Source organism: Hypanus sabinus, unplaced genomic scaffold, assembly GCF_030144855.1.
Source record: "Hypanus sabinus isolate sHypSab1 unplaced genomic scaffold, sHypSab1.hap1 scaffold_644, whole genome shotgun sequence".
Taxonomy (NCBI): Eukaryota; Metazoa; Chordata; class Chondrichthyes; order Myliobatiformes; family Dasyatidae; genus Hypanus; species Hypanus sabinus.
This window is the reverse complement of record NW_026781500.1, coordinates 189,538-261,626: the sequence shown is the minus strand read 5'-3', so window position 1 is coordinate 261,626 and position 72,089 is coordinate 189,538. Positions and strand designations below refer to the sequence as shown.

Genomic DNA, 72,089 nt, shown 5'->3' with positions numbered 1-72,089 from the left:
GAAAGGAAAGATGTCAAGAATGCATTGCAGTTTTGAAATATAGCACGAGAATTGGACATAAGTGAGCTCAGTTGAAAGAGAAAGAGAAAGATTGTAGCCATGAATGGCTTTATGTGAGTTGCGTGTTTCCTTTGTTTGTATTGGGGGGTTGATTCAATTAATCTTCTTTTTCTCCATACACCTGACAAAAAAAGGTGTTACCTTGCTGGAAGTGATTTCCAGGAACTGATGCGAAATTCGGAGGCTGCATATCTTTCCGAAATTCTATGAAGTGCTGGTGTATGTGAGCCTCTGCTCTCCACATCTCACTCTCCTAAGCTGTTTTTTTTTTTAATGCGCGCTGAGGCCTTTTGCTTTGGAAATTGTTTGTTCTGTATTCTGTAATTGCCTGCGATGGTGTTGAAGGGAGATAAGTATGAGACCGGGTGATATCTTTGCTCGCTGTGTTTTAGTGTGTGTCGTTTTGTATATTTCATGTATTATTAAGTTCAGTGGGAGACACGGATTTTACACTGGCCATATGGATTCAGCGTTAAATGGATCGAGGTTTGAGCGTGTTTACACCCGATGCGATGAAACCATATTTCAGAGGTATTGGGATAAATTGGTGCGTACTTGAATTGTCATTCTGAAAGGCCGGTTATTTTAATGAGCACCAGAAGCTGCTCTGAACACCTTTAAAATGCTGGATTTAAGATGTAAGACTCCATTGGAAAAAAAATATTCGGAGGTCATTGTAGGATAAGTCCTGTAATATGTAATTGACAGGTCAGCTTAGATAACGTGGCGGTGTAGTCAATAGCTCAGCGATTTGCTTCCATCGTCAGCCCAAATTCCATCAATTATCCTGCTGCTGTTCTATGGTGATATTAAAGAGATTATTTCACTCAGCTCTATTTCTCGGAACACTGCAACAGCAGAGTCCAAAAGTTATAAAATATCCCGAAATTTCCGCACTCCAAGCGAGACGCGGCTGCCCACTGTCTTCCAGCCAGTATTCATTCTGTCTACTACATCATCTGCCTTCTGTTAGGAAGCCAATTATAAATCAACGCAGTCAGGATTACCTGGATCCCATGCCCCCGACTCTCGGAATTAATACACCTACATGAACTATTCAGATTTTTCTGTTTGCTTTATTTTCACTTTTACAAATAGTTCAATCTGGCTCATATAGGACAACATGCCTCTCATTGAGCCATGTTGCCTTCTCCGTAGCCAGACTACGTTTCTCCAAATACTCATAAATTCCCTCTTCAATTATCCTCTTCAATTGTTTACCCAATACTGATGAAAGACTCAGTTGACTATACTTTTTAGGAGTACCCCTATTATTTTCCTTCAACAAATGAACAACATTTGCCACCCTCTAATCATCTAGTTTTCCTTCCGTTGGCAGGGAAGACACAGATATCCTGTCCAGAAGCTCAGCAATGTCTTCGTTTCCCTTCCAAAATCACCTGGAATATATCCCTTCCGGCACCAGGGAATAATCTGTCATAATATTTTCCAAGTTTCCAGCACATCCTCTTTCTCGCGTCGGCATGTTAGAGCATTATCTGCCTTTTGACGCTCTGTTCACAGTGATCAATATATTCAGTGAAGAGCTTCACCCCGTCCCTGGACTCCAGAAACAAGTTTTCCTCTTTTACTTCTGATCTGCCCACACTCTCTCCAGTCTCCTCCTGTTCCTCACAGTGCAACTCGCCAAGGACATCTCCAGTCCCCTACTAACTTCTAACTTTTATTTATTTTATTAAATTCTCTGCTGTCTGCATTTTGACCTTCCATAATCCTACCTGACCCTTTCTCCCTAAAACTTAAGTACCTTTCTTTCTTCCCCTTGACGAGTTGTTCCAACTTCATTGTCACCCAGGGTTACCTTATACTATTGTCCTTGCGCTGCGACAGTGAGCCAAGCCCTTACTGAACCCCATGTCACTGCTCCCAAAACAATCTCCGCATATCTGTTGCGCATTTCTCTGAATGCATCATCTCGCAATGTTCGTCCCCAAGTTCATGACAGGTAGCACCATAATTCTCAGCCTTCCAATTAAACACATTCCATGCTCCCTGGTCCTCTCCATGGTGCAAGGTAAATAGAGGGAAGATCTGCCCAATTGCGCTGAAATGCAGACCCACCGAGAGCTCCGTCACCTGATCCGTTTCCTTTTCTAATATTAGGTCCGGTATGGACTGTTCGCTAGTCTGCCTATATTCATGTAGTGACACGAATAGTTACTGGACACAACCAAAAAAATTATGCCACGCCTAGACCATTTACTCTGGGCAAGTGCCAGAGAATATTTTGGAAGTTTCTGTTACCCTTGCCGTTAACATGGCCGATGTCAAATATCGGCTTCCGATCAGTTCTTCACCGTTCCCGGAGCACTTATTTGGTTGATCTGTTGGGCGGCTCCATAGAATACTCCAAACGGGGTGATCAGCTTCTTGTTTGTGTGTTAGTCGCACTATCTATTAATTAGTAAACGCTCCACGTGGTCCATACATTCTGCATCTGCGATACTATCCCCGGTTTCCCATCGCACTCCCTGGACACTCTGTTACCCCACCCCGTCCATTTTTAAACATCTGAAACCAGGAAAGCCCTCAAGCCACCCCTGCCCTTGTGACAGTCGATTGTCTGTGATAATTTGGAACATACTTCAACCGATGTAACAATCACGCCAGCAGCATTGAGCGTTTGTATTGCTACCTACCTGAGCTGTATGAAGTCAGCTGTCTTCCACCATTTCTGCAATTTCTGGATGAAGAGGTATATGATTGTTTGAATTTATGTCATATTTGCCAAACCTTTTCTTTTTAAAATGCTTTATTTGAAAACTCCGCTGAATTACCATTAGACGTGGGCGTTATCTACACAGATAGCCATTTAATGTAAACACATACTTCATTCCATTCCTCAGCTCTTCTCTGAATTTCATCTGTGTCAGTGTATAGATACAAGTATTGGTGCACATGCTGAGAATTTGCAACAGGAACCCAAATTGTTGTAGGATGTATACCGGGGAACTCAAATATCTGTCCTGGTAAAAATAGTTTTGCTTTTGCCAGTTGAGGGTATGGGCTACATGTGGCATCCAAAATAATATGAAATTAGCTGATATAGAAAACAGCAAAATCATCGATTTTCTGCGTTTTTCCACCTCGGCATCTTTCTGAATGTCGGTGCCATGCAGAAGCCTTCTGCGGACTCTATTTGCCACAACGATATGTCTTACGGTTAACCCGTTAAACAACCGGATTAAGATGATTGGTAGCAATGGTGTTAAAATACTGTCCAGTAATTGGTATCCTCTCCACACTGGTGAAGTAGTGTATTCATATGTAGCTGTGCACCGCCACGGCGTGTTGTCAATGATGACGTAAGGTTCAATGGCAAAGAATAACGGGACACATTTCCCGCAGCTCACTATAACCACGGTCACCATAACCACCGTTGCTGTTCTCTCGGTGCAGTATCGCTCCCGCAGCTTTCGGCAACATATTGCGATGAAGCGATCGAAGGTAAAACTGACCGTGAACCAAACAGAACAGTCCGTCGTTGCAACGCGAAATACAAGTGTCAGAGCGCATACCGGAGTGATGAGCAGGGATCTGGAATAAATGTGGATATTGTTGGTCTGATCCACTAAAGCAACAGCGATAACCACCATCAGATCCGCTGTTGCCATTCCAACCAGGTAACGGGTGATGCATTTGGAGAGTCCGCATTTTCCCCGAGAAAGGATCACAATCGCCGTTAAATTAACTGCAAGAAATTTGGAAGCAAAACAGAAATATGGTCAGTTCCCTGCATGCCCCCATTTTACCGATGCTATGCAGGGTATGGTCTGTTTGGAAGTGGAAAGCTGGATTCCAGTGTGTGCGGTCTCGGTCGCTGCACTCCGGATGGAGGATAATGACGGATGTGAGTGTCAGAGGATTGGCGACCTTCCCACAGTTTAGAGCGAGGCATCCGATTTCCACGACTCACGGACCGGTGATCAGTCGATCCTCCTGTAAACACACCATTTCCGTTATTAGAGGTGAAAGAGCTGACGGGATTGTTTGTAGCCGTGACTAAGTGACATCAAGGAGATATAAAACACAAGTTCTCATTTACTGACTTACAGAAGAACAGACCTACTTGTGGAAAATAGGCTGGACTGTCATTTAAATAAGCTGCCACGTTGTTATAAGATCGAAGTATCTGCACTGATAGAGACTCGGACCTGGAAAAGCAGAGACCAGCATCACTTCAGAAAGCCTAGCGAGGTGAAATTGTGAAACAGTGATAATATCGGCACGAACGTAATTGTCAGAAGATGAAAACACTGTGATCCTAGTATGGAAAATGGATATAAAACAACCAGATGCCCGAATCCTCCATTCCAGAAACACGTTTCAGCCGACGGTAGCATTTGTGCTCAGTAACAGTGCGGATACCGCAGCAGAGTAACGACGGCACCATACATAAAGAGACCAGCTCCGGCATCTTACCGGGGACACCAACCGCTACAAGTGTGGGATAGAAAATGGCCGCGATGTAGTAAATCGCCGAATATCCCATATTCTGTAGAAGCAGCGTTCAGTTATGCAGAAGGTTTCAGCTGCTCAGATGGACTGCTGGTCGGTTTAACAGACTTTTATTGAGGTGAGAGCAATTCCACTGAGGCAATTAGCGTGGCAGTCACGTCAGGGACATTAGTGACAACCAGCTGCACAAACAATTACGTTAAACTATTTTTACTCACTCTGTCCCCGTATCATAAATTTGTCTCCTCAAGGGATATTGTAATCTATTTACTTTAAAACAAAATATGATGTGAATTTTCCATGTTATTTTCCATGATAGCAGGCTTCAGCAAATTATTAAATTTGTGCTTTAAAACAGACATTCATATTGAAGTCGATTTATTTTCTAATATTTGACCGTGCACATTCGCTTCTGAAATTGAGGGAAGGAGTTTGTTCTGGCGGGTGAAATGGAGAACACTTCTTTATTAAAGGGGAACATTCGTTCATTCTTTTCTTTCGTTTGTTTCAGTCATTCCGGGCGGTGTGAGTGATGGAATTGACAATGTCAGCTGACATGTATTACAATAACACTTCACTTAAAACTTCACATCAAACACTGGAAAAGATCCACAGCGATATTCCAGAGACCTGTGATCAAAAAGGGAGCGTGTCCTGGGAAATTAGTGAGGGTTGTGGGCAGTTTGAAGAACAATGTTTTCCAGCACACACATGGGCCTTTTGGAAGGAACCTGACCTCTGCCAGTCAATGACTTGACCACCATATACCCGTGAACCTGCGATGCAGTCTGTTTAATTTTAACGATATTCTTAAACTAGCCACAATTCTACCAATATTTCGCCATCCATTCTGTTTGAACAAAAGTAACAAGTAAAATCTGTGAACATCCGCAGGATTTCGGGCTGTTCTATTATTTGCCACGAAGTTGTCTGTCTTTCTCCTGATTTGCTTTCGGGTATATTGTCTTTCATACAAACATAGAAACAAAGACCACAAAGTTGTGCCGAACATATCCCTACCTCAGAAATTACTAGCGTTATCCATAGCCCTCTGTTTTTCTAAGCTCCATGTACCTATCCAAAAGTCTCTCAAAAGACCCTATCGTGTCCGCCTCCACCATCGTTGTTGGCAGCCCATTCCACGCACTCACCACACCCTGCGTAGAAAACTTACCCCTGACATCTCATCTGTATCTAATCCCCACCACCCTGTGTCCTCTTCTGGCAACCATTTCCGCCCTGGGAAAAAGCCTCTGATTATCCACATGATCAATGCCTCTCATCACCCTGTACACCTCTATCATGTCACCTCTCATCCTCCGTCGCTCCTAGGAGAAAAAAACAGAGTTCAACAGTTTTCAGAAGGCAATCGTCACTATCAGTATGTGCAGAACAGTGGATGTGGTCAAGCTCACCTGTCAATCACACTTCCTTCTGTTCCTGCAGTGCACCGCTCCGTCCCGATTGTGGTTCTCGTACCGATGAGCGGACCTCGGCTTATTGGAGAAAGTTCCATCACTCTGTTTCCTTTGTGGAACTCGTACTAATGTGCGTCCCTCAGTTGACTCGAGCAAATAATCCCTCTGCCTTCAAATCCATTCTCCCAAAGTGAATCACTTCATAGCATTCGGGTTGAAATCCATCTGTAACTTCTCAGCGCTGCTCTGCGTCCTGACACTGTCCTGTTGTAATCTGCGACAATCTTCTATACTATCCATAATTGCACCAAACTCCTCATCATTACAAATACAATAACCCACCCTTCCATCTCCTCATCCAAATCATTCATAAAAACAGAAAAGCAGGGGGTCTCAAACTGGTCACTGTAGGACTCCGCTGGTCACCGACATCCAGGGAGAAAACGCTCCATCCACAACTAGTCTGCCTTCTGTGGGCGTCAGTCCTGTATGAACCAGCCAACTCTCCCTGGATACCAAACCTTCTGACGTTATGTACGGTCCTACCATGGTTAACCGTATCAAAGGCTTTATTAAGATCTATTTATACCAGATAAACTTTTCTATATTTACCAATGTGTTTTGTCACATCCTCACAGAATTGAACCAGGCAGTGAGCTATGACCTGCCTCTCCCAAAGCCATTCTGATTCTCCGAAATCAAGTTCTCCCAAACCTCGCAAATTCGGTTTCTAAGAAACTTCTCCAATAATTTGCCCGTCAGTGAAGTAGGTCCCCTATACTACAAATGCGGCAGTGATAACGCAAAGTTAATCGCCAAGTGTGCAGAAATTTCGTCCTCCGCTTCCCACAGAAACCTAGGGTTTCTCGCAACAACACAAGAGGACTTAACTATCCGAATGTTTTTCAAAAGTTCATGTACATCCACATTTTTACATCCTCCTCCTATTTTTGCACATCAGCCCGTTTAGAACTATCCTCCCAAATGTTAGGATCGCTCTTACTGTTGAAAATTGAAGTAAAGTCCGCATTTAAGGACCTGCCCCACCTCCACCAACTCCAGCCATATGTGGAATCTGCCGACTTGGATTTGTGACGTTTCTCAAGTTTGTTTCATTTATAGATACATCAATATAGAACTCTCAACAGTATTCTTGCTGTTATCTCTCTGGGATACACTGTACATATTGCATTGCCAGCGGGTTTGTGGGGCGTACTTACTCGTGGGTGCGCACTTGTTTGAGATGTACGTAGATTTGAGGATACATTTGGATTTAGGGTTACACACAATTTTGGGGAGTCGGTAGACTTTGTGGTGCGACGGGGATGGTGCTGCACATGGATTAGGGGAAGTGCACGGATTTAGAGATGTGTGTAGGAACAAGCGGGTGCGCACCAATTTGGGATCAGATCTAGACATAGGTGCGTAGGCTGATTGGGAGCTGCAAACAAATTTCAGGGTGACTGTGGATTTTGACAACAATTTTCTGAACGGTTTTAGTCCTGCTCTGAAATAATCTGTTAGTATGTGCGAGTGTGAGCGTGTCTGAGGTGGGCACTACCTTGGGGACTGCGCACATTTAAGGCGATGTCAGTAAATACTGGGGTGGACACTTAGGGATGCGAACAGATTTAGTGATGTACCCAACACTGATGTGGGGATGTTTACCGGTTTCGGGATTGTCAGAGTTGTGGTGACTGCGGATTTGGCTTTGTGAGGTATCTCAAATTTAATTCATTTATAGGTACTGTCAAAATCAGTGCAATTTGAACTTGCAGACATTATTCTATGGCGGAGGCCTGCATTTTTGGAATTGTCGTCATGACTTCTCCTCTGGGACACTCGACTGTGCATGTGGGGGAGTCAGCTGGTTTGGTGTGCGCACTGATTTGGAGATCGTGCAGATTTATCGCTGTGTCGGTGAATATCGGTTTTAGCGGTTCACATGGATTAGCGGTTCACTTAGGGATATGCTCTGATTTAGGGACGTGTCCTCAAATATGTGGCTGCGCACGGTTTTTCAGAGTGTTACTGCAATTACAGGCGCGACGAATTTCGATTGTTTCATTTATAGATACTTTATTAATAAATCTATAAATGTACTTTAAACTGAGCTTTGTTCTTGCTGTTTCTTTAACGAGGAGGCAGCTATTTTGAGAATTGTTTGAAATTATTTTTTTTCTGTCGGATAACGGCATGTGCATTTGGGGATCTCAGCACGTTTGCAGATGTACAGGGATTTGGGGATGTTTGCAGGTGTGTCGTTAAATACAGGGACGACTGTAGATATGGGGTTTCACATTGCTTGGGGATGCCGTTGGAGTCGGGGTCGTGGCGAATCTCAGGATTGATTCGGAAACCCCCTTTCTTCACAGGCGTCTCAGGAAACAGCTCCTTCGCCCTCGCTGGCTGTCTCCAACTCAGCGCCGCGAAACCCGCCATTCTCCAAGTTGGTCCGTCTGGGGTTTACACACTCGGTCCCGCCAATCCGCGAGATCCGGATATCTCGCCCACCGAAGCCCGGGTTTGTCTGAACACTGTGTTTTGCTGCCCTGTAACAGCGCATCACAGGAAATAACAGATTACACACGGCATACAATTAAAAGAAGTTTATTTATGAGCAGAAACTCCACTTAAAGTGCACAAGTTGGAGCCCAAAACCGATCTGCAGCAGACTCCATCACGCTGTCTCCACCGAATCACGGTCCCCTCCGGATCAAATCATACGACCTGTTCTCTCCAGCTTTCCCACCGGGAAGTAACGGCTTTGTTGGCCTGTTAAACAATGAGCATTTACGTTGGCGTGCGGGATTCAATATCGAATACGGTTTGGCGGTGAAGAGAGTCGACCCTCATATCTGGGACAACCATCTAAACCACACGTGCTCGAGAGGAGGTTCAAACTGACAGCGTCGGAATTTAAGTTACGGTTAGATAGGATTTTACATAGTAAGGGAATTAAGTGTTCTGGGGAAAAGCCAGGTAGATGGAGCTGAGTTTACGGACAGATCAGCCATGATCTTATTGAATGGCGGGGCAGGCACGAGGAGACTACTCCTGCTCCTATTTCTTATGTTAAGTTTGCCCCTGTGATATGAATCTCAAGTTCCATTACTCAATAGTATACACGCATTATAAACGTGTTTACTTCTAATGACCATATCATGTGTGTCTCTCTTCTCTGAACTGCCTTGGTGATTTCCGTTGTGAGTGGACTGCTCTCCTGAGAAACACGGGCCTCTCTTCTCTGAACCGCCTTGGTGATTTCCGTTGTGAGTGGACTGCTCTCCTGAGAAACACGGGTCTCTCTTCTCTGAACCGCCTTGGTGATTTCCGTTGTGAGCGGACCGCTCTCCTGAGAAACACGGGCCTCTCTTCTCTGAACTGCCTTGGTGATTTCCGTTGTGAGTGGACTGCTCTCCTGAGAAACACGGGACTCTCTTCTCTGAACTGCCTTGGTGATCTCCGTTGTGAGTGGACTGGTCTCCTGAGAAACACGGGCCTCTCTTCTCTGAACTTCCTTGGTGATTTCCGTTGTGAGTGGACTGCTCTCCTGAGAAACACGGGCCTCTCTTCTCTGAACTGCCTTGGTGATTTCCGTTGTGAGTGGACTGCTCCCCTGAGAAACACGGGCCTCTCTTCTCTGAACTGCCTTGGTGATTTCCGTTGTGGGTGGACTTCTCTCCTGAGAAACACGGGCCTCTCTTCTCTGAACCGCCTTGGTGATCTCCGTTGTGAGTGGACTGCTCTCCTGAGAAACACGGGCCTCTCTTCTCTGAACTGCCTTGGTGATCTCCGTTGTGAGTGGACTGCTCTCCTGAAAACACGGGCCTCTCTTCTCTGAACTGCCTTGGTGATTTCCGTTGTGAGTGGACTGCTCTCCTGAGAAACACGGGCCTCTCTTCTCTGAACTGCCTTGGTGATTTCCGTTGTGGGTGGACTGCTCTCCTGAGAAACACGGGCCTCTCTTCTCTGAACTGCCTTGGTGATTTCCGTTGTGAGTGGACTGCTCTCCCGAGAAACACGGGCCTCTCTTCTCTGAACTGCCTTGGTGATTTCCGTTGTGAGTGGACTGCTCTTTGAGAAACACGGGCAACAGTCGCAGCCTTTGGTCTCAATCGGCCACTTTGTATTCCGACAGGATCTTTTTGTTCAGGTTTCCCAGCGCCTGCCGCCTATTCAGCATCGCATCACTAGCGGTTCGCTGACTGTCATGCCCAGCCCGAGCTCCAGACACCCCCCGGCGATCCCCAGGCAGCGGCCGTGTCAGTCTGCCCCATTGACATCCCTCCATTTCTAAAGCCAAAGGGTATTGCCTTTTATACCGACAGACAGGATTTAGTTTCAGCCACCCCGAACATGGAGAACAGACGTTGACCAGAGCACCGCCTAATCTGGGTACAGACGTGTCTGGATTTGCTTCAGGTCTTCCACCTCATCTGGTGTATAAGGTGGCTGCCCTTGTAACCCACACTGTGCAGCGGGTACCTCCCTTATACCTTCCCGCTCCACCGTCTCATCAGTCTTATCCACAATTACGATGATGGAGGGAAAATCCCCAGGGACTCCCTGCAGGCCATTAGTTGATAGGGTCGGCATGCAGGTTATATCACCCTCCCCAGGAGACAGACAAGGGATTCACCGGCAGCCTAAAGCTGACAGTGAGAGAGTTTGTTCTCCTCCGCTCATAATGTTTAATACATTTGCCTCCAGGGAGGCGCTTACTGATAAGTCCTGGGTGGAGGGCTCCAGGTCTGTTTTAGTTGTGCAAACAGGCCTAGCACTAGCTTCCTGCACAACCACAGCACCTACCACAGGATTGGTGGCTACATCTGGGGATTCAGGGTTAGAGACAACTTCCACCCGGATTCCCACCCCTTTCTGGGACTTCCCCACATCTACATTCTCTGCCCTCTTGCGGGAACATTCCCTTCTCCTCTTCAAGCCGGAGGAGCACATAGGTGCAGGATTCACCGATGGAGCGGTACTCTCCGCATCCATCACCCCGTCCGACTGTTCACATCCCCGAGCATCCCGCTCCACTTCAGGGCAAATGGGCGTGAGCTCTGCGGTCTCGGGGGCCGACTTCTTAGTGTTTGGATTTCTTCTTCGCTTTCTAGCCCCGCACAGGTTCCATCCCGTCCCTCGCCTGGGCCTCCCTGCACGTACCCGCCTGAACCACAGGGGTAGGAGCAGGGACTGGAACAGATGTTGGAATAGAGGCAAGGGCAGGAGCAGGGGCAGGTACAGGTGTAGGAGCAGGAATGGGATCAGGGGCAGAGGCAGCTGGGGCAGTAGTTCCCCATATATGGGTTTTCGGGCGCTAGGACAGTCCCTCCGAAAGTGCCCCAACTCCCCGCACGCAGGGCACCGTGGGCGCTGAGAGCTCCAATACACCTGATAATCTACCCCTGACAGTAGACCGGCCCTCAACTTCGTCCTCCTTTTCCAGCTGCATGAATACGTCCCGTAAGAGATTACGGGACGGAGGGTGAGTCTCCTGAATTTGCGCCTGATGGCAGTTATTTCTGACCTTACTTGCTCTAAGCGGGCTAGTGCGGGAAGCAGGTCCTCGTTGGGGACGAAAGGCTGTACGTGACCGAGGACGATGCGTTGTGTGGGAGCTGTCACCAGCTCCATCTGTAAAAAGATGTTTTCCATCGTGATCCCTCTACTGAGGGCCCGATGCACCAACTCATCATTCCTCAGGTAAAACACCGCCTTCCCGAACACTTTCTCAGCGACCAAAACACCATCTCTCCCCACCAAGTCCTCCATAGCCTCCGCGCACTTTTCCAGGGTAGTGCCAGTTCGCAAAATACATTGCACACCGCGTTCAACTTTCACCGTCCGAAACAGGGCGTTGTCCGAGGCTGGAGAGGCACCCGCCTTTGCATAACTCCCCGAAGGCCTGCGACTCCCTGTAGACTGGCCGGCATGTTACTTGTGTGTCCGAATCGAGAATGATACGGTGGTGTTGCTGCTTATAAAGTCCTGGAGCGAGTTGAGTAACTGGCCGGAAAAGTTTGTACTCGACAGTACCTTGCTGGCTCAGTGCCAGAAATTCCAACGCCAGGAAAGGCTCCGTTAGTCCTGCAGAACGTCCAGGCCGTGAGAGGTCGAGACGTCTCAAACGAGACGTTTCGGCTCCTACACCGAACGAGATGGAAGGAGGATGTCCCGATGTCAGTGGCGGAACAACGGCGTTTGTCTCCGGTTTGTAGAGCGACCCGGCTTCCTGGCGAGTTGCCAGAGGCCGCAGCAGGGAGTTACGCATTTTGCAGCCGTCAACGAACCTCGTCCAAACTGGTAGAAAAACTCCAAACGAAGCTTCCACACTAAACCAACCGCTCACGTAGATGTCCAAGAGACGTCCCAAACCATCTCCAAAGTATCTCACGAACTTTATGCAGCAGTTTTCCTCGATTTCTCCCAGCTCGATCAGAACAGCTCCACGCTGTGTCTGACCCCGGGTGTGTGAGATGGGACTGTGTGGAGGGAGATCCGTCTGTGTCTGACCCCGGGAGTGTGTGATGGGACGGTGCGGAGGGAGATTCACTCTTTGTCTGACCCCGGGAGTGTGTGCTGGGAGGGTGAGGAGGGAGATTCACTCTGTGTCTGACCCCGAGAGTGTGTGATGGGACGGTGTGGAGGGAGATTCACTCTGTGTCTGACCCCGGGTGTGTGAGATGGGACGGTGAGGGGGGAGATTCACTCTGTCTCTGACCCCGGGAGTGTCTGATGGGACGGTGAGGGGGAGATTCACTGTCTCTGACCCCGGGAGTATGTGATGGGACAGTGTGGAGGGAGATTCACTCTGTGTCTGACCCCGGGAGTGTCTGATGGGACGGTGAGGGGGGAGATTCACTCTGTCTCTGACCCCGGGAGTATGTGATGGGACAGTGTGGAGGGAGATTCAATCTGTGTGTGACCCGGGAATGTGTGATTGGACGGAGGGGACGGAGGTTCACTCTGTGTCTGACCCCGGGAGTGTGTGATGGGATGGTGCGGAGGGAGATTCACTCTGTGTCTGACCCCGGGAGTGTGTGATGGGACGGTGTGGAGGGAGATTCACTCTGTGTCTGACCCCGGGAGTGTGTGATGGGACGGTTGGTGAGAGTTTCAGTCTGTGGCTCACCCCTGGAGTCTGTGTTGTGACAGACTGGAGGGAGATTCACTCTGTGTCTGACCCCGGGGGTATGTGATGGGACAGTGTGGAGGGAGATTCACTCTGTGTCTGACCCTGGGAGTGTGTGTTGGGAGGAGTGGAGGGAACTTCTCTCTGAGTGTGACCCCGGGTGTGTGTTATGGGACGATGTGGAGATAGCTTCACACTCTGTCTGACCCCGGGAATGTGTATGATGTGTCAATTCAGTGGGAGATTCACTGTTTGTTTCACCACCGGGAGTGGTTGATGTGACAGTATGGAGAGATCGTCCCTCTATGATTGAGCCTGAGGGACTGTGATCAATCAGTGTGGAGGGAGATTCGCTCTGTGTCTAACAACCGGAGTGTGTCATCGGACCATATAGACGGAACTTCACTCAGTGACTGACTCCCGGAGTGTGTGATTGGAAAGTGTGGAGGGAGCTCCACTGTGTCTGACACCTGGTGTCTGTGAAGGTACGGTTTGGAGGTAGCTTTGCACTGTGTCTGACCCGGGAATGTGTGGGATGGTTCGATGCCGAGGGAGACTAGTGGATGTCTCCTATCCACTCCATACAGTACATGCAGCCAGAGACTCATTCCACCGAGATGTAACAATGAGTGTCATAGAAAGTCATTCCTGATTGTGGCTATCAAACATTACAAATCCTCCCTTGGGGTGTCAGACACCATGAGCCAATAGTCTGTTCCTGGACATATTTCCACTTGGCATAATTAACTTATTATTACTGTTATGTGTGATGAGAAAACCATGTGGAGGTGGGGTCCAGAGTTGACCCCCCATGAACTATGCTGCTAACGAGAGACAGAGAGATAAAGAGGGAGAGAGGCACCATGCTGCACATGCTGATAATGAGAGAGTCGCAAGGATTTCAAATTATGGCTTCTTCGCATATTGTTGACTTTACTTCCAAGGACTTTGCCTGCTTGTGTGAATCCTAGCTGACACAGCAGAGTGGGTGCCAAGTGCCTGCTGAAACAGGAGGGAGTGGCCCAGTTTGATGGGCATGCTCAGTTGATGGATGGCTGGTACCCGGCAGGGGAGATAAAGGCCGAGTCTGTTGGGATACAGGCAGATACTCCACTGGACATTGAACGAGTGGGGGCTTGGAGGATCGATTCAGGGGAAATCGGTCCAAGGCTCACGGTGTGTGTAGGCAGGACGCTGGGGGCTTGTGTGTGTCCATCCTCGCATAGGTGACGAGTCCAGTACTGAAGAACGGTCTGGCCTGGACGGAGGGTTCATAATCGATTACGACAACAGTATAACGGAACAAGAAGACAACAGAAGGTTTGCCTGCTGCTGCTGCGCTCTCTCTCTCTCTCTCTCTCTCTCCCTCCCTCCCTCATAGCAACTACCCCAAACTGAACTGAACTCTGCATTATCTTAAGTCTATTCATCTATTCATCTACTCCTAGACTTTGATAGAGCTTGGTTTTGATTCTTATTCCTACACTTCTGTATTTATCATTGCTAATCTGTTTTATGTATATTTGCATTTTTGATACTGTATTACTTAGTTTACTAATAAACACTTTTAGTTACAGTACCAGCAGACTCCGACGTATCCTTCCCTTTCTGCTGGTTTGGTAACCCGGTCACGGAGTACGTGACATTATTTAATTATTTATGATTTTATATTGCTATATCTCTACACTGTCTTTGGTTGGTGCGACTGTAACGAAACCCAATTTCCCTCGGGATCAATAAAGTATGTCTGACTGTATGTGTCTGACCCCAGGAGTGTGTGATGGGATAGTGTGGAGGGAGATTCAATCTGTGTGATACCCCGGGACTGTGTGATGGGAGGAGAGGTGTGAAATTCACTCTGTGTCTGACCCCGGGAATGTGTGATGAGACGATGCGGATGTAGCTTCATTCTTTATCTGACTCCCGGGAATGTCTGATGGACGGTTTGGAGGGTACTTCATTCCGTGTCTAACAACAAGTGTGTATGATGGTACGATGCGGAGGGACATTCACTCTGTGTCTGACCCCGGGAGTGTGTGTTGTGACAGTGTGGAAGGACATTCACTCTGTGTCTGACCCCAGTTGAGTGCGATGGGACAGTGTGGATGGAGATTCAATCTGTGTCTGATCCCGGGAATGCGTGATCGGTCAGTCTGGAAGAAGATGCACTCTGTGTCTGACCCCCGGAGTGTGTGATTGGACCATGTGCAGGGAGCTTCACTCTGTGACATGACTCCCGGGAGTGTATGATGGGACAGGCCATCTCAGCCCTTCTAACCCGTGTCAAACGCGTGCTCGCACCAAGTCTAACCGACCTGCACAGCCCATAACCCTCTATTCCTTTCCTGTTATTATACCTATCCAATATTTTTAAAATGACGAAATCGATCTTGCCTCTACCACTTCTATTGGTAGCTCATTCCACACAGCTTCCACTTTCTGAGTAAAGAAGTTCCCCCTCGTGTCACCCCTAAACTTTTGCCCCCTAAGCCTCAACTCATGTCCTCATCTTTGAATCTGCCCTACTCTGAATGTAAAAAGCCTATCCACGTCAACTCTATCTATCCTCCTCATAATTTTAAATACCTCTGTCGTGCCCCCTCAACCTTCTACGCTCCAAAGAATAAAGACCTAACTTGTTCAACCTTTCACTGTAACTTAGGTGCTGAAACGCAGGTAACTTTCTAATAAATCTCTTCTGTACTCCCTCTATTTTGTAGATATCTCTCCTGTAATTCGCTGACAAGAACGGTACACAATACTCCAAATTTGGCCTGACCAATGCCTTGTACAATTTTAACATTACATCCCAACTCCTATACTCAATGCTCTGATTAATAAAGGCCAGCATACCAAAAGCTTCTTTCACCACCCTATCGACATGAGATTCCACCTTCAGGGAAATATGTACCATTATTCCTAGATCACTCTGTTCTACTGCATTCCTCAATGCCCTGCCATTTACCATGTATTATTTCATCGGGTGCAGGGAGCAGCAATAACGCCAGGTCACTGGTTCTCCTCCAATGCGACTAAAGTCCGACACCAAGACAGGAAGTTACAACGGTTTATTGATTTCATCATGACAAATTAAATCAACTCATACACAGTCACACACAATTAACTGATCGGCGACAAGAAGTGACAGTTCGAATAATCAGTTTCGTTTGTCACTGTCACTCTGCATTGGGGAACTGATGATTATAAAATCACACTTCAGGGCCGTGTCCGGGATCGCTGCAGATCCAGGGTCACTGCCGAGGGATTTGTCCATTTAACATCATTATATCGGCCAGGCTGCCGAATGCACCGTCCTCAGCAAAGGGAGCAAAATGATTCTCTCCCTGGATAATCTCACCCCCGGGCACCGGTGTCCAGACTGAGCCCCGACCTAGGGCTCTTCCTGTCTGTGTAGTTGCCCGGGGTCTCACCTGGATGGGGAGGGAACAGGGGTTCTCGAACCCGCACAGCCGGCGAAAGCTGTGACTCTGGACAACAGGCGAAAATTCGTCACTGCGGGAAAGCTTCCGATGTCACCCAGCTCGAGACTGGAGGCAGTTCTGTTAAAACCGTTGGAAATTAAACCTGGTGCGGCCATTTCAGGTAAGGGCAGTAGTTAAAGGGGAGGGCGGGGAATCGTACAAAATGCCCCCATCCCGCGGGCGGGGATGTTCACACATTCAGACGTTCACTGCCAGTCCGGGTTTGGGTTCCTGCAGAGATCTCAGTTCCTTCTCGCCGGTCTCAGTGAATAGATTGTTCCGCAGCCTGAAACAGATGGAAGAATAAAGAGGAAATAAACAGATTATACAACAGTGTTAGTAACTGGGGACTCGGGTTAATGTTCAACGACACTCACAGACAATTATCACCAGAAAACCCGCAGATCCGCTGATATTTTATCACATTGAACATTAACACAAATACTCACTCGATCCGCTTCAGACTCGGGAGGGTCAGTATGAGGTGGCGGAGTGCGGGGACAGATCGGTCTGTCAGCGAGTTTGCTCTCAGGTCCAGCTCCGTCAGTGATGGGTTTGTACAGAGAGCAGAGGCAAGATCCTCGGTACCAGAATCTGCGAGACCGACACCGCCCAGACTGGAGATGATAGAGAGTGAAGGTGAAGGACACAGAGAGACAGGAGACAGTCCAACCCCCAGTGTTTATCAGTAACACAATTACTGATCACATTAGACACCTAGTGACTGTAAACACAATCTCCAACAGTCTGGTACTTACCCCAGTCTCTGTATTTTATACTCTGGGTTCCTCAGAGCCGCAGACACCAGTTTCACTCCTGAGTCTCCCAGGCTATTAAAATTCAGTCTAAACACAAACAGACAGATTGCTGAACAAAGTGATTCAAACCGTGGGTCTGGGGGATTTTCTCTCACTCGAATGTTTCAGGAAATTTTAAACCCTTCACTAAGTCACTGATCGGTGTTCCCATCACTGTCAATGCCCCTCCCTCCCTAGCTCCAGATTATACCAAATGTCAGTAATTTAGTCTGTCGGTGTGACCCTGTAAACTCCACATATTCTGTCCCAATCCTCTGATGGTTAGAAAAATGTTCCTGATGTGAGAGGGTCGGAGGGGCATGGACGAAGGATGTTCCTGGCAGAAATGCAGAAATGCCAATGGGACACAGCGAAATAGACCCAACTGAGTAACAGGGATGGGGAAGAGAGATACCACAGGAGGAGGAGGTCGGATGGAAGAGCGATCCATAGCAGGAAAGGGGATGTGGAGTGATGGATTCGAACAGGGATGGGGGATGAGAAAATGAGATTGCAGAGGAGGAAGGCGGACGTAGAAGAGTTATCCCACTGGAGGAAGGAGGATGGGGAAGAGAGATCACAAGGGAAGATGGTGAACGGGGAAGAGATTTCTCACAGGAGGAAAGTGGATAGTAAGAGAGATCCCACATTAGGAAGGGGGATGGAGTAGAGAGATCCCATTGGAAGATAGGGGATGGAGAAGAGAGATCCCTCAGGAGGAAAGTGGATCTGGAAGAGTGATCCAAGAGGAGGATCGAGCATGGTGCAAAGAAATCAGATAGGAGGATGTGGGAGCAATAGGAGAGATCCCACAGGAGGATTACGGATCGATGAGTGATCCCAAAGAGGAATGTGGATTGGGAAGAGGTATCCCACCGGACGAAGGCAGATGGGGAAGACATTTCCCACTGGAGAAAGGGGAATGGGGAAGAGAGATCCAACAGGAGAACGGGGATGTGGAAAAGAGATCCCAACGGAGGAAGTAGAATTGGGAACAGAGGCCCCACAGGAGGAAGGGGGATGGATGAGAGATCCCGTAGGAGGAAGGGGGATGGGGAAGAGAGATACCTCAGGAGGAATGGGTTTGGGAAAGAGAGATTCCACAGGAAGGGCCATGGGGACAGTTGACCCACAGGAGGAAGGGGATGGGAAAGAGAGATCTCATGGGAGGAAGGGGATGGGGAAGAGAGAGCACAACAGAGGAAGGGGGATTGGAAAGAGAGAACCCACACGAAGATGGGGGATGGGGAAGAGAGATACCTCAGGAGGAATGGGTTTGGGAAAGAGAGATCCCACAGGAAGAGGGTGCATGGGAGAAGAGGACCCACAGGAGAAAGGGGGAAGGGGAAGAGAGAGACTACAGGAGGAGGTGGGATGGACTAGCGATCCAAAAGCAGGAAGGGGGATGTGGAAGGGATATCCCACAATACAAGTGTTGCATGTGAACAGAGGACCCACATGAGTATTGGAGATGTGGAAGAGATCCCAGAGTTGGAAGGTGGATAGGGAAGAGAGATCCCAACGGAGGAAGGGGAATTGGGCACAGAGGCCCCACAGGAGGATGGGGAAGAGAGATCCCATTGGAACAAAGGGGGTAGGGAAGATAAATCCCATAGGTGAAAGGGGATGGGGAAGAGAAATCTCATAGGAGGAAGGGGGATGTGGCAGAGCGATCCGACAGGAGGAATGGGGATGGGGAAGAGAGATCCGACAGGAGGAATGGGGATGGGGAAGAGAGATCCCACAAGAGGAAGGGGGATGGGTAAGAGAAATCCCACAGAAGGAAAGGGGAATGGGTAAGAGAAATCCCACAGGAGGAAGGAGCAAGGGTAAGAGAGATCAGACAGGAAGAGGAGTGACGGGAAAGAGAGATTATGCAGGAGGATGGGGGGTGGGGGGTGGTGAGAGTGAGTAGGAGAGATACCTCAGGAGGAATGGATATGGGAAAGAGAGATCCCACAGGAAGAGGGGGCATGGGGACAGAGGACCCACAGGAGGAAGGGGATGGAGAAGAGAGATCTCATAGGAGGAAGTGGGATGGGGAACATAAATCCCAAAGGAGGAAGGGGAATGGGGAAGAGAGAGCACAACGGAGGAAAGGGGTTTGGAAGGAGAGAACCCACAGGAATGTGGGGAATGGAGAAGAGAGAGCCCACAGGAGGAAGTTGGATGGATGAGTGATCTGAAAGAAGGAAGGCGGATGAGGAAGAGATATCCCACAGGAGGAAGTGGGATGGGGAAGATAAATCCCACGGGAGTATGGGGTTTGGGAAAGAGAAATCTCACAGGAGGAAGGGCATGGGGAAGAGAGATCCCACCGGAGAAAGGGGTATTGGGAACAGAGGCCCCACAGGAGGAAGGGGGATGGGGAAGATAAATCCCGCCGGGGGTCGTGAAATGAGAAAGACAGAAGCCACAGGGGAATGGATGCAACGGCCAAACTGCAGGAAGGGGTATGGTGAAGAGAGAGCCCACAGGAGGTGAGGAAAATGGGGAAGAGAGACACAAGACCCAAAGGAGGACCGGAGATGGGGAAAAGTGAGCCCACCGGAGGAAAAGGGATTGGGAAGTGAGATCCCACAGGAGGAAGGAAGATAAGAAGGTCAGATGCCACAGGAAGAGGGGATTGGGAACAGAGGCCCAACAGCAGGATGTGGGATTGTGAAGAGAGAGCCAACAGGAGGAAGGGGGATGGGGAAGAGAGATCAAACAGGACGAAGGGGATGGGGAAGAGAGATCCCACAAGAGGAAATGATGGGAGGGGAATCCCATAGGAGAAAGAGGGATGAGGAAGAAGGATCCAACAGCAGGAAGTTGATGGGGAGGCGAAGAACCACAGAAGGAAGAAGGATGTGGAACAGAGATCCTACAGGAAGATCGAGCATGGGAAAGGGAGATCCAACAGAAGGAACAGGGAGGAGTAGGAGAGATCCCACAGGAAATGGGGGGAGGGGTGGGAACAGAAGCCCCACAGGGTAAATGTGGATGGGGAAGAGAGATGGCACAGAAGGAATGGGGATGGGAGGAGAGATCCCACGGGAGGAAGGGGTTTGGTGAAGAGAGATCTCACAGGTGGAAGGTGATGGGGAAAGGGATCCCACCGGAGGAAACGGGATTGGAAAGAGAGTTCCCACAGCAAGAAGGAGGATGAGGAAGTGAGATCCCACGAGAGGAATGGTGTTGGGGATGAGAGATCCCACAGGAGGAAGGGAGATGGGGAAGAGAAATCCGACAGCAGGAAGGGGGTTGGGGAAGAGAGATTCCACAGAAGGAAGGGGATTGGGGAAGAGATATCGCACAAGAGAATTGGGGATGGGGAAGAAAATTCCAACAGCAGGAAGGTGGATAGGGAGGAGAGGTCCCACAAGAGGAAGGGGGATGGGGAAGAGAGTTCCAACATCAGAAAGTTGATGAGGAAGAGAGATCCCACAGATGGAAGTAGGATGGGAGCAGAGGCCCCATAGGGTGAAAGGGGAGGGCAAGAGAGATCCCACAGGAGCCTGTGGGGTGGAGAAGAGAGATTCCACTCTAGGAATGGGGATGGGGAGAAGAGATTAATCAGGAGGAAGGGAGTTAGTGTTGAGAGATCCTACGGGAGCAAGGTGTATACGGAACGGGGAGCCCACAGGAGGAAGGGGTATGGGTAGAGATATCCCACAGGAGGAAGGGGGTTGGGTAGAGATATCCCACAGGAACAAAGAGTATGGAGAAGAGAGATTCCAGATGAAGAAGGGGGATGTGCAAGAGAGATCCCACAAGAGGAAGGTGTATTGGGATAGAGAACCCACAGGAGGAAGAGATTCAACAGCAGGAAGGAATGGGGAACTGAGATCCCTGAGAAGCAAGGGAGATGCTGAGGAGAGATCCAACAGTTGGAAGGAAGGGGGAGTGGGAACAGAGAGCCCAGAGGATGAAAGGGGGATGGGAAAGCGATATCTCTCAGGTGGATTGCTATCCGTGCCACGTGCTAGTGAGGCTAGAAATAGGAAGATAATGCAGCTAAATACGTTGCTGAGGGGATGATGCATGAGGGTGTGGTTCACGTTTCCTGACGATTGGGCTTTCATCCAGAGAAGGTGGGACCAGTTCGAATTGGGCAGTTTGCAACTGAACTGGAGGGGACTAACGTCCTTGCCGGTAGGTTAGCAACTTCTGCTCCGGGGGTTTTAAACTAGATTGCAGGGGGAGTGGAACTAGAGTGTTAGAGCAGGTAGTGATGTGGAGGAGGATAAAGGTCATTCAAGGAATGCTTCTATAACAGATATCAATCGTTTGTAGATGATAGAAATGATCTCAGGTGCATCTATTTCAATGCAAGGAGTATTGTAGGTGAGGCAGATGAGCTTAGGTCGTGGATAGGCACATGATGATTTCGACATTATTGCTATTATCGATATAAGACCATAAGACAAAGGGGCAGAATTTGTCCATTCTGCCCATCGAGTATGCTCCGCCATTTCATCATGAGCTGATCCAATCTCCCCTTTAGTTCCATTCCCCGCCTTCTCACCATAACATTTGATGCCCTGACTACTCAGATACCTATCTATTTCTGCCTTAAATACACCCAATGACTTGGCCTCCACTGCCGCCCGTGGCAACAAATTCCATAGAATCACCACCCTCTGGCTAAAAAAAAAAATCGCATCTCCATTCTGAATGGGCGCCCTGCAATCCTCTCGTACTAGACTCCGCAACATGGGAAACAACTTTGCCACATCCACTCTTTCAACATTCGAAATGTTTCTATCAGGTCCCACCTCATTCTTCTAAACTCCAAGGAGTACAGTCCAAGAGCGGTCAAACGTTCCTCATATGTTAACCCTCTCATTCCCATACAGTTCTGGTCACTGAATTATAGGAAAGATATCAACAAATTAGAGAGAGTACAGAGAAGATTTATGAGACTGTTACCTGAGTTTCTGCAGCTAAGTAACAGGGAAAGGCTATTCTTTGGAGCGTAGAAGGTTGAGGGGGAACTTGATAGAGGCATTTAAAATAATGAAGGGGTATATTGAGTTGACGTGGATAGGTTTTTTTTTCCATTGAGAATAGCGGAGATTCAAACACGAGGACATGAGTTGAGAGTTAGGTGGCAAAAGTTTAAGGGTAACATGAGGGGGAATTTCTTTACTCAGAAAGTGGTAGCTGTGTGGAATAAGCTTCCAGTAGAAGTGGCAGAGGCAGGTTCTGTATTGTCATTTCAAGTAAAATTGGATAGGTATATGGACAGGAAAGGGATGGAGGGTTATGGGCTGAGTGCGGGCCAGTGGGACTAGGTGGGCGTTAGCATTGGCACGGACTAGAAGGGCCGAGATGGCCTATTTCCGTGCTGTAATTGCTATATGGTTATAAATATGGATAAGGATAGAACTGGTCAAGGTTCTGAATTGGAGAAGGGCCAATTTTGTGGAAATGAGAGAGGATCTGGGAAGAGTGGATTGGGATAAGTTGTTTTCTGGCAAGGATGTGCTCAGAAAGTGGAACGCCTTCAAGGGTGAAATTTTGAGAGTGCAGAGTTTGCATGTTCCTGCCAGGATTAAAGGCAAAGTTAACAGGCAGAGGGAACCTTGGTTTTCAAGGGATATTGGCGATCTGGTTAAGTAGGTGTTCAGCAGGTATAGGCAACAAGGAACAAATGAGGTACTTGAAGAGTATAGAAAATGTAAGGGAATACTAAAGAGGAAGGCAAAAATAAGACATGGCAGATAATGTGAAGGTAAACTAGGTATCCATGGAGAAGTTGGATTCTAAATGGATTTGAAATTTGTTGTGTTGGAGAAGACAGCGAGTGGTAGTGGATGATTGCTTATCAGACTGGAGGCCTGTGACTAGTGGTGTGCCTCAGGGATCTGTGCTGGGAACATTGTTTTTGGTTGTCTGTATCAATGATTTAGATGATAATGTGATAAATTGGATCAGCAAGTTTGCTGATGACACTAAGATGGATGCGTTGTGGACAGCGATGAATGCTTTCAAAGCTTACGGAGGGATCTGGACCAACTGGAAAAATGAAGCAGAAAATTGCAGATGGAATTTAATGCAGACAAGTGTGAGGTGTTGCATTTTGGAAGGACAAATCAAGGTAGAACATACACAGTAAATGGTAGGGCACTGAGGAGTGCGCAGGAAGAAAGGGATCTGGGAGTTCAGATACATAATTCCCTGAAAGTGGCGTCACAGGTAGACAGGGTTGTAAAGGAGGCTTTTGGCATCCTGGCATTCATAAGTCAAAGTACTGAGCATAGGAGTTGGAATGTTATAGTGAGGTTGTATAAGACATTAGTGTGACCAAATTTGGAGTATTGTGTGCAGTTCGGATCACATAACTATAGGCAGGATATCAGTAAGATAGAAAGGGTGCAGGGAAGATTTACTAGGATGTTGCCGGGTCTTCAGGAGTTGAGTTATAAGGAAAGATTGAACAGGTTAGGACTTTATTCCTTAGAGCGCAGAAGAATGAGGGGAGATTTCAAAGAGGTTTACAAAACTTTGAGGGCTATAGACAGGGCAAATGCGAATAGGTTCTTTCCACATAGATTAGGAGAGATAAATTACAGGAGGACTTGGCTTCAGGGTGAAAGGGAGAAGGTTTAAGGGGAACTTCTTCACTGGGAGAGTGGTGAGAATATGGAAAGAGCTGCCATCTGATGTGGAAAATGCGGACTCACTCTTATGTTTTAAGAATAAATTGGATAAATGCATGGATGGGAGAGGACTGGAGGGTGATGGACTGGGTGCAGGTCAATGAGACTAGCAGAATAAAGTTTCGTTACTGAACAGAAGGGCCGAATGGCTTGTTTTCTGTGCTGTAGTGTTCTATGATTTTACAATCCTATGAAGGGATATGGGGAGGAGAGTTGCCACAAGCGGAAGGGGGATGGGGTAGAAAGATCCCACAGGCGGAAAGGGGATGGGGAGGAGAGATCCAACAGCAGTAAGGGGGATAGGGAAGAGAGAACTCACAGGTGGTATGGGGATGGGCAAGAAAGACCCCACAGAAGGAAGAAGATGCAGAAGAGGAGCCCACAGGAGGAAGGGGGTTAGGATGGGATACCACTAGAGAGAAGGGGATGGGGAAGAGAGAACCCACAAGAAGGGGGTTTGGAAAAGACATTCCACTGGAGGATGTGGAAAGGGTTATAGAGAGCCCACATGAAGAATGTGGATGAGACGAGATCCCGAAGAAAGGAAGTGGGATTGGGATGAGAAGTCACACAGGAGGATTCCAAGGGTAAATGATAATCGTACAAGATGAGAGGATGCAGAAAATCTTTGCACGGGTGTGTTGGGTCTGAACAGAGGCCCAGAGGAGAATCGCTCCCTCTCTCTCTGTATCTGGTAGTGAGCAAAGTTACAAACAGGGAATGGAGTGTCGGACTGGGTGTCAGTAACAGTGAGAAGGAACATTGTCAATTGACTTGTCACAGACAGCAAGAAACAAGGCTATTCCTTTGATTTACTACCATTAAACCAATGGCCGTTGTTCACTGATCTGATGAAGTCTCCAACATCCCTTCACAAGGAACCAGAGAACCCTCCCGTCCTTGAGGAACGATGGACCAATCACAATCACAGGTCATCACAATCTGATTTATCACATTTTAACCCTTTTCATTGAAATGGCACAACGGAACAGTTTTACAGTTCAGAGTGAGAGATAAATCAAGTTACCTCAACTCCTGGCACTTGTGCATCCCGGGTCCCAGCCGCTGGATTCCTTCACACTGAATGTGACAGTTCTCCAGTTCGAGGTGTTTTATTGTATCACAGAGACTGATGACATGAGACAGGACCGCGCAGTCAATCGGGGTCAGTGTCATTCCACTGAATGGAAGTGTTTCCACAGATCCCAGTGTAGCCTGAGCCAGTACACGATTCTGAGACTCAAACAGGTAGTGTAATGTATTCAGGAGGCTCCTTTTATCAGCTTCACTACTCATGTTTCCAATCTGGCGTTTAACCTCGCCTTCACCCAGTCAATCACCCGGCATGTTGTTTGATGATGAAATGGACCCAGAAACTCCTCCAGGCCCCGAGCTGTCATTGGCGAGGAGAGACCAGCAACAAAACGGAGTAATACCTCGAATCGTCCATCTGACGTGTTGTGGGCTTCAGTGAGGAATTTCAGGATATCCCCGGGATGTGGATTCAGGAATTGTGCGACTGCAGCTATAAACTCTTGTATGGTGAGGTGTGGGAATGTGTACACCACACATCGGGCAGATTCCTCTCTCTCCAAAAGCTCCATCAGGAACCCGGACAGGAACTGGGAAGGCTGCAGATTGTAGTTGATCAAATTTCCATCTGTAAACACAATCTTCTTCTCAAACACTCCTCTGAAGGCCATCAGACCAACCCTGAGCAACACATCACGGGGGTTCTCAATCTCACGGCCGTGGTTTTTCAGGATATTGTAAATATAGTAGGAATATAGTTGGGTGATGGTCTTGGGAACTCGCTGTGTGTCCCTGACTCTTTGTGTGAAGAAGGGTCCCAGTGTCAGAGCGAGGATCCAGCAGTAGGAGGGGTTGTAGCTCATGGTGTACAGGATCTCGTTCTCCTTCACATGTTTGAAAACAGCTGCTGCCACCGTCTGATCTTCAAAATGCCTGATGAAATATTTCTTCCGTTCCTCACCAGAAAATCCCAGGATTTCAGCCCAGACACTGATCTCTGCCTTTTCCAATAAATGTAACGCAGTGGGACGGGTGGTCACCAGCACTGAACACCCTGGGAGCAGCTTACCCTGGATTAAACTGTACACAATGTCAGACACCTTGCACTTGAATTCAGGATCTGTGCATGTGTACTGAGCTTCTGTGTCTCTCTGGCTGTCAGCAAAATCAACTTTGTCATTGAATTCGTCCAAACCATCGAATATAAACAGCAATCCCTCCGGGTTCTTCCAGACCTCTCTCAGGGAACTCCCAAAGTATGGATACTGATCCAGAATCAATTCCTTCAGGTTTATTTTGCAGTTAATGGTGTTTAGCTCCCGGAATTTAAAACTAATTACAATCCGGAACTGTTGGTATATCTTCCCTGTTGCCCAATCATAAACAATCTTTTGTACCATTGTTGATTTTCCAATCCCCGGGACTCCGGCCACTGCTGCTGAACTCCCAGATTTGGATTTCCTCTTGGAAAAGCTACTCTGGAACAACTGATCAGTCCGGATTTTTTCCAGCTCTCTGCGGAGATGTTTTTCTCTCAATTCCTCATGGTCTCTGCCTCTTGCCAGCAGCTCATGTTCCACCAGTTTCCGATCTCGAACAGTAGAAATGACCGTGAGTTCAGCGTATCGATCAACCAGCTGGAAAACCTTCACCTTCTCCGTCATCAGGATCGTGTTCACTCTCAGTGTTTCAGTTTGTGCCCGCAGAGTCTCCTTGTGTTTCTGTTGAACATCTTCCATGGGAACAGAGAACATGGTCACAATGTTAAATGGCTCAACTGACAAAGAACTTTTTAACTGAATTTCAACATTCAGTGTTTGAGATTATATGAATTATTTCAATGCTTCCGTGGATACGAGGACAGAAAGTAAAATTCTGTTCACAGACACGGGAATTGACAGCAAGGGATGTCCCTGAAAATGTCCAATACTCATATCCTGTTTTTAATTAATTTTGAAGAGAATTTTCCCGATATCCAATTGCAACCCTGACTGCACTTTCGTTAGGACAACATTTGACTATATTTGAAGCATTGTTTACATCATTAGCAGACGATGAACACAAAGGAACTGCAGAGACTGATACAGCTTGGCACCAGAAGTGTCACAGGAGTTGCCAGACCGCGTTGAATGCAACCCAAGAATGCCTTAGGGGCTCCAGCTGCAGTAGAAGTGGTAGAGGCAGGATCGGTATTGTTATTTAAAGCAAAATTGGAAACAGGAAAGGAATGGAGCGTTATGGGCTGAGTGTGGGTCAGTGGGACTTGGTGAGAGTAAGAGTCGGCACGGACTAGAAGGGCCGAGATGGCCTTTTTTCCGTGCTGTAATTGTTATATGTTTATATTTTTCCCACCGGGTTTACTCCCAAAGTAACAGCGTGAGATCACTGTTTTCCTTCTTCTGGATGAGCTGCCAGTCACGAACGATGAGCCCCAACTGCCCGAAGCGACTGGTTGTCAGGTGGCTGTAACCCCCATTTGCCCTTTGTCCTGTCAGAAGAAATGCCTCTGTCAAGCTTAGTAGCTCAGTCACACATGAAGGCCAGGAGCTGTACCTGATTGTCAGAGGCTGTGTGAGTCGCACGCCACTTGGAGCATTTAATAGGTTGAGGGAGTGTATCGCCACAACCACCCCTGGGTATAACAGTCTTAAGCAACCAAGCAGCTCTGTGCTATTGACAAAAATAACTTGGCAAATTGGTTTATTATAGTCAACATGTACCAAGGTACAATGAAAAATTTATGCATGCAATCCAAATAGATAATATCGTCACATCGGTGCAATGAAGTCCTACAAGGAAAAACGGAACAGAATATTGTAGAGAAACAGTGTTGCAGTTTCCGAGAAAATGCATTCTACTATTCTGGCTTTCAGAAGATTTACATAAGCATTGCTGTGTGGAGCTAATTCATTAATACTATTGTGTAGTGCTTTTTGGATGATACCAGTTGTCGATATTAATATCGGGACAATGTATATCGTGTTCATGTTCCACAGTCTTTCAATTTCCTCTTTTAATTCAGAATATTTCTAAAGCTTTTTATTAATTGATTTCTGTGTTATCTCTGTTTAGAATGGCAACATCTATTTAAGAGTTGTTTTTGCTAGTTTATCATGTACAATTATAGCCAGACAGTTATTATGAATTGTCCTATTTGTAATAATGGATTGGTCACAGTTGGATTTGTCGGACTCTAAAAGTGGAGCAGGCTTGTATTTACAGTGAGGGATAATGTCTTCCATCAGCTGTAGTTTAAGCAAGATTTTGGTGAAAGTTGTCTACCTCTTGATTGTCAGTGCTCAGATTGAATAAAACTATTGCGGGTTCCTGTAATGTGTTCAATTGTTTTTGGCTTCTCTTGTAATTTTCAGCATTTATCATCTTGAACCTGTTGCCCTTTATTCCTTATTATTGATAACTAGATGTGTTAACCACCTGGTCCTGTATTACTATGATGATCCCTTCTGTTTCTGGTAAGAGGCCTCCAACTCTGAGCCAGGCGCTCAACGCTTCCTTGTCGACATCTAGTGCTCTTAGTTATTATGAATTGTTGTGCTTTCATTTCCGTTCAGTGATGTGTCCCCTTTATCAGAATTGTATATGCTTATACGGAGTGCTGAATCCTCCTTGCATTGATGAAAATATATCGTTAGATCTAAGTCTAGATTTCTGAATGGGTATGATGAAGAAACATGACATACCAATCCTCACAGAGGGATCTGATGGAAAGAGTGAGCAATTTCAAATTCCTGGCTGTCAATATCTCCGAGTATCTAACCTGGACCTAATATATCGATGCAGCTACAAAGAAGGCACAGAAATGGCTATATTTAATCAGAAGTTTCCAACATAATTCGAATATTTCTACAGGTGTAACTTACAGAGCACTGTAACTGGCTTCATTCCCGTCTTGTTCATGGGGACTACTGTGCAGGATCGGAGTATGGTGCACACTGAACGATTCAGGAAGAACTTCTCCTCTGCCATCCAGTTTCTGAATGGACATTGAAACTATCGATAGTGACTCACTAATCTGTTTTTTATTTCTATTTCTGCACAACTTATTTAATTTAATATTTTATAGAATCACACAGACATGCATAGCTATATATGCTATATATGGTTTCTATGGAAATTAGTTCCATTATTTGAATTAATTGTTTTAGCTTCACTGATGCAAGAACAACTAATTTCCAATCATCCATGTATAGCTGTGTCAAGGTATAATTCGTTTGTTTTTTTTTTCTGACTCGATATCTGATTTTTGTCTGTTTCAGGAAATTCAAGAGTGGATTTAACGGCAGACATAATCATAGTAGGTTTAGTGCGTCGCTCTGGAAAATGTCTCCATTTATTTTGGAGACATTTTGGAACAGTGGTTGTTCCGTTGTGGTTGTTAATAGGGCATTTATTGTACCTCATTAGATGCTGTAAAAATTTCACAAGTATTGGATGCATCTTATATAATATAGGAACCTTTAAGCCATGTGAGAGACAGAATCAAATGGTTTTTGATATACAATATAACATTGAAAGATTTCTACTCTCCCAGGTGCTCGATAGATACATAATCTATTATCAGTTGCTCCTTAAATCCGTTCATACACTAAGTGTATTCTTTCTGCTCTTCTGTAAGTATATTGTGGTTATCTAAGTGAGTGGTTATTCGTTACCAGGTGCACAATGTTACAAGTTTATATATAAAATAGTCTTATTATAATTAAGAGCCAATTATAACATAGTAAGTGACCATTCAATAGTCTTATAAATGCAGAAGTAAAGCTGTCCTTGAGGCCGATGGTACATACCTTCAGCCTTTTATATCGTCTGCCCCATGGGAGTATGACAGAGAGAATGTTGAAATGTTTTGGCGTTCAGCAGCAAGGCTTTGGGCGGAGTTAGCATCTTGCCAAATTGATTTAGTTCTTCCAGGAGGTGACAAAGGTGATGGTTGAAGTTACACATGGAGATTTTCTGCTTATAATAGTCGGGTGTTTGACAAGGTCCCACATGGGAGTCTCATACAGAAAATTAACATTATTGAGAACTGTGTGGATTGTCCTGGCTGCCGGACACCCATACTAGGAGAAATTTCTTCCACTGGCAGGTGGTGAATCTGTGAAATTATTGTCAAAGACAGCTGAGGAAGACAAGTCATTGGGTATATTTAAAATGCAGGTCGACAGATTCCTGATTAGGTAAAGCATCAACGTTTACTGGGAGTTGGCAGAATAACGGGGTTGAGAGGATTTGCGGAGCAAATTCACTGAGCCGAATGGTTTAATTCTGCTCTTGGATCTTATGGTTTTAGGGAGCATCTGGAGTATTGTGTTCACTTCTGTTTGTCCAGCTCTTCGAAGGATTGGAGAGGGTGCAGAACAGGTTCATCAGGGTGTTGCCTGGATTCGTGGAATGTACTACAAGTAGAGATTTGATCAACTTGGTTTGTTTACTTTGGTGGTAGAATCGAGATCTGACAGATGTGTACAAGATTGACAGATAAGAGTTTGGGTTGACAGCCTTTATTTTGTTTGTTTATTTTTACATAAGACTGGTGTCTAATACCAGAGGGCCTTTGGTTAAGGTGAGATGGGATAAATTTATAGCAATTGTCGGTAGTTTTTTATTCAGAGAGTTGTGGGTGCCTGGAATTTACTGCCTGGGTCATGTCGGAGGCAACTATGTTTTAGATGCTCCTAAATATACATGAATGTACAGGAAATGCAAGGATATGGTCAATAATATAAGAAAGGATACCAAAGTAGTTTTTTTTTCTTTCCCAGATATATAAAGAATAGAAAAAGGAGATATCAGACCACTGGAAAATGATGTTGTAGATGCAGTAACAGGTGAAAAGGAAATGCCAGACAATCTTTGTGGAAGTCAATAGCTGATTTCATCTCTCCTTATAGATGCTGCCTGGCCTGCTGAGTTCCGCCCGCATTTTGTATGTGTTGCTTCAATTTTCTGCATCTGCGGATTTTCTCGTATCAGCAAATGATTAATGGTGAATTTTGATTCCCAGGTTTTGCCAAGTCACAGACGAACATTTGAGATGTGGTTTGAACTGAGCATTTCATCACTCACCTATCAGCTCAGTGGGTAATTCAGATAAACCTTGGGCGATGTTCATGTATTCCTGTGCATCGGGACCTGTTTAAACATATTTAAAAAATCCATGGAAACAGAGCTAAAATAATTAAAATAACTAACATGTTGATTTCAATGTACCTTTGTGTTCAGTGAGTGTTTTTAACATACCGAATTCCTGTATTTCCCTCAGTATTCTGTCCAACTTCGGTAACTCAGTCCTCCATGACACAAAGGATTCCCACATCACCCTCCGGGCCCGGGAGCCTTTGTCCATCACCAAACTGAGGAAGAGTCTGGAACTCTCTGTCCGGTTTCCCTTTTCTGTCAGTTCAGTGACTTTCTATAAAAGGAAAACAATGAATTTATTGTGAAGCAGACAGACAGACATGGAGAATGTGCAGGAAAATATCTGTTCATGGTCCAAGTAGCTTCAGAACAGATGCCGTCACTGGGCTGCTGCCTCATCCTCCCTGGGTTCAGTCATTAACAGAGAAACAGTACCTGAAGGAAATTCTCAATCAATATTGTGTAAGAATAAGGATTTACGGACACCCTGCAGTTTATTCAACATGATTAATTTACTTGTTTTCAATGTGCAACATTACATCAAAAAGATGTGACAACAAGAACGGAAGAGAGGGGAGAGTGAGAGAGCAAATAAAATGAATGGTGGACAGCACTGAACCGTAGCAAAAAGAAGATCATATTTCGGTGCTTACATCCAAGGATAAATGTTTAATCGAAAGGCTAAGCAGTTGACTCTGTTGTCATAAAAAATGAGATGTCCTTATAAAGACGTGATAGCGGATTGGACTATTTGGATGCTAAGCAACTGCATTGGACCCTGAAAATGACCCTGATGGAACAGTAACAAGGATGTGAGCTACAAATTCCAGTGGGAGAGAGAACAGATATGTTAAAATAGTCATGGGGAATTTCAATATGCAGGTAGCTTTGGAAAATCAGGTCAGTGCTGAATCCCAAGTGAGGAAATTTATAGAATGCCTATGAGATGACTTTTGAGAGAAGCCTATGGTTGATCCCACTATAGGAAAGGCGGATTTGGAGACTGTGTTGTGTATTGCACCAGGTTTGATTGGGGAGCTTCAGGTAAATAAACAGTTACGAGGCAGTGATCATGAAATAGCAGAACTCACACAGCAGTTTGAGAGGGAGAAGGTGAATGTTAGATGTATCCATATTACAGTGGAATAAAGAAATTACAGAGGCATGAGAGAGGAGCTAGGCAAAAAATTAATTGGAAGAGGACACTAGCAGAGGCAACAGCAAAGCAGGGATAGATGAGGATTCTGGGAACGATTCTCAAGGTGCAGGTAGAGGTAGAAAATCCCAAAGATGAAAGATTATACCAGAGGGATGATGATCAAACTTGGCTGATGAGGAAGTCAATGTCAGCACAAAAGCAAAGGAGACGACCTAGAATATAGGAAAATATAATAGAAAGCTGGAGGACTGGGAAACTTTTACTAACCAGCAGAAATCAACTAAAAAGCCGTAAGTAGAGATGATATGAAATATGAAACCCGGCTAGCTAACAATGTAAATAGCTTACCAAAAGTTTTTTTGATATATATGTCCTATTGATTTTTGGTGTCTTGAGATATCTGCTTTGTGCGTGGTAGCTCATGCTTAACCAATCTTAATGTTTTCCCAGAAAGTTACTGGGAAGGTTGATGAATGGAAGGAAGTGGGTATTGTCTCTATGGACTTTAGCACGACATTTGACAAGGTACCGTGTAGGAGGATGGTCAAGAAAGATCAGTTGCTCAGCATTCAAGGTAAAATGGTAAATTGGATTTGACCATGGCTTTTTGGAAGAAGACAGAGCGTAGTTATAGACTGTTGCATCTCTGACTGAGAGTTTGTAACTCGTGCTGTGCCACAGGGATCGGTGTTGGCTCCATTGTTGTTCGTCATCTATATCGATGATCTGGATGATAATGTGGTTGACTGGATCAGCAAATTTGTAGATGACACCAAGAGTGGGAACGTGTAGTGGAGAGTGAGGAAGACAATGAGAGCTTGCAGTGGTGTCTAAACCAACTGAGAAATGGGCTGAAAAATGGCGGATGCAATTTAATGCAGACAGGTGCGACGTGTTTCACTTTGGAAGAGTCGACCTTATACAGTGCCCAGTAGGGCACTGAGGAGTGTGGTAGAACAAAGTGATCTGGGAATACAGGTCGATAATTTGTTAAACGTCACAACAAAGGTAGATGGATTGGAAAGACTGTATTTGGCACACTAGCCTTCATAAATAAAAATATTGAGTACTGGAGATGAGATATGATGTTGAACATGTATAAAACGTTGGTGAGGCCTAGTTTTCAGTATTTTGTGCAGATCCGATCTCCTACTCTGAGGACAGATGTAAAGAAGTTTGGAAGAGTACAGGGAAAGTTTACAAGCATGTTGCCGGGACTGCAGAACCTGAGGTATAAGAAAAGATTGAACAAGACGGGCTTTATACCTTGGAACACAGAAGATTAAAGGGAGATCTGATAGAGGTACACCAAATTATGAGGTGTATAGGTAAGGTAAATAAGGGGAGGCTTCTTCACTCAGGGGGCGGTGAGAGTGTAGAATGAGCTAGCAGCGCAAGTGATGCAAGCGGTTAAGAGGAGTCTGGATAGATACATGAATGATAAAGGTATAGAGCGCCATGGCCCAATGCAGGTCAATTGGAATAGACAGTTTAAGTAGCCTGGCATGGAATAGATGGGCTAAATGTTCTGTTTCTGTGCTGTACTTTTCTATGACTATGACAAGCCAGCCACTCATTGTTCGGGAACTCAGATGGAGACCAGACCAGCTGTGGTTAGTAGGTTTCCCTCCCTCAAGTATAGCAGTGAAGCCAGTTGGCCCAAATTACAATCCGACAGTTTCATATTAATCTTGGATTAATGAGCTGATGTAAATTTCACCAACGGTCCTAATAAGATCAAAATTAATTTTAGACTGAATGCCTGTTCAACAGTCCAGATATGCAGCCACTGCTCTTATATCACATATCACACTGATAAATACAACAGTTGTGAGAGGAAAAGGTGACGCTGAATCTGTAGATCCCTGCCCCCCCCCCACCTTAAGAGCTGAGACCAGATCTGCTGAAGAGAAGTGGGAGATTCAAAGTTTCCGTTGCCATTAGAACTCATAGATCGTGCAGGAGATTAATATTGACACTACTCCCTCTGATAACAGCAGCTCAGTGACAGTACATTAAATACACTCACCTCATTTTCTTCCCTACTGAAATGTCCCTCATTTGTCAACATCCAACCGAATCTTTCAACCTTTTCTTCAATCGCTTGAATGAGTCTGTCCCTGTAGAATTTTGTCAGCTGGTACAGTCGATACTCGCCCCCCTGTGCCAGGAGGTCAGAGATTGTAAACTCTGCCTCTGTGAATATAAAAAGAGAATGTAGTCAGAACCTAAAATATCGCTTGTCTACAACGCTCTGACCCAGCTCAACAAACCGGTTATTTCTTGAACCTTCGTGTTCACCTGCTTTCAGCTGGAAACACGTATTTTGCGCTAATTTCCAACACTGGCCTTAAAACCGACCCATCAATGTGCTGGGCATTACGTTACCAGAAGGGCCACATTTACGAGAAACCTGTCTCACCCACCGTCCCACCTATTCACCGATTTCAGTTTAAGATGGGCAATAAATGTTGGGACTGTCATTGATAGTCGCTTCCCAGAGATACTCTCTCCATCCTGGCGAATACTTTTCCCATAACTCAAATCCTGGAAATACACTCTTATTTGGACAGCTGCATTTCCTCCAATAAATGTCCTGGAAATCATCAGAGCAGGTAGTACATATCATGTAGTGGGGTAGCGGGTACCTCACTACACCACAACCCTCCAACAAGGAATCACATTTACTCACTTCCTGCCTCATTCTGCGAACACAACACCCTCATATTTCACTCACCTGCTCCTTGTTGGGGACTTGATAATTCCTTGTTTAATGAGCATCCGTGCTGACAGACTGTCGTCTCACTTGTTCCAGGGTCCTGCTCAGCGTCTCTGACGTCACTGTCTCTGGGCTGAAAGGCAGTCGCCTCGCTTGTGCTGGTTCCAGGGTTCTGCTCAGTGTCTCCGATGCCACTGTCTCTGGGCTGACAGGCAGTCTTCTCAATTGTGCTGGTTCCAGAGTCCTGATCGGCGTCTCTGATGTCACTGTCTCTGTGCTGACTTTGCTCCTTCTCCTCCGCGTCAGGACCACATTCCATTGGGACATTGCTCTCAACCTGACCCTGCTTTGGTACCTTGCTTCCCGTGTCCCGATCATCTTCCCTCGATGAGTTGCCAGGTAAAAACCTCTTGAGTACTTTCTGTACCCGATTTAATTTCCCATCTGAAATAAATGATGAATAAGTTTAGAGAGATTTATACTCGAACATGGATTCACAATGGGTGTCTGCAATGAGGCAGAAACTCCGTCTGACCAGATTTGGAGTGAGGCTATGCTGGCGATTGTGAACCACACTTCCTGCCAGATGACCATCCCGATAAGCCGGTGACTGGACACATCCATTCCCAGAAAAAGAACTGGATAGACACAGTTGTAGTGATCACCGAAAACGCATTAGTGGAACACATTGATAACCAACGGTTCTTAATGGAACGACATCAGGTGATGCCAGGAATTATCACTGGGATTATCTTCCGGAAACTTAAATCTCCTTGGATCACAAACGGTCCAGTCACCTGGGTCACTCACAGACAAGACACTGGATTACTCATGGTCCGATGCTCTAGATCACACGTTCTCCTTTTGCTTTGTCACACACTGTCTAGGTAGATAGTCACGGTCTTCTTCCCAGGTTAGGGGAGTCTGAGACTCGTTGGCAGGAAGTTAAAAGGGACCAAAGGGGCATTTCTTCATGTGGCGGGTGATGGGTATAAATTACATGCAACCAGAGGAGACTGTAAACACAAATAAAGTTACGAAGTTGAGAAGATGCGGGCAGGAAAAGAGATAAAAGAAGTCTGTAAGGGAAATTTTGGAAAAAGCTGCTGGGAAATCGGACCAGCTCAGAGCTATTTGGAAGAGCATGAATTATTTAGGCCGAAGGACCCTTTCCAGGCTGTAATCTCTCTTTTATTCCACCTGGAATCACTATGCCTACAGGAGACAGAGACAGTTGGTCACTGGTTATATCGGGTCTCCCATCAGAGATCCTGGGAATTTAAATTCAGGTAGCAGATCATCTCAAGAGGGAAAGATTGAGAACTCACGTTCACCATTTGGTCACAGACCAGACCTGGATTGGTGCATTAAAACAGAATCAGAATCACGTTTATTATCACCGACATGTGATGTGAAATTTGTACACTTAGCAGCAGCAGTTCAATACAATACATAATCTAGCAAGGAAAAATATTAATGAATAACATAAAATAATAATAAGAAACAAGTAAACCAATTACCCATATTGAATAGAATTTTTAAAAATGTGCAAAGACAGGAAGACTGTACATTAAAAAAAAGTAAGGTAGTGTCCAATGATTCAAATCCATTTAGGAATCAGATGGTAGAGGGGACAAATCTGTTGCTGAATCACTGAGTGTGTACCTTTAGGCTTCTGTACCTGCTTTCTGATGGTAGCAGTGAGAAAAGGGCAAGCCCTGGGTGCTGGAGGTCCTGTCAGAGACCCTACTCCCTGAAGATGTCGTGGATACTTTGCAGTCTAGTACCCAAGATGGAGCTGACCAGATTCACAACCTTTTTCAGCTTATTTCTGTCTTGTCCAGTAGCCCCTCCATACCAGACAGCGATGCACCGAAGCAGACCAAAAATTTATCTAAAATTAAGTGTTGCCTGATCCACAACAGTTTCCAAGGCTGGCGATGTTCTCGACTCGGCTACAGAAATCAGAGTTCGGAAAATTCCCCGCATCTACTTTGCGCATCGAGTAGGGAGTTGATAGCTGCCTTGACAGAATCTGAAATGTTATATTATCACACAATTCCTGAAATCCTGGAAATGCTCTAATCACCTGTCTCTGAATTTTATAAATGAAAGCTGGAGATGTCTTTCACCTCTAAACAGGCCTTGATGTGCAACAAACCCTGAACCTGGACGTTTACATAACAAACACCACCACTGTCACATTCCTGTTTGTGTTTCACTCTCAACCTGCTGCTTCAGGGTCTCCTGTTCCTTTCACTCAGGTGAAGCTTTACCTGGTGAGCGGAGTCGTTCGACCATTACCGGTGTCAGGTCCCTGCGCTGGAACTGTTGGATTGATCCATTACACAAAGCCGCTTTACCAGTGGGATCAATGGCACTGCTTGATGAAACTTCTCTCTGCCTTGTTAGCACCTGTGTAAGTTTCTTCATCTGAACTATTGTGCACCAACAGGGCAGAAGTTTAATCATAAAGATCCCAGTGAACATACCTGTAGCCATTCTGGTTCTGACTGATGATTGTTGATTGTCGTCGTCTTGTTTACACTTTGTTCGCGGTGCGGGACAACTCCACCTGCTGGTGATGTCGTGAATTACACAAAACAAGCAGACAGTGAGTCAGGGAGAGCAGGATTACTTTGCAAATGTGACAGTATCTTCATCTCCTGTATCAGAGCAGCAGTTTGCTTAGGGACCAAATATCAACTCCCACACCACCTCTGTACGTCTGTCCAGTGATATCTGGCTCATCCTACTGATAGAGTCACAGAACAATAGAGCACAGCCACAGACTCTTCAGCCCAACGAGACAATGCTGTCCACAGTGCCCACAGAGAGGGTCCCAATTTCCGTCCTGGCCTCTTCACATCCCAACTGCTTCTAGAATTATACAATTGTGCCTGCCTCATCCATTTCCTCTGGCAGGTCCCTCCACAGCCTCTGCATGAAACCGTTACCACTCGTGTTGGTTTTACAATCTATTTATGACTCCTCTGCCCATTTAGATCCCCTATAAGCTGTGATAGTCTTCACCTTGAGTACCATCTACTAACTTTGTGTCATCCGCGAAATTACCGGCCGAGACTTGTGTACTTGCATTCAAATCATTGCTATCAAATAATGGTTATCAAATGTCCCGACTTGCAGCTTTGCGGTACACCACTACTTACGGGCCTCCATCCTGAGGAGAAACCTTCAACCACCACTCTTTGCTTGCTACCTTCAAGGCAATTTTTTGTATCTATCTAACTTTCTCTCTCTCTACCACATGGGGCCTTATCTTCCAGACTAAGCTGTCATGCGGCACCTTGCCAAATGCTTCACTGGAGTTCAATGTACAACATCCACACCCCCACCCTCATTGACAATCATCTTCAAGAACATTATAAAGTACTGTTGAACACAACTTACCATGCACAATGCCATGGTGACTCCTGCTCAGTCTCTGTCGACCCAAATGTTGGTAGGTATTCTGTGTGTGACTGGTCCATACTGTGGAAAATTATCTCCGGCACCTCCCCTTCCATTTTCATCACTCACCATCAAAAAGCCAAAGTGGCAACCTGTAGTAAGATTATGCTTCTCCAAATACTCAAAATTCCGGTCCCCAAGTATCCGTACCAACAGTTTGCCCAACCCTGATGTAGCACTCACGTGTCTATAATACCCAAGATTAAACCCACTGGGTTTATTGAATTACGGAACAACATAACAACATTTGACAGCTTCCAATCATGTGTTACTATCCCTGTGGCCAGAGAGGATCATTGTCAATGCCCCGTAAACTCCCCCCTCACTTCCTGTAGTAACAGAGTGTATATTGGGTGCTTGAACAACATCTCTTTCTTAACATTGCCATGCTGCTATACTATCTTCACAATCTCTATCCATCTTATTGATAACTCTGAAGCAAAGCATTCATTAAGCACCTCATCTATCTCCGCATCCTCCAGGCACGTTTCAACCTTTGCTCCTGGGTAGTCCTAGTCCTACCCTCAATCTATTCACCCTCCTCTTTTTCATGCACATGTAGAACACCTTAGGCTTTCCATTATCCTACTTCCCAAGAACTTCTCAAGTTCCCTTTGACTACTAAGTCACTTCCTAAGCTCCTTCCAGACAATCTTATAATACTCCAGAGCCTTGTCTGAATGTTGCTTCCTGAACCTAAATAATGCTTCCTTTTGTCTCTTGCTTAAATATTCTCATCACTTGTGCACCACGGTTCGTTTATATAAAAATTCGTTAACTGTGATGGAACAAATCTACCCCGACCGCATTCAAGTGTTCCTGAAACAACCTTCACAGTTCCATTGTACATTTCCCTTTGAAAATGTTTTCCCAATTTACACTCCCAAGTTGCTCTGAATACCATTGTAACTATCTATCCACTGATTAAATACTGCCTCGTTTTGTCTGCTACTATCCTTATCCATGACCATGATAACAGTTGGAGCGTTGTGGTCACTATCTGAAAAAGGTCACCCATCGTGACATCTGTTAGTTGACCAGCATCATTGCCTCATACTTTATGCAGTATAGCAACTCCTACAGTTAGATCACCCAGATAATATGTTAAGAATCCTTCCTGCACACACAACGCATTCTGCCCCATTGGCACATTTTGGAACAAGGAGGTGGAATCAACATCAGGAAAGTTGAGGTCAACAATGACAACAACCTTGTTGCTTTTGCACCTTTCCCAAAACTGCCAAGTTATCTTCTCTCATTATCCCTGTGGCTTTGGGGGAGGCCAATGGAATACTCCCAGAATGACAGCCTCCTTCCTGTTTCTGACTTCCAGCTACATTGATGTCCTCTGTTTATGTAGCTGTGATACCATCCCTAATTAGTAAAGACTATCCTCCCCCTTTCAACATTCCCCCCCCAATATGTATTATGAAACAACTAAAACCAGGAGCATCAAACACCAATCCTGCCCTTGTAACAATCATGTCTGTGCAATGGTGATAACATGTACCATTCATGTTCCAACTTACTCTTATTCTTAATACTTATTGTATTGAATTAAACACATTTCCAACTGACTACACGATGCCCTGTACACATCCGATCCTTCTGCAGTCTCTGTGAACATTGCATCTGCCTTTATGTCAACTCTTCTATCATCTGACCAAACACTCTCATTCCCATCCCGCAACGACTGAGTTTAAACTGACCCCGGCAGCTCCAGCAGTCCTGGCTGCGGGGACATTTATTCATCTCAAGTACAGATATAACCCATGCCTTTGGTACAGGGCCAAATGGGAACATAACTTCATTATAAAACCTCAATTTGCTTAATCACAGATTCATAGGTTCCGACAATGTATTAGTAGAAAATTACTTGATGGCGACAGGGTATACAAATGTAAATTATTGGTTGGCATTTGCTAGTTAAGACTGAAATGTGGTGCTGGGGCATTTGGCTTCAAGAGGGTTTGCCCTTCGCAGAGGCCTGTGCGACAACATACTCGAGGGCAAGTATATCGTTGCAGCTTGCAATAGACGGAGGAGTGAATGACATGTTGCAGTAGTTCACGGTAATTCCACATTTCTGCAATCACTAGAGCAGGAAAAAACTGCGGCCCCTTATAAAGGGAGGAAATTCTCATCGCATTTAGAGATTATTGTGACGTAACACAGCCAAGCAAGGAAACAAGCAGAACTGATAAGAGTTTGAAATGAGTAAACAATGTGAGGGAATTGTGTGTGGCTTCCCAGAGTAATTAGCAAATCTGCAGTGAGTGCAAATGGGTCTGACAGACGCATACAGGTATTCCGAGGTTTATTCAGTCCCACTCCAGCTATTTCATACCTTCCTTAGTACAGAAATGTAATGTCTAAAGGACAAGTGTTTGGGTAAATAAGACTCACCAAAACTTTCTCCTGACTGAATCAATGGAGACGTCAAGTCAGATGGGTTATCTCCATTTGGTGCTCTCCATCTTCGGGCTGGTTCATTGTTGCTGCTCCCTCGATTTCAGTTGTGATTTTCTCCCTGTCGTGGGCTTTTCTTCCAATAAATCTCGCAGGTCAGGTCTACCTTTAACGAGAGAAATAATGGAGCATGTTACTCATACAAAGTAGAACAAAGAATTAAACTTATTGGAACTTGAACTCATATATAATGATGCGAGTGAAGAAATCTGTAACTGCCCCTCACACGTTCCAAAGCCTGACATAGGATACACAGAAACTCACACAAAATTGCTGGAGGAACTCATCAGGCCAGGCAGCATCTGTACGTCGACTCTACTCGCTTCCATAGATGCTGCCTGGCATCTGAAGATTTTCTCTTGTTTGTGATGGGACACACTGAAGTCATCACTCAGTCATGGGATAAGATACAAATCATAATGCACAGGAGTAGAATTAGGTGATTCGGTCAATCTAGTCTGCTCCAAAATCAATCATGGAGGATTTTTATTTCCAACACCGTATTCTTCCTTCCCTGCTACAGCACGCAACCTATTTAGCAATCCAGAACATGAATATACACAACGATAGCCTCCTCCATCCTCTGTGACATCAAATTCCACAGATCAACCAACATTTGACTAAAGTAATGTCTCTCGTCTCAGTTTTAAAGTGAAGCTTCTTTATTTCTGAGGCAGCACTCTCAGATCCCAGACTCTCTGTCTAATCAAGACACCCTCTCCATTCTCACTGCAACCAAACGTCGTCATTCAGTCGGTGTAAATAATCACCCCTGTCCTAACCCGCCAATCATTTGAACACAGGCCCAGGGCCATCAAAAGCTCCACATTCATAATGCTTATTATTCCTCGGAGTATTCTCTGAACCTTGTTATCAACAACTGTACTGAATGCATTTCCGGGGGGAAAAAAACAGGACAATTGGTAGCAGGATAATATACTGGGAAAAGTTGTACTGCGGTGTCTCATAAAGGAAGAAAATTCTCAACGCATTTTGAGATGATCGCAACCTAACACAGACAATCAACGAAACAGCAGAACCGATAAGAGTTTGAAATGAGCAAGTTATGTGAGGGAATGTGTGTGGCTTCACAGAGCTGGGATGCTGACAGCAATTAGCAAATCTGGAGTGATTGCAACTGACGTAACTGGCACTTCTACATTTATTCAGTCCCACTCCAGCTATGTCCTACCTTCCTTGTACAGGTATGTAATGTCTGAAGCACCAGTGTTAGAGTAAATGAGACTCACCAAACTTTCTCCTGACTGAATCACTGGAAACTCTGAGTCAGAAGGGTTCTCTCCAGTTGATGTTCTCAGCACTCGGGCCGGTTCACTTGTTGCTGTTCCCTCGTCTTTAGTTGTGATTTCTTTCCAGTTGTGGATTTTTCTTCCAGTAAATCTTTCACTCTAGGTCTAACTTTAACCAGAGAGACGATGAAGCACGTTAACAACACAAAGGAGAACCAAGCATTAAACTGAAATTTAAATCTTGAACGTATAAATAATCATCAGAGTGAAGAAATCTGGAACTGTCCCTCACATTTTACAAAAACGAACAAGGGATACAAAGGAACACACACCAAATGCTGGTGGAATTCATCAGGCCCGGCAGCATCTGTACGACAACTCGACTCTCTTCCATAGATGCTGCCTGGCCTGCTGAGTTCCTCCAGCATTTTGTGTGTGTTGCTTCGCAGCATCTGAAGATTTTCTCTTGTTTGTGATGGGATACACATACCGGGGCTCAGTCATGGTATAAGATACAAGTCGTAATACATAGGAGTAGAATTAGGTGATTCCGTCATTCTAGTCTGCTCAATAATCAATTGTGGAGGATTATTTTTCCAACCCCGTATTCTTGCTTCCCTGCTATAACACTCAACCTAACAATCCGGAACATGAATATACCCAACAATAGCCTCTATCATCCTCCGTGGCATCAAATTCCACAGATCAACCAACATTTGGCTAAAGTAATTTCTCTCATTTCAGTTTTAAAGTGAAGCTTCTTCATTCTGAGGCTGCACTCAGATCCCAGACACTCCGTCTAATCAAGACATCCTCTCCATTCCTGCTGTATCCAGGCTTGTCATTTAGTTGGTGTAAATAATCACTCCCACCGCCCCCCCCCCGACAACCACCATCCCTCTGAACTCTACTGAACTGAGGCTGAGGGCTATCACATGCTCCACATGCATACTCATCATTCCACGACTTATTTTGTGAACCTTGTTATCAACAATTGTACTGAACACATGTCCAGGATTAAAAGGTCAGAAAACTGGTACCAGGATAATTTACAGGGAAAAGCTTTGATTTCATTACTGTCCTACAATCACAAAACAAGCGCAGCTGCACTGCTCCATTCACAGGAAATTTAACATGTTCCAGAGTGAATGTAATAAAGAGAAACTGGAATCACTAGAAATGCTCAGCAAGTAAGGAACTGCCGTGGGGAGAGGACCAAGTTAACAATTGGGTTTCCTAACCTTTTGTCAGAATGGGTTCAAATAATACCCGGTTTTTACTGGAAATCCTGTGTTGTTTACCTTGGAGCGGTGGAGACTGAGGGGAAAACTGTTAGAGGTTTGTAAGATTATGAAAGACATTGACAGAGTAGTCATGGAGTATCTCTTCGCTGGATAGAAATGTCTAAAAGCAGAGGACATGCATTGACGGTGTGAGGGGGTAGACACAAAGGGAATGTGAGGGTAAGTTGTTTTACTCAGGGAGGGAGTGGTGAATGCCTGGAATGAGCTGCCTGTTGTGGTGGTGGAAGCCGATACATCGGAGTCTTTGAAGACACGTTTAGTAGGCACATGGGTGTGAGGAAGATCGAGAGGATATGGATATTGTGTAAGTCGGACGGATTAGTTATTTTTGGGGGGGGCTTGATTTCTTTTTTATCTGGTTTAGCACACCATTGTGGCCGAAGGGCCTGTTCCTGTGATGCACTGTTCCATGTTCTGTTCTATCTTCAGCATCTTGAGTTTCTGTTTGACTCCCACTGGCAGATAGACAAGTGAGAGTGAGGGGGGATTTCCAAATGTAAATTGAATTCTGAAACCCCGGTCTATTTCTACTGGTGCAATCACAAAACAACATGTTTAATCACAGGCTCACCCTATGAGGGACAGAATAGAAATTCAATTCCCTGCTTTTCTTCCAAAGGATCTATAGAATCAAATATCTGAGCACAGAACAGAAATACTAACTGATCATTTCATAAACCCGGGAAACTTGATCCCCGAATTAATTTTATCTGGTTAAAAAATTACTGTTATCTATCCCGGGATCCAAACCTCACTGGGCACAGCCCACACCGAGAGTTTAGCACATCTTTCCCATTTTCCACATTGGGCGGCATCAACACAGATTCAACCTAATAGTTTTCAACCAAATTTCCCAGTTCCACTCAACTGCGCTTCCCAAGAGACTTAACCCCTTCCAAAGCAATGTACTAAAAACCTGAAAACGAAATGAACATTCAACTGATAAAGATCATCTGTGAAAAGATGATTTTTCAGGTCCAACACCCCGTATCGAAATGCCGTTGAACATTTTTATGATTTGATTTCAGGTCTCCAGCATCTTATTTTTTTATATATAATATACAGCTGTTCACAGACAGGCGACAGTGAGTGTGAATTTCCAAACACGTTGAGGATACTGAACCCGAGGTAGATAACCAGTGATGCAAACACTGATCAGCTCACTCCAGGTACTCACCGCCTCTGTGTATTGAGGTTAACTCGCAGGTCTATTCGATCTGTCTGCTGTATTGTTTCTGTGCCCTTCCGTTCAGACTCACTCACCCCGGGAAACGAACACTGGTGTATGTGGCTGGGCATCAAGGGTTTACAGACTACACAAGGCTGGACTCACTCACCCTGGGAAACGAACACTGGTGTATGTGGCTGGGCATCAAGGGTTTACAGACTACACAAGGCTGGACTCACTAACCCTGGGAAACGAACACTGGTGTATGTGGCTGGGCATCAAGGGTTTACAGACTACACAAGGCTGGACTCACTCACCCCGGGAAACGAACACTGGTGTATGTGGCTGGGCATCAAGGGTTTACAGACTACACAAGGCTGGACTCACTCACCCTGGGAAACGAACACTGGTGTATGTGGCTGGGCATCAAGGGTTTACAGACTACACAAGGCTGGACTCACTCACCCTGGGAAACGAACACTGGTGTATGTGGCTGGGCATCAAGGGTTTACAGACTACACAAGGCTGGACTCACTAACCCTGGGAAACGAACACTGGTGTATGTGGCTGGGCATCAAGGGTTTACAGACTACACAAGGCTGGACTCACTCACCCCGGGAAACGAACACTGGTGTATGTGGCTGGGCATCAAGGGTTTACAGACTACACAAGGCTGGACTCACTAACCCTGGGAAACGAACACTGGTGTATGTGGCTGGGCATCAAGGGTTTACAGACTACACAAGGCTGGACTCACTCACCCCGGGAAATGAACACTGGTGTATGTGGCTGGGCATCAAGGGTTTACAGACTACACAAGGCTGGACTGTACCAATGACGCCCCCTCCCTGGCACTAACCCTGGGAAACGAACACTGGTGTATGTGGCTGGGCATCAAGGGTTTACAGACTACACAAGGCTGGGCAGACTACACAGACTACACAAGGCTGGACTCACTAACCCTGGGAAACGAACACTGGTGTATGTGGCTGGGCATCGAGGGTTTACAGACTACACAAGGCTTGACTGTACCAATGACGCCCCCTCCCTGGCACTCTAAACAATGCCTCGAAGCACACAACACAAGCCAGCTAGGAAAGCTACCCCCCTCAGAGCTGAGCATCCAATGTTGGTTACAGCAAAGTTAATGACCACTCTGGCCAGAAAGCATCCAGGCTGAGCTCGCAGAAAGAGTGTACATGTGCACACTGATGTCTCCACAGCTATCGTTGGCACTTCACTCATCCAGGCTGCTGTTCCCACGTGCTTCAAATCAACCACCATTATCCCTGTACCAAGGAACTCTACATATTCGGAGCAAAATGACCTACTGCCCAGTGGAGCTGTCGCCAATCAGCATTAAGTGCTTTGATCGGCTGATAACGGCTCACATCAAAAACTCACTGGTCACTCTTGTTCACAGGTCACTCACCAGTATGCTTACCGACTGAATCGCTAAGTGGCAGATGGCATTGCATCTCTCATTCTCCTTGGCCTGACCTGCCTAAAAAAAGACAATTAGGTCAAAATGTTGTTTCTGGATTTCATTTCAGCATTCAACCTTGTTGTCCCACAAACCTTGGTGAACAAATTCCCACGCCTCCGTCAAAAGGCACCACTGTGCAACTGGGTGGTGGACTCCCTAACCAACAGATGACAGACAGTCAGGGTGCACAACTGGTCCTCCCTTCCTATCATCGTCAACCTCTGTGACCGTCAGCCTTGTGCTGAGACCACTGCTGTCCATGCTGCTCACACGATTGCGAATCCAGACTCCTGAGCAAGACCGACCTGCCATCAAGCACATATTCACAGAAAGGTGGTGGAAAATGTACCATAGGTCCCACACACCCGGGAATGTTTGTCCCACTCATATCAGTCCATCAGGGAAGAGGCTACATAACATCCATGCCAGTACAATCATCCTCGAAACTGTTATTTTTCCCTTTTTGAATAGTGAAGAAAACTATTGAGGCTTGGTCGACCTCATTAAATTGGTTTACAATCAGTCTGTAGTCAGAACATTTCTTGTAAACATAGCAGGAGTAAATTGGCCACTACCCCACCGAGCCTTCTGCCCCAAGCAGTGAACTCATGGCTTTCGTTCCGCAATGCCGCCGGCTGCTTTCTGTAACTGGTCACACTCCCACCCCAACTGTTTGCTGTGTCTCGAGTCTTTGAACAGAATCAGAGTCTTTGCTTCTACAGGACTTTCAGAAGATCAGCTCGAAACACCCACAATAAACACTCTCAAAGAGAGAACAACGAACATTTATCGGAAACGGCAAGTTCTGATAAAAGTGAACTCATGTTGTCTGAACAGCTCTTCGCACGCTTGCTTTGCAATTGTAACACCCGGTTAGAGAACTGTTCCAAATCTCAAACATCTCTTGCAGACTCTCTGGTGTTCACTCCTGTCGCAGCATCATTTCCCTGCTGACATTGATTTATAATCACACCCACTTTGCATCAAAATTGAAAACACTCGGAACCCTCACTTAATGTCGACGTCGCATCTTTGCTTTTGGGCTGCTGTTCCTTCACAGCGTTCGTGTGATCTGTAATAATGAGCACCCAGACCCGGGCATCTTACAGCCGTATCTCCGTATTCGCAAACAGGCCCAACTCAAATATGACGATTTCGGAATAGTAAAAAAATTCTATCGAGGCCTCCATATCAACACACAGAAGAGTTTAGATACAGTTTTGCATAACATACAGCTGACACTAAGAAGAACAAAATAAAAAGTAGGGTTTTGATTTTGAGAAACACGGTTGGCAAGTTCAGAAAACTGTGTGAATGGAGGGAGGGCGGGGAAAACAGAGCCAGATCATGATAATTCTCGTGGCGAAAGGGGTGCAGTAGTAGGGTATATAAACGTGAATTCTGTAAACACACTGTAAGGCAGAGGGTGGGGTCTGAGTGCAACTGTGAGCGAATAATCAAAAATGTTATTCATGAATTATCAGACTGGAACACCGTGACACTTCCTGCTCCGGGGGGGAAAGGAAGAGGTAATTCACCAAATGAAAAATAATTTGAATAATTTAGAAAAAAATACCAGGGCATTCGGCAGATTCCCACATCGGAGGTTAAGTCAAGAAGCCTCAGTGACTTAACGTTAAGGAAGCGATGGTAACATAGCTTCGGCATCGGCTTCCTGGGAGAAGCCAGTAAGCGGTAGAAAATCTTTTGGTCCTCTGACTGGAGACCATTGACTGGGTTCCTCGGGGATCGGTGCTGGGTCCATTGTTGCTTATAAGCTCTGTTAGCACTCTGGTTGATTTAATTACTGCAATGTTTGTTTTTGGTTCAGAGACAGGTATTTTGCATGAGAGATAGTCCGTACTTTTTAAATTGTTTTCCAATAACTCTGGAGTCAGACCTTTACTGTAAATATACCACGCAGAAATCGGCCACTCATCTCATCCAGCCTTCTATCCCTTGCAATGAAATCATGGTTTTCACTCAGCAATCCCGCCTGCCTCCTGCCTCTTTCTGTAAACGGTCACACCACCTTTTCCCACCACCGGCCCACACCCGCAGTTTACTGTCAGCCGTGGCCTTGAAAGGAAACAAAATCTTTGCTGCTACAGGATGTCAGCGTGATCATTTCGAAACACCCACAACAAACATAGTCTCAAACATCTGAAGTGACAAGTACTGGAATTGGAAATCGTGTTGTCCGAATAGGTTTTTCACATGCTTACTTTGAAAACGTAAACCCTGGTTAGAGATCTGTTTTTAATCTTGACATAAACTGTGGAAAATCTCAATGGCGCTGACAGGAAACTGCAGGATCACAAATACAATCGCGGACAGAAGGGGGTTAAAATGGAGCGAATGAGCTATTGATCACTAATCCAAAGCACAGAATGATTTGAAATAAAGATCGAAATAAATATCGGAAGCTGAATTATTCTGACCTAATTCACCAAGAATGTTCAGTCTCCGTGTGGATATATTTTCAAGTCGTTTTCTTCCAATTTCGTATCAGAGAATCAGGCGGACCTCAGTTAGTAGCTGCGGGGGAGGGGCCGGGTTGCTGTTTGTGAGACTCACTGTGTCAAGCTGCTGCCTGTCCGCAGGGCAGATTCTCTGCTGAAACCAAACAGACCAGTTTGACACTCCTCTTAATCTGCACTAAGTTGGCTTAATATTGTATTTAATTACTTCTGTTACAGAAAATAAAGCAACAAACACCAGATGGTATGCACCTAAATATACAGAAGGTTCGGCCTGACCCGTGGGTTGGGATTCTGAATTAGAGAAAGCACAATTTTGATCGTGTCAGAATGGTTCTGGCAAGTGTGGATTGAGACAGGCTGCTGCTCTGTGGCAAAAGTGTACTTGGAAGGTGTGATGCCTTCAAAAAAGAAATTTTGCGACTACCAGCATGCAAGTGCCTGGCAGAATGAAAGGTAAGGATAACAAGCCTAGGGATGTTGATATCCAAGAATTACTGAGGCGCCGGTTAAAAGAAGAAAGGAGGTGCATGGCAGAGAATGGCAAGTTGGATCAAATATACTCCTTATGGAGTATAATAAGTGCAAGGGAAAGAAATCCGGGCGTCTAAAAGAAGGCATGAAGTTCCTCTGATAGACAAGGTGAAGAGAGTTATTGAGAATTCCACAAACAGGATCCGAGCAAAAGGATTGCAAGGGATAAAACTGTATCACTGGAAGATCAGAATGATCAGAATAGATCACTGAATCTACTTCTTCAGGCAGGATCTCTCCCACTCCGGGGAGCCGGCAGCAAGCCGATGGACAAGCGGTCTCCTCCTGCTTCTCAAACATACATCAGACACCGGCTGCAGAAGACAGTTCACAAACGCCCCCAACTTCCCTCAGAGGGAAATGGAGATGAATAAAAAAGGGGGACATTTGGTTTGAAGTTTGTTCCACTTTGACAGTGAGTTCAGAACCGGAGCGGGAGACCCGTCTCCCAGCAGGTACCACCCTCTCGGCTGGTCCGCCTCTGCTGTTGGGTGTAACCAGTGATTGACATCTCTTCGCATCAATGAAAATAACGTAGTTTGTAAATACTCTGTTGATAGTGACGGTGGGGGTGGAATGACGTGATTGTTACCTCAGCCGTTTACACGACTGAAAGCCGCCAGGCAGCGCGGTTGAGTGAACTCGGCCTTTTCTCCTTGGAGAGATGGAGGATGAGAGGTGACCTGATAGAGCTAGATAAGATGATGAGAGGCATTGATCGTGTGGACAGTCAGAGGCTTTTTTTTCCCCCAGGCCTAAAATGGCTACAACGAGACGGCATTGTTTTAAGGTGCTTGGAAGTCAGTACAGAGAAGATGTCAGGGGTAAGTTTTTTTACACAGAGAGTGGTGAGTGCGAGGAATAGCTTTCCGGCAACAGTGGTGGAGGCGGATACGATAGGATTACTTAAGAGATTCCTGGATAGGTACATGGAGCTCAGAAAAATAGAGGGCCATCGGCAACTCTGTCATGGACAGGAGCTTGCCTGTCGGTCCAACACCGTGTTGTCCAACTCACCGAGTTGGTCATAAATTGAATTCCCTGACGTAGCTGGGGCACATACTTAAAGCACAAAGTTGGAGGTAAATCGTTCATCAATTTAATGCTTGTTTTTAGCTCACCATATAAATAAAATTATATCTCTCTTCGAATGCAGTCATTATACCAGCTTACATTATTTAAATTGTCAGAGCTTTTCCAGTCAACATACGAATACCGTACGCAGAACTGGACCACACATCCCTCAAAACTGAAACTGCAGGTGATGAAATCACGGCTGATCTGATCTGAAATTTCATTCCGTATTCGCTCATGTCCATCCCTGTAACCCACTGTTTATCAGGAATCTCGGCCTTCAACAGAATCAAAGGCTTTGCTTCCACTGGCCATTGAGGAGAAGAGTTCAGAACACCCTCAGTCAACACAGGAACAATACATGTATCCATCTGAAATTAGAAATTCTGAAAACGGAACGGTGTTTGCTGCACCGATCCCGCATCCTTGCTTTGAAACAGGTGCCGTTGTTCCAGAGATGTTCTTAAACTTTACTTAACCTGTGGAAAATGTCAATCGTGCAAACAAGTAACATTGAAAAACATGGAACCGAGAAAACCTGCAGCACAATACAGGGCGTTCGGCCCACAAAGTTTTGCCGAACGTTTACCCTACCTTAGAAATTACTAGGGTTACCCATAACCCTCGATTTTTCTAAGCTCCATGTACCTATCCAAAAGTCTCTTATATGAGCCTATCATATCCACCTCCACCCCCGTTGCCGGCAGCCCATCACACCACTCACCACTCTCTGCGTAAAAAAACAACTTACCCCTGACATCTCTTCTTACTGAATCCTAAGCACCTTAAACATGTGCCCTCCTGTGGCAGCCATTTCAGCCCTGAGAGAAAGCCTCTGACTATCCGCATCAAATATGCCACTGATTTTACCAAACTATTACGGATGCAATCGAGTACATTGTTATTAAAAAAAAAGAACTGCAATGTATATACCAGCCTGTAAACTTAGGTCATGTCAAATTCTTCTCAATAAATGAAAAAAAGTCAAGATGACAGACGTTTCCTCACAGGACAACTCACACAGTGCAGATTTCACTGTGTTAAACATTCTTTTGATCTCACAGCTATCCACACACTTCTGACAGAAAGGAATCAACAGGTCTCACCAAGCAACTAAATCATGGAGCCATCACATCTTTACACCCCTCCCCCGCTATAAACTGCAGTGTGAGGAGTTCTCATAATTTCGCCCTCTCCCAGCAGCTACCTACCGAAATGCCGTCTAGGATGGACAGATAGTGTCGATCCCGCCAGTGATGGAATAAGCAAAGTGAATCCTCAGTTCCCCCAGTCTGGGATCGGTAAAGCCCCGAGTGTGGACGGATCGGCTTCCTGCTGTTGCAAGCAGTAGCCCGGGGACAGTTCCGAGATGCGGGATGCTCGCACCTCCCGAGCCTTTGCTGATGATTCGGAGCTGGGTTGAAAGAGCGGCGTTTCCGATAACACCTCCAACTACACCGGTTTCCCGCGGGACACGCACAGGAAGTTGATGCATTCAATTAGCTGAAGGGAATTATTAATTCTTTCAAAAGCGATTCGCTACAGTTCAATTGTTGAACATGCGAATACGTTCTCAGTCTCATTTAAGTGTCTGACTGCCTTTGTGTATTTTATATTTCAGCAAAAATAGCTTCTTACCGTGTACAGCGGCTCCAGGTTCTGTTACCACCCTGTTCCAGTGAGGATGTGTTACGGGTTCAGTAAGTAATGAACACACCCTGATTAATGTTCAGTCAGCTCCTGGTGATAATCATTAAATAAACCTACACTGTTACCAGCGGGTCTCTCCGCCTCCTGTTCCTTAGCACAGGGAAACATTCTCTCCAAACGAACAGCACCATGGAGATGAAATGTGATCTCAGTGATTTTGAGAGTGGAATGTTTGTCGGTGCCAGAGGGAGCAGTTTTATAGACAATGGACAATAGACAATAGGTGCAGGAGTAGGCCGTTCGGCCCTTCGAGCCAGCACCGCCATTCAATGTGATCGGGGCTGACCACCTGCAATCAGTAACCCGTTCCTGCCTTCTCCCCATATCCCTTGACTCTGCTGTCTTTAAAAGCTCTATCTCACTCTTTCTTGAAAGCACCCAGAGAATTGGCCTCCACTGCCTTCTGAGGCAGAGCATTCCGTAGATCCATAACTCTCTGGGTGAAAAAGTTTTTCCTCAACTCTGTTCAAAATGACCTACCCTTTATTGTTAGCTGTGGCCTCTTGTTCTGGACTCCCCCAACATCAGGACCATGTTTCCTGCCTCTAGTGTTTTCAATCCCTTAAAAATCTTATACGTTTCAATCAGATCCCCTCTCATCCTCCTAAATTCCAGAGTTCCAGTGAAAACACTGTCATTCAAGTGTGAAGAAAGTTTAACTCTTTGTGGTGCAGGGAAGAGCGAAAGAACCGATGACGTGATGTAAAGTACATTAGCTGGGGTCTCGAAGGTCGACTGTTCTTTTCTCCATAGATGCTGCCTGGCCTGTGGAGTTCCTTCAGCATTTTCTGTGTGTTGCTCGGATTTCCAGCATCTGCTGATTTCTCTTGTTTCAGAGAGATCGGTGACGGGTCACTGTCCCGTGGGATATTTCACATCTCACTACCAGGGTGAAAGATGCTTTCTGCTCACACTCAGTAGAAGTCACCCCGGGAGAGTATTTCTGGTTGACGGCAAAGACATCGTTTCTCTTAATCCATTTGGACAGTAATTGACTCATTAACATCAACATGTCAGGACTCCCTTCTCCCACTAAATTCACTCCCGATCTCGACCAAAGCCGAGCCTCGCTGTAAACGCTGAATAGTTGTGCAGAATCATAGACAACACTTAACTCTGATGTTTAACCGGCCGACGTTCAGTGTGGTCCCAGCAAATCACAGTCCGACTTCCCCGGTGACCAACAATGGTCCTGCACCGGTGTGCTCACTCTATACGGAGAGTTGAGTCTGAGCTGCTGCTCCCGAGGCCACTCGGCTGTGATGTGTCCGTCGCTCATTACAGATGGACAGGGCCGGGTGAGCCGGGGTAGAGCGGGACTGCCGCAGTCCGGGTCACACTAACTCTCACCGGCTCAGGACGGGTCTGACAGCGGGAGGAGGCTGGAGTGGGGTCGATGTAGCAACCCTAAAGAGGAAAACAAACAGGCTGCGTTAACCTTTCTGTCCGGGTTTCCGTGTGGATCTCTCCTTTTTCTTTCATCGCAACCAGTGGGGCCGAGTTTCTCTGTTTGACGCAGCGAGTCCCAGGCTGCAGATTTGATCCAGCCCGGGTTCAGGGAGGATCTGAGCTCCGCCCTCTGAGTAAGAAAGACTGCCCGGCGTGGATAAGAGTTTCAGTTCAAACCTCCCTCGCCTGTTCAGGTGCAGGGAGCTGCATTTCTGCTGAAATTAAAGCAAACACGTTCAACTATATATTTCCACTAACTGGAAAAAAAAACTGGGAGAGATGTTTGCATTTCCATCCGGACAATTATTGTCACAAGTACTCTCCTCGCCCACGATTTCATTCCACACCCCGCCGGAAATACTTGTTGAATTTATTTCTCTTAAAAGTCATTTATTCCAAATGGCCAGAAGTTTTACCGAGGGAGGGAGTGACGCACTCACTGAAAATCGTCAGATACGTTAAAATGATTGACAGGGAGGGAATGACGCACTGATTGAAATGAGCATGGGGGGGGGGGGAGTTGTTTGCCGATTAAAATGGGAGCTTCTCTCCCTTCTATCCCCTGACCTAACCCTCACTATCCTCATCCCTCTACCCCATCTCCCCTACCTATACCTCTCATGATTTTGTGAATCGCCATCAAATCTGCCCCAAATCTTCCGCGTTCCAAGGAACAAAGTCGTAACTTATCCAATCTTCCCTTATAACTCAGGTCCTCCAATCGCAGCAACATCCTTGTAAATTTTCCTTGTACTCTGTCAACCTTATTTACATCTTTCCTGTGGGTTGGTGATGTAAACTGCAAACATACTCCAAATTAGGCCTCATAACTGTCTTATACCATGCAGTCTCCTGTACTGAATACTTTAATTTATGAAGGCCAATGTGCCAAAGATTTCTTTACTACCTTATCTAGTTGTGCTGCCACTATCAATGAATTGTGGACCCGTATTCCCGGATGCCTTTGTCCTACCGCACCCCTCAGTGCCGAACCCTTCATTGTGTAAGACCCATCCTGGTTGATCCTACTGAAGCGTAACAGCTCACAAGCCTGCATTAAACTCCATCTGCCATTGTCAGACATTTTTACTCCTGGCGCAGATCTCGCTGTCAGCTCTGTTAGTTTTCCTCGCTGTCAAATACACCCCGAACCTTGGTGCCATCTGCAAATTTGCTGATCCGGATAATCTAATTATCATCAAGATCATTGATAAAGTTGACAAACAACAACGGATATCAGCACCGATCCCTGCGGAATTCCACCAGTCACGGGTCTCCAGTCAGAGAGGCAACCTTCTGCTACCACTATCTGCCTTCCTCCTCTATGCTAATGTCTACTCCCATTTACTAACCCAACTTGAATGCCAAGAGAATGAAATTTATAGGTCAACACCCTATGCGGGACCTTGCCAAATGCCTTGCTAAAGTCCATGTAGACAATATCCAGAGCCTTGCCTTCATCAACTTTCCTGGTAACATCCCTTGTAACCTCTTCGAAAAACTCAATTGATTGTCCAGAACACACAAAGTCATATAGGATGTCCCTAATCAGTCCTGTTTATTTAAATACTCCTATATCCAGTCCTTCCAATGTCTTCACACGACTGATGTCAAGTGCACCGGCCGATAATTTCCTGGTTTAATTTTGGAGCCTTTTTTAAACAGTGGATCAAAATTAGCTATCCTCCAATCCCTTGGTAGCTCTCCTGTCTTTGAGCATGACTTAAACATAATGGTTACATCCTTGCAATTTCTGCATCCGCCTACATCGGGGTCCAACGATTGAACTTCGCAGTCACTGGGGATTTATACACTCGAAGTTGCCCAATTTGCCCAAAACACTTACTCATCTGTAATTTGTATAACATCCGTGGCCTCACTTCTCCTTTGCCTCACCTATATAGATTCAATTTCCGATTCAACACAGGAGCAAAGATCCACTTCAGAACTCCTCTATCTGTTTTGGCTCCATGCGTACATTGCTATTCTGATAATCCAGATGATCAATTGTGTCTCCTGAAATCCTTTTGCTTTTAAAACATCTGTATGATCCCTCACCTTGTCTGTTAGGACAACCTTATGCCACCCGATAGCCTTCCTGGTTTCTTTCCTCAATCTTAGCTTGCATTTCCTCAACTCCATAAGTACCTCAAATTTTTCCTACCTGCCTACACCTGTTATGCATCAATTTTTTTTCTATACCAGGGCCTCAATACCACGGAGCAGAGCCATCGTTCTCCATACTTCCTTTGAATCTGATGGCATTGTGATCACCAGATGCAAACAGTTTCCCTACACAGACATCTGTTACATCTGTCCTGTCTCAGTCCCTAATGGGAGATCAAGTAGGACACTTGAGTCTTTGGGACTTCAATGTACTGATTAATGAAACCTCTGTGAGACATTTGTCAACTACATGAGTACATCTGCAGTATGAGAGTTCCAGTCTGTATGTGGAAGGTTAAAATCAAATTATAACAAATTATGTTTCTTGCAATATTCTCTGACGTCTACTAATTTGTTCCTCTAAATCCCACAGACTCTTGGGTGGTCTATAAGGCAGACCCATTAACATGTTTAAACAAATTTTATTTCTCCGATCTACCTATAAAGCCTCACTAGATGAGTTCTCCCATCTGCCCTTACTGCACACTGCCATGACAGTTTCTCTGAGTGAAACCACCCCTACCCCTTTAATCCCTCACGCTCTGTCCTGTCCAAAACAACAGATCCCCAGAATACTGAGCTGCCAGTTCGCTGCAAGCCAGTCTCAATAATGGTGAAAATATCATAATGCCATCTGTTGATCCATGACCTAAGCTCATCTGCCTTTCCTTCAATACAATACATCGTGGGAATTTTCTATGTATTTCTATCGATTTACAGAGAGTGAGGAAGTGGTGGGTGCTGTCGTCACACAGATTTACAAGGGATTTCAGACACCCCAGAGAAACAGGAGTTGTATTCTGTGAATGCTTCAGAGATGGGGTCATTTTTGCTGCAGTTGGAAGTTTCCACATCCCTTAGAAGGCTAACAATTATACCAGTGCCCAAGCTCTTCTCACAGTTGTACCGTAAAAACTGTTTTAACTGGCTGCACGTCGCTTGATATGGCAGGATGGGGGAAGTGGTGAAGCTACAGCACAGGATCGAAATACTCTCAGCAATGTTGTCAATTCAGTCAGCTCCATCATGGGCAGTAGCCTCCATAGCATCCAGGACATCGTCTTGGAGCAATGCCTCAAAACGGCGGCATCAGTCATTAGGGATCTGATTCACCAAGGAAATGCCCTCTTCTCGTTGGTATCACCAGGAAGGTGGTACAGGAGATTGAGGACGCACACTCAATAAGTCTGGAACTGCTTCCTTCCCTCTGCCATCTGATTTCTGAATTGACATGGAACCCACGAACCTACTTCACTGAATTCATTGTTGCAATACTTATTTAACTTTCAGTAACAGATACTTATTGTAATACAGTTTTTTCTCTACTATTATATATTGCATTGTACTGCTGCCACAAAGCCAACAACGTTCACGGTGTATGCCTGTGATATGACACATCCTCCTGATGACTCTACGGGGATTAATCCTGATTGGGCCTATCAGGCTGAAGATCCACTTCCCGTGTACTTCACTGTTTCCCAATAACAAACTGTGCAGACAGACGGACAAAGATCACATCCTCATCCCTGGGACGCAATCACAGCCGTCGTGGGGCAGTAATGCCACTGCTCCACTTGTCAGTGATGGGAAACCATCTTTCTCATTTCACTTTCCAGAGAGCCAGACTCTGAGCATTGCCGATTTGGGGCTGTGTTCACAAGGATACCCGAGGCTTTTTGAGGCAGACTCGCTCCACTGCCCTGAGAGGACACTTGCAGTGTGGACGGTCCTGCAGCAGCCCCGGGGTCATCAGCTCCTGGACTCAGACGCTGGGCCTTGGGCAACAGCGTAGCTCCGCATAATCTCCACCATAACTTACATGGTTAGTTTCTCCCCAGAGCAGTCAAAGTATGCAGCGCAAGAATGTTGTTGGTCAGTTATCAAACTGGAACAACGTGAAGAGAGAACAACGTGGAGAGAGAACAGTTAATTCACTGAATTAAAAATATATAGTTCAGTACAATGTAGCAAGACATTTGGCAGAGTCCCACCTGGGAGATTAGTCAAGAAGGTTTGGCATTCAGAATGAGGTGGTAAATTGATTTGGACATTGGTTTTGCGGCAGAAGCCAGTAAGTGGTGGAAGATGGTTTGACTCTCTGACTGGAGATCAGTGACTCGTGGGGTGCAGTGGGGGTCAGTGCTAGGTTCATTGTTGCTTATCATCTCGCTCAACGTTCTGGATGATTTAATTACTGCAATCGTTGTTTTTTGTTCAACAGTAGGTTATTTGCCGTGGTCCGCACTTGTTAACTTAGTTTACAGTAACTCTGTAGTCGGAGCTTTTCTTGTGCACAGACCAGGCAGAAATTGGCCACTCAGCCCATCAAGCCTGCTGCCCCACACAGTGAAATAATGGTGGTCGCTTTGCAATGCCGCCTGTCGCTTTCTGTAACTGGTCACCACCCCACCCACAATGTTTGTTATGTATCGAGACCTTGAACAGAATCAACGTCTTTTCTTTTAAAGGACGTTGAGGAAATCAGCTCGAAACACCAACAATAAACACAGTCATGAGAAAAACGACATGCATTCATCTGAAGTCACAAGTTTTGGAAACAGAAGCCGTGTTGACTAAACATCTTTTTGCACACTTGCTTTGGAATCGTAACCCCTGATGTAGGAACTGTTTTTAACCTGGACATGAATTGTGGAGAATCTCAACCATGCAGACAGGATAATGCAAGAACACAAATACCACGACCGCCAGAAGAGACAAAATAGAGCGAATAACTTCCTCCAATACACACAAAATGCCGGAGCAGCTCAGCAGGGCAGGCAGCATCTGGGAAAGGAGTCTTGCCGAAGGGTTTCGGCCCAAAACGTCATCTGTTCACTCTCTTCCTAGATGCTGTCTGGCCTGCTGAGTTACTCCAACATTTTGTGTGTGTTGCTCTAGCATCTGCAAATGTTCTCTTGTTTGCAAGCAACTTCTTGGTCACTGATCCAAAACACGGGTAACGTGTCAACTGGAAGTAAAGATCAGAAATAAAGAACAGAAGCTGAATTCACCTCAATTCACTAAGAATGTTCAGTCTCCCTGTGGGTATATTTTCAAGTTGTTTCCTTCTAACTTTACACCAGACCATCAGAGGAGGGTCATTTAGTAACTATGGGGGAGGGGCCGGTGTTGCTGCTCTGTGAGACTCACAGTGCAACTTTCTGTGTGCAAGCTGCTGCCTGTCTGCAGGACAAATTCTGACACGCAGGCATTCTTCGGAGCAGGGAGCGGCTTCTCTGCTGAAAACGAACAAACTACTTCAACATTTTGCGCTCACCTTCAACTGTGAAGAAAACTAATTTAACACTGAATTTAAATATTTCTGTAACATGAAAAAAAACACCGATATAGAAAAGAAAGTTCACCAGTGTCTGCAATCTGAATGCCTACTTATTACAATTGCTATTAGACTTTGAGAGTTTCCAGTAGTTTATTTTACTTCAAACACCCAATATCTGTGGTTTATATATATATATATTTGCCATTTAATTAAATGAATCGATCTGTGGCATAGTCCACGACGATGTTCCGAATGCCAATATCTTACAGTAGTTCTGTATTCTCAATAGTTTTTCCTGCGTATGTGAGTGAGTGTGTGTCAGGGAGGGCGAAGAGGGAGAGAGACTCTTTCGCTGCCCTGTGGGGACATTTCACATATCACTGCAGAAAGGTTTTTCTGCAGAGTCTCAGTAGAAACCAACTAGAGAATGTTTGTAGTTGAAGGTAATTGTTTCTCTTAATCCATTTGGTCAATAATTAATTTGTTAATTTAAAGATTTCAGAGTTCCCTTCTCCCACTGACTTCCCTCCCGAGCCCGACAAAAGCCAAACCCGATTGTAAATGCTCCCTGGTTCTGAAGAATCGGAGACAACACTTACTGTGATGTTGAAACCGGACGGAGTTCAGTGAGGTGCCGGGTGAACGGTGTGCTCACCATATACAGAGATGTCAGTCTGAGCCGCTACACCCGAGGTTATTCGGTTATATAGTGTCAGTCGCTCATTTCAAAACACTCGCTTTCCTTACCGCGCTGTCCTCCCACTTGCCCCCTACCTGCTGCGCTCTTCTCCCACCCCCCATCCACTTTTCCTCCCACCCTCCTTCCCCCTCCCGTGCTCTACTCATCCCATGCTCAACTACCCTTCCTCTTTCCCCACACCCTTCCCCGCTCTCTCATGCCTTCATCCCTCTCCATCTCGCCTTCTTTTTCCTGCCCAGCTGCCGCCTGTCAATCCCTGTCTAACAATGTAGACTGTCATCTAAACGGGAGAATGTTCAAACATCAGAGTGCAGAGGGAATCAGGTGTACTCGGGTCTGACTCCTGGAAGGTTAATCTATAGGTTGAGTCTGTGATAAAGAAGGCAAGTGCAATGTTGTCATTTATTGCAAGGGGAATAGAATATAAAAGCAAGGAGAAAATTCTGAGTCTTTATGAAACATGAATCAGGACATATTTCAAGTGTCATTAACAGTTTTGGGCCCAATATCTCAGGAAGCATGTGTTGTTGTTGTTGAATGACCGCAGGAGGCTCATGAGGATGATTCCAGCAATGAAGGGGTTCACATATGAGGAGCATGATGCAGCTTTGGGTCTGTACTCACTGGAATTTAGAAAAATGCTGGGGAATCTCATTGACACCTACTGACTGTTAAAAGGACTGGCTGGGGTGAATGTGGAGAGGATGCTCCTGTGGTGAAGGTATCCAAATCTAGGGGTTGCAGCCTTAAAATTGAGGGGCGACTGTTTAGAAAAGTTTGAAGAAGGATTTGTTTTAGCCAGAGAGTAGTGAATCTGTCACAGACTGTAGTGGAGGACAATCCGTGGGTGTTTAAGGCAAAAGTTGATTGTCTCTTGATCATTCAGAACATCAAAGGATATGGTGAGAATGGTATAGGGTTGAGTGGGATCAGGGATCAGCCATGATGGAATGGTGGAGCTGAATCGATAGGCTGAATTCTGCTCCTGTGTCTCATGGTCCGGTGACTGTCACAAACTGATTTTTTTAAGGAATCATGAAAAGAATGTTTTAGAAACAAATATAGACAATGTGAGTCTGAAGGAAGAAATTATACAATTCCAGAAACTCACAGCAAGCACAGCATCAACTGTAATTGGTAGCGAGGTTTCGGAATCATCGGTAGTGTTCTTTATATCAGCTTTCACATTCATTGACCCTCCCTGCAGCAGAAATAGTTAAGCAGACTAATAATGTGAATGTTTTCAAACCCAAATGAGAAGGAAACTTCAAAGCAGTTGGATATGGTTTTAGCAGAATGGCCTAAAGTGCTGCTTTAAGAAGAGCTGCCTACGGTTCTGTGGAATGTGCGGGGCCAAACAGCTGCTTACACCAGACCCTGAGCTTGGAATCTCCCAGAAAAACAACCCGCACCTTTTCCCAGTACTCTTTCAACCTTATTTATTTCTCTTATAGATAGATGACCAAAACTGCAGTCAATACTCCAAATTCAAACTCAGCAATGTCTTATTCCTTTTATTCCACCGCACTCTTTAGTGCGCTATCGTTTACTGTGGAAGACCTACATAGTGCAACACTTTGCACTTGCTTACATTAAATTCCATCTGCAATTTTGAGCTCAGTATTTGCAGCTGCGCCAGATCCCACTGTAACCTGCTTCTCTGCCGACTACACCCCTGATATTGCTGTCAAATGCAAATGTGCTTATCAAGTTAAACACGTTATCATAGATGACAAACAGCAACGGCCCAACTACCATTTCTGTGGCTCTCCGCCGGTCATAAACCCCCAATCAGGGAGACAATCATCTACTATCATTGTCAGCCTTCGCCCAAAGCTCCACTGTCTTACGTTGAACGTGGAGCAAATAAATTTTCTGCACCAAACTCCCTTTCTGTCCCTTTCTCTCTAATCATATTCCTCCCCCTGTCTCCCCATTGTGTCCCATCATCTACCCCCCTTCTACCTACTCCACTGCCTCACTTTCATCTTAGTTGCTCCCTGTCCACCTCATAGACCTGTTATGAGTGATGAATAGACCTGATGGACAATGTGGTAGAGTTAACCATTCCCCTCCTGAGAAACACAAAGTATTACTGTTGCTATGCTGACCATGAGAAAGAGAGATGGAAAAACAAGCAGGAACATCAGCGACAGATCAGAGAGAGGGGGAAATTGCTGATTGTGACTCCTTTTTGAATTATTTACTGTTTCACTGCAAGGACAATATTTGCTCATAAACATTCCTCAGTGGATTGAAGGAGTGGCCTGATTTGATGGACACAGTCATTCAGGAGTGATGGATAGCTGAGTCCCCATGAGTAGGAATAAAAGACAGGTCTGGAGAGACACCCTCCAGACACGCCAGTGGACACTGACTGAGTGTTGGAACCCACAAGAAAGGTGGGGGCTTCGGAGACCGAACCAGGAGGTCGGTCAGTAAGGCTATCAGTGTAAAAGCAGGGCCGGTGGGGACTTGTGTGTGTGTCCACTCATGCCAGAGTGACGAGTCCATCACAGAAGAATGGAGAGGTCAGAACTGAATGACCACACCGATATGATGGATTAAGTTAAGAAAGCAAAGAAAGGTTTGCCTGACTGTAGCTGTTACATCTCGCTCGCTCTCTCTCTCTCTCTCCAACCATTACAATACAGCAACTATAACCATCAGCACTCATGAACTGAACTGAACTTTATCCTTTTCTATGACAATTTATTTACCCCTAGATATCAATAGAGCTTTTATTATTGATTATTATTATTATTCCTACACTTTTAGGTTTATTACTGCTAACTGGTTTTATATGTATATTTGCATTATTGATATGGTTTTGCTTATTTTTATTAATAAACACCTTCAGTATAGTACCACCAGATTCCAATGAATTCTTCTTTCTCTGCGAGTTAGACACCCAGTTACGGGGTACATAACAGACCCTCGCCCTGACTTTTTCCCCTCTCCCTGCTCAACCTCTCTCTCTCTACCTCATTCTGCCCCTCACCTTTACCCGTACATCAACAATATTTTAAGGGTTATTGGCAATTTTGGTGAAGACGCATTTTTCATACACTGTGTCGTGTCTTTGTATTAAGGAATGTCACAGTTGGGAATGGCATGCATCTTTTTTTTAAAGTATCATAAAAAAAGTTTTAAAACAATTGCAGATAATGAGAGTTTGAAGTAAAAATAATTAAATTCTGCAAACTCACAGCAAACAGGACAGCAACTGTAACTGGTAATGTAGCTCGTTCAAGCCCGTCGGCAGTGTCGTTTATGACATGTTACAGGTTCTTTGCAAACTATTAACAGTTTAGTACATTTGCATATGCAGAAATAGTTAAACAGAACACTGAAGTGACTTTGTTTATGTGATAGAGAGTGAAATGTCAAACCAGTTTGAATTGGTTTCAGCAGAAAGGCTGCTCCCTGTTCTGAGGAATATACAGGCAGCTGTTTAAACACAAACCCTGAGCTCAGAGTCTCACACAAAAGCAACCTGCACCTTCCAAATCAATCAATGATATTGCCTCTTCCCTCTTCCTTTCCAGTTCCCCTGAAGGGTCTCGGCCCAAAACGTTCCCGTTGTATTCAGTTCCATACATACTGCCCGGACCTGCTGAGTTACTCCAGCATTTTGTCTTTCCCTGGTTACGAAATATCCATGACAGGGAGCAGTTTAAAACCATGTCAAAACACATCCAGGCTGTTGAGTATTCTTGGGGAATTAAGGTGTGAATTATTCAAGTCTGATATTAATTTTGGATCTTTACTCAATCAAACTTCTGTCTGTGATCAAGGAGTCATGGTTAGAGAGTCATATCGAAACAGAACACAGTACAGGTGCATTGTCTGAGCCATTTAAACCACCTATTCCCACCCACCTGCACAGTAGCCATATTCCCCCATCCATAGTTTCAAAGGTGAAATCGTGCTCGCATGTACCACTCCTGTTGGCAGCTCGTTCCTCATTCTCTCGACCCTCTGATTGAAGACTTATCCACTCATGTCCCACTAAAACTTTTCATCTGTCACCCATGATGCATGATCTCTGGTTGTCATTCCACCCGACTTCAGTGGAAAAGGCCTGCTTGCATTTACCAATCTATACCCATCTTCATGTTGCACTGCTCTGTCAAATCTCCTCTCAATTTTTAGCATTTCAAGGATTAAAGTCCAAAACTATTCAACCTTTCCTTATCACTCAGGGACTGCGGAAACCTCCTTGAAGTTTTTCCCAGTACACTTTCAAACTTACACCTCTCCTGTAGGTAGGTGACCAGAACTACACACAATACTCTAAATGTGGACTCACCGATGTCATATACAACTTCAAAATAACATCCCTTCTCCTGCAGTCAATAATTTAATTGATGAAGGTCACTATGCCAAAAGCATTTATTAACCACCCTATCTACCTGTGGCGCTGCTTTCAATGAATTATGGACCTTTATTCCCAGATCCTTTTGTTCCACCGCAACGTTAGTGCTCCACTGTTTACTGTGCAAGACCTACCATAGCACAACACTTCGCACTTGCCTGCATTAAATTCCATCTGCTATTTTCAGGTCAGTATTTCCAGCTGTTCCAGATCCCTGTAACCTATGATAGATAATTTCCCTCACTGTCAACGACACCTCTAATCTTGGTGTCACATGTAAATGTGCTTATCAAGTTAAAAACATTACCATCCCAATCATTGATATAGATGACAAACAGCAACGGACCCAACGATTAATGGAGACAATCATCAACCATCATAGTCCACCTTCTCCCAAAATGCCATTGTCTACTCCAATTTACTTCCTTACATTGAACGTGATGCAAATGAATTTCCCTGACCAACATCCCACGCAGGATTGCTAAATGCTTGCAAAAGACCATGTAAACAACATTCGTTTCATTGCCTTTATCTACTTTCCTGGTAATATGCCTAATAACCTCATCAAAAAAAAATTGTGTGTGTTGCCAGGAGTAAACAAAGTCATGCTGACTGTTCCAAGTCAGTCTTGTCTTTTCAAATACTCATATATGCAGTGCTTCGAATACTGATGTCAGAAGCACTGGTCTATAGTTTGCTGGGGGTTTTTTTAAGCCTTTCTTCAACAGCAGGTCTGTATAACCCATGGAGAGCGGGATTTTACATCATATCCCAGGTACAATCTCAACAAAACGTGAGTAATTGTTAATGTCATTTCACTCTTACACCCAATAACTCTTACAACAAATACAATGTACCTTTCACCTCCCTCTCTATCCACTGCACTTAAACTCTCCATTTTAACACACTCAGGATTTCAGTTTCTCCTACAGAAGTGGGTGATCTCACATTTCCCACACTGGACTCCAGTGACCTGTTGTTCCCACTCACCCTTTTTGCCTCCATTACCCCAAAACCTCTCAACAAGAGACCCAGAACATTGAACAGTACAGCACAGTGCTCAGTGTATTCAATTAAGGAATATATATCGTTTCAACAACGAACGGGGAGATAAACCACCATCCATCCGGGTGGGGGGGGGGGCGGCTGTGAGCATGCGCAGGGTGATTACTACGTCAGAGCGGAGGGTCTCCCCAGGGAGCAAATTCCAGTGAACGACCCAGCAGACTCGGTGAGGAACAACATACACGCCCCTCATATCTCCATTAACCTATCCCCTTTCACCTCAAATGAATGGCCTCTTATCTTAGAAATTTCAACCCTGGGAAAAATATATCATCTATCCCTCTCGTAATCGTCCAATCGTCCATCCAGTCTCACCCCAGCCTGCGCCGCTCTGGAGAAAACAACACAAGTTTATCCAGCCTCTCGTTATAGCTCATGCCCTTTAATCCAGGCAGTGTCCTGGTAAACCTCTTCTGCGCCCTGTCCAAAACCCCGACATCCTCCCGAGAATGGGGGCGACCAGAACTGTATGAAACACTCCAGATTTAACTAGCTTTATAAAGCTACAGCACAACTTCCCGACTTTTGAACTCAGTGCTTCAACTAATAAAGACAACCATGTCATTTGCCTTCTTAACCACCCGATCAATCTGTGCAGTCTCTTTCAGGGAGCGATGAACTTGGAGTCTAAGATCCCTCTGATCATCGACACTGTTCAGGGTTTTGCATTTAACAGTGTACTGTCTCATACATTCGACCTACCGAGCTGCCAAGATGATCATCACTAATCAAATCTCACTGAGATTTCTCAGGTCCTGTTGAATTTATTACCAAGTGCACAAGTACGGGAAGGTACAGGTACAGAGAAACACTGACTTGTAGCAGCATCACAGGCAAGTACATTCAGATAACACACAGAACAGCAATTATACAATTCTCTGTCAGTAACAAGATAGAAACATGTTTTACTTCATCCTGCTAATAGGACCAGAACAACACGGGCTGGGCGGCGGCTCATCTCAGACGGTTCGGTGTGAAGTTCTCACAACCCGAACCGACCCCGGCAGATTCTGCGAAGGAAACGAGGCGAGGCCGCCAGTTCGGGAAAGTTCACCCCCTCCCCCTTCAGGTTTCACCGATCACCTTGTGGTTCTCTCCCTTCCCCACCCCCACCTTTTATTCTCCAGTCCGGCCGCTTGAATTCGGGACCTCCCCGCTCCGGACCTGCTTCAATACTCACCGAAAGGAAACTGTTGTCGTCGCCCCGCAGAGAATAATCCGTCCCTGGCTCCCCAGGGGGCAAGGGTGAGGACCCCCTACCGATCCCGATCCCACTGCCGACCCGCTTCGACAAAGAACGAAAAACAACACCGCCCTTCCCGGACTGAGCATGCGCGATGTCGCCAGCGCGTCACCAGGTAAGTGGGCGGGGCCTCTGAACCCGCCTGTCCAGGTAGACCCATTGTCTCAGATTGCTCCTGCCCCACCGAACTCATTTCTGCAAACCTTGACGCTGTCTTATCTCCCCCTTGTACAATCCCTTCCCACCTAAGTCCATGACACTAATCACGCTTTGAATTTTTTCAATGAAAAATTTTTCGCTCTCACCGCCTTATTTTCACCATGGACGTTCAGCCCTCATTTTCCTCCATCCCCCACCAGGAAGGTCTCAAAGTTCTCAGCTTCTTTTTGGATTCCAGACCTAACCAATTCCCCTCTACCACCACTCTCCTCTGCCCAGCGGAATTAGTTCTTACTCTCAATCATTTCTCCTCTGGCTCCTCGCACTTCTTCCGAACCAAGGGTGTAGCCATGGGCACCCGCACGGGTCCCAGTTATGCCTGCCTTTCTGTTGGCTTTGTGGAACAGCCCATGTTCCAAGCCTATACGAGTATCCATCTCCCTCTTTTCCTTCGCTTCATCGACGACTGCATTGGCGCTGCCTCCTGCACGCATGCTGATCTCGTTGACTTCATTAACTTTGCCTCCAACTTTCACCCTGCCCTCAAATTTACCTGGTCCATTTTCGAAACCTCCCTCCCCTTTTTTAATCTTTCAGTCTCCATCTGTGGAGACGGCCTATCTACTGATATCTACTATAAGCCTACAGACTCTCACAGCCAGCTGGACTATTCCTCTTCCCACCCTGTCTCTTGCAAAAATGCAATCCCTTTCTCGCAATTCCTCCGTCTCCTTCGCATCTGCTCTCAGGATGAGGCTTTTCATTCCAGGACGAAGGAGATGTCTTCCTTTTTTAAACAAAGGGGCTTCCCTTCCTCCACTATTAACTCTGCTTTCAAACACATCTCTCCCATTTCCAACTCCCATGCCCTCACCCCATCGGGATAAGGTTCCCCTTGTCCTCATCTACCACCCCACCAGCCTCCAGGTCCAACGTATAATTCTCAGTATCTTCCGCCACCTCCAACGGGATCCCACTACCAAACACATCTTTCCACCCCCCACCCCCCCCTTTCTGCTTTCCGCAGAGATCGCTCCCGGCGCGTCTTCCTTGTCCATTCATTCCCACCGATCTCCCTCCTGTCACTTATCCTTGCAAGCGGAACAACTTGGAAAGATCCGAGATGGCGACGCGACGCAGCTTGCAGCGGCCACTCCGGAGCTGATTATCTGTTATTTGTGAAGTGGGGTGCCGTGCGCCATCATAATCGATTGAAAACGGACGTGGAAGCACGGAGAAACATCGGGAAATCCCAGGAAGTTCTTCTTCGTTGCTGCTGCTGGGAGGACCGGGACTCTGTTGGGAAGAACAGGCCCCCAGTCCTCGGGGTCGCTTTGGCGGGTCCGTCTTGATACACTCGGCAGAGGATGGTGCTCGGAGAAGCTGTGCCGGAGGGGATGGTCTTTGGCTCGGAGGTTCGACGGACTCGGCGCATTCGGTGTGTGCTGCGTCTGCGAGGCTGAGTCGGGCGGCGCCGTGGGGGCCAATAGCGGGGGTATTCCCTTCTGCCGCCGGCGTGGGATGGCGAGTCTGTCGGGACCCTGGGGACTCGTGGAAACTGTGGTAATTTATTTTGAATTTACAGTCCTTTAACATCTTGGACTATTTTTACTGTGCCCATAGTCTTTTTTTTAATCAATTGTGCTATTGTTTGCACTGTTGTAACTATGTGGTTTTGTGCAGGTCTTGTAGCTTTAGTTTTTGGTTTGTTGGTCTCCTGACTTGGTGAGTCTGGGTAGTCTTGTTTTGTCTGGTGGATTTGGGGCTCCTTTCCGGGGAACGCGCTAAGATGGTGGCCTGATATTAACTCGCAGCAGCCTCTCCGGACTCTGGATTGGGGATTGCCAAACGTTATGTGGATTTTCTGGTGTAGTCTGTTTTGTCCTGTGCTTTTGTGATATAATTCTGGAGAACATTGTCTCATTTTTTAACTCATTGCATTTGTGGTTTCTAAATGACAATAAACAATCTGAATCTGAAGTGTGTTACGAAGGTGAAGCAACTCTGAGGGGCCGAAGGGTACAAAGTAGCCCCCTCCTTTTGAGAATCGCAAGATCGCTATTAATTCGAGTCTGGGACCCAGGAAATGAGAGAGGGACACTCAGAATACACAGGGTTTGGAATGTGTCCTGGCCTCAGCGAAACGGAGCCACTGATAATGGCCATTGTCTCTGGGAGACGGAATTGTGTATTGAGTACTGTTCTATTCATTGAAAACACTCAGGAGACAACCAGAGTGGTCTGGTTGAGGGATTGCATCATCCCAACCAGATTGACATCTGAGACCCCGTGAGTAAGGATAAAAGAGGGTCTGGGGAACAACCCCTTTAGATGCACCAGGAGAAACGCTAGGAATCCCGTGACAGCGTTTAATAGCGACAGCCGGTGGGGGGTTCGTGTGCGTCCTTTCCCTTGCCTGGATTGGCGACCTCACCACGGAAGAACGGCTTAGCTAAAGGAGAAGCCACAACTGAACGGCCACACCAACGAGACTCCTGACGGATCAAAATCATAAAGGTTGGAAAACCCGTAGCGGTAACTATTCCATTCTATTCGTATTTCTCTCTCTTCAACAAAGTGCACCACAGCGACAACCAAAAGACGACAGCTTGTGGAACTTCAGTGAACTGTATATTTCCATTGGACAATTCGTTATCCCCGAGACAACGATAGAGCTTATTTCTTATTGATTATTAATATACCCGCACTTTTAGATTTAGTATTGACGACGTATATTATCTGTATATTTGCATTGATATTATTTTTGTGTATTTTTACTAATAAATACTGTTAAAAATAGTATTGTCAGACTTCAACAGACATCTCTATCTTTGCTGGTAAGTGACCCAGTTACGGGGTTCGTAACAAGTGCTACACCTGCCCTTAAACTTCCTCCCTCACCACCACTCAGGGCCCCAGTCAGTCCTTCCAGGTGAGGCGACACTTCACCTGTGAGTCGGCCGGTGTGGTATACTGCGTCCGGTGCTCCCGGTGTGGCCTTTTATATATTGGTGAGACCTGACGCAGACTGGGAGACCGTTTCACTGAACACCAACGCTCGGTCCGCCAGAAAAAGCAGGATCTCCCAGTGGCAGCACATTTTAATTCCACTTCCCATTCCCATTCTGATATGTCTATCCATGGTCTCCTCTACTGTCAAGATGAAGCCACACTCAGGTTGAAGGAACAACACCTTACATCAGGCTGGGTAGCCCCCAACCTGCTGGCATGAACATTGACTTCTCTAACTTCTGTTAATGCCCCTCCTCCCCTTCTTACCCCATCCCTGACATATTTAGTTTTTTTGCCACACTCCTCCTTTTTTTCCTCTCTTTCTGCCCGTCACTCTGCCTGTTCTCCATCTCCCTCTGGTGCCCCCCTCCCTCTTTCTTTCTCCCGAGGCCTCCCGTCCCCTGATCCTTTCCCTTCTCCAGCTCTGTATCACTTTTGCCAATCACCTTTCGAGTTCTTGGCTTCTCCCCATCCCCTCCGGTCTTCTCCTATCATTTCGCACATTCCCCTCCCCTCTCTTCAAATCTCTTACACTGAAACATCAAGTGAGAAACAGCAGTAGGTGGCCATTTAGCCCCTCTAACTATCAACAAGATGGCGGCTGCTCTCCCATCTCAGAGACATGTTTCTGTCCGATCCTAATTTCCTCAATCCCTCCGGTCTCCACACATGAGTCAGCCTCTGTTTTACGTGGGGACGATCACCGAGTCTTCACCACCCTCTGAGGTGGGGTTTACAGACATTCACCACCCTCGGAGTGGAGGCATTTCCCCTCAGTCCCGGACAGACCACTCCTTTTTTCAGAGACTGTGATCCCTGGTTCAGCCGGTAATGATGTTGTGCATTTCAATGTGTCTCAATCCTCGATTCTCTAAATGAAAGGGTTATCACATTTGATCTTTATTCATATGATGACCCCACCACTCCAGGGATCAGTCAGGTGAATCTTCATTGCACTCTCTCTAACAAATACTCTCTAACTTCTTTGTTAATCCTCTTTGGAATTAATTTCCATCTTCTGCAGACCCATGTTGCCCCAACCACTCACCTCCCACCCCTATCACTATTCCCACCTCCCTCTCACCTGGATCCACCTCTCACTCCCCATCTCTTGCCCCATCCCCACCACTCACCTCTTTTCTCTGACTATTTCCCGTCCACTCTCAGTCCAGAGGGAGGGTCTCGGCCCGAAATGTTGACGGTACATTTCCCTCCACAGATGCTGCCCGACCCACTGAGTTCCTCCGGCAGTTTGTTCTTTGGTCTGTATAACCCGTGTTAGTATGGGGAGCGGGATTTTACACCATATTCCAGGTACAATCTCAACAAAGCCCAAATAATTGTCACTTTTCCCGGACCATTGGCCCCGCTTGCAGGGCAACAGTCTGCCGGTGTTTGCCCCCAATGTGGTGAATCCCTCTGCTCGACACCACCGTGTGCTCAGACATTTCCCCAGATGAGCCCCTCCTGTCCCCACCGGGACAAACATCCTGTCCGCCCCCTCTCACATCATCTTCATCCTTTCAATAAAATCCCTCCCCGGGGAACCGGCATCGAACCGACGGGCCGAGCGGTCTCCTCCTACCTCTCAGCGATACATCAGACTCCGGCCGCAGGAGACGCTTCACAAACGCCCCAACTTCCCTCGGAGGGAAATGAAAATAAATCAGAAAGCGGACATTTACTTTTAGATTTTCTCCGCTCTGAGGAGGCGGTTGGCGCTTGAGCGGGAGACGTACTCAGCGGGGTAACGCCCACTCGGCTTGTCCGCCTCCGCGACTGGTTGTAAACAGTGATTGACATCGCTTCGCACCAATGGGAATAACACAGCCCCTGAATCCTTTGTTGACAGCGGTGGGGGAGGGGCTGGTCACGTGATTATTAGCCCAGCCGTTAAACCGATAAAGCTCGAGCACAGCAGCGCGTGGGTGACGTAAGCCACCGCGCACGTGAGGGCAGATCCCGGTGTGGGGAACCCATGTGTGACGTCAGGCGCGTGCGGGGAGGAGCTGTGTGACGTCACCTGTGGGAGAGCGCTGGCATTTAAAAGCACCTTAATGGACTTTCAGTGGGACAACAACATTGATCCCGGGTTTCATCACTGAATCCAGTGTTGTGGGATGTAAAGCCCCCTGTTATGTGTCCTGCTGTGCCGTGTTGTTGGTGGAGTGGGCAGCGTGGTGTTTGTCTCGATTCGGGTCACAACACCAGCATTGCCAGCGGGGTCCACACACAGTGTATTAGTCAACAGAAAACCTCTCGTCCCTGCAGTCTTTGTCTCCTGGTAAACTCAACACCCTGACAGTGTGGACCATAGATACCCCTTCCTCTCAGAGTCAGGGGATCATTCAGACAGCTAATCGCTGAGAGGAATTATATTTATTGGTCATTAAAGTTCACCCAGATTCGTTTGGACGGATTTGATGTGGAGTTCGGGGTGTCACAGTGAAAGGGCCGGACGGCCGAACTCTCTCCGTTGTCCAATCATCCTTCCAGGTGAGGCGACACTTCACTTGTGAATCTTCCGGGGTCGCCTGTTGTGTCCGCTGCTCCCGATGCGGCCGCCTCCACACTGGTGACACCGGCTCCTCCACAGTTGTG

At 46.0% G+C, this 72,089-nt stretch overlaps 1 protein-coding gene across 14 annotated transcripts; it reads right to left on the bottom strand.

Moving 5' to 3' along the window:
• Positions 1-16,148: 16,148 nt before the first annotated feature.
• On the bottom strand, positions 16,149-66,453 carry LOC132389741 (NACHT, LRR and PYD domains-containing protein 3-like). 14 transcript variants are annotated; one of them, XM_059962320.1, is made up of 13 exons: positions 66,255-66,452; positions 48,680-48,851; positions 46,185-46,256; positions 42,281-42,449; positions 40,968-41,136; positions 37,583-37,679; positions 35,109-35,534; positions 34,401-34,567; positions 31,315-31,486; positions 31,141-31,206; positions 25,049-26,785; positions 17,027-17,422; positions 16,149-16,863 (listed from the first exon to the last, which is right to left on the bottom strand). In XM_059962320.1, exons 6-11 carry the CDS (start codon positions 37,590-37,592, stop codon positions 25,314-25,316), a joined length of 2,313 nt encoding a protein of 770 aa, XP_059818303.1. In that variant the 5' UTR covers positions 37,593-37,679; positions 40,968-41,136; positions 42,281-42,449; positions 46,185-46,256; positions 48,680-48,851; positions 66,255-66,452; the 3' UTR covers positions 16,149-16,863; positions 17,027-17,422; positions 25,049-25,313. The 14 variants fall into 14 exon arrangements, with proteins under 14 accessions (XP_059818303.1, XP_059818307.1, XP_059818306.1 ...); XM_059962324.1 differs by having other exon boundaries at positions 42,281-42,445; XM_059962323.1 differs by having other exon boundaries at positions 46,197-46,256.
• Between the last annotated feature and the right edge of the window lie 5,636 nt (positions 66,454-72,089).

Bases quoted from the DNA above. Each gene is read 5' to 3' on its own strand.
- LOC132389741 (XM_059962312.1), bottom strand. The intron at 31,487-34,400 runs GTGAGTGTATTT...TTCCTTTTATAG, and splicing joins TCAGTAGGGAAGAAAATGAG to AAAGTCACTGAACTGACAGA. The intron at 26,786-31,140 runs GTGAGTGATGAA...TTCCCATGGAAG, and splicing joins ATTACCCACTGAGCTGATAG to ATGTTCAACAGAAACACAAG.